General features: G+C 39.6%; 1 protein-coding gene and 1 long non-coding RNA gene across 3 annotated transcripts; one reads left to right on the forward strand and one right to left on the reverse strand.

Annotated features, from left to right (window-relative positions):
- Positions 1-30,149: 30,149 nt before the first annotated feature.
- LOC110874437 lies at positions 30,150-31,876 on the forward strand. The gene is made up of 3 exons (XR_002555948.2): positions 30,150-30,236; positions 31,194-31,246; positions 31,848-31,876. It is a non-coding gene; the product is annotated as an uncharacterized LOC110874437 (long non-coding RNA).
- A 3,532-nt stretch (positions 31,877-35,408) lies between these two features.
- Positions 35,409-39,998, reverse strand: LOC110877975 (carbon catabolite repressor protein 4 homolog 5). Of its 2 annotated transcripts, XM_022126219.2 has the most exons (16): positions 39,670-39,998; positions 39,435-39,598; positions 38,449-38,514; positions 38,327-38,379; positions 38,172-38,253; positions 37,919-37,962; positions 37,432-37,504; positions 37,273-37,365; positions 37,156-37,188; positions 36,960-37,045; positions 36,729-36,825; positions 36,466-36,551; positions 36,295-36,379; positions 36,118-36,179; positions 35,890-35,961; positions 35,409-35,770 (listed from the first exon to the last, which is right to left on the reverse strand). In XM_022126219.2, the coding sequence occupies exons 1-15, from the start codon at positions 39,803-39,805 to the stop codon at positions 35,922-35,924; spliced, it is 1,200 nt and encodes a 399-aa protein (XP_021981911.1). In that variant the 5' UTR covers positions 39,806-39,998; the 3' UTR covers positions 35,409-35,770; positions 35,890-35,921. The 2 variants fall into 2 exon arrangements, with proteins under 2 accessions (XP_021981911.1, XP_035831656.1); XM_035975763.1 differs by lacking the exon at positions 35,890-35,961.
- Between the last annotated feature and the right edge of the window lie 32,091 nt (positions 39,999-72,089).

Below are 72,089 nucleotides of genomic sequence, written 5' to 3' on the forward strand. Positions count from 1 at the left end.
AATCTGAAACTCGACTTGACGATGAGGAGGTAAACCAGGTAAATCTTCAGGAAACACTTGAGGAAAATCACGCACAACTGGTATATCCTCCAGCTTCTTTTCTCTTGCTGATGCGTCAGTGACAAGTGCCAGAATGGCAGTATGTCCCTTTCGTAAACATTTCTGTGCCTTTAAGAAAGAGATGATGCCAACCACAGCACCACTCTTGTCACCTTGTACTTCGAGAGGTTCTTGACTGGAGCGAGGAATATGAATAACTTTTTCTTTGCATAAGATCTCCGCGTGATGTTGGGATAACCAATCCATACCGATGACGACGTCGAAACTACCCAAAACTATGGGTATAAGATCAATCGAGAAAGTCTGATCCGCTAGAACAATACTACAGCCCTTGACTACATGAGCGGCTTCTACACTTTTACCATTGGCTAGTTCTACGACATGTTTGGTGTCTAGGGGTGTTGGTGTACGTTTTAATAATTTACTCATTTTCAATGACATATAGCTTGTATCAGCACCCGAATCAAATAAGACAGTAACATAAATATCGTCGAGAAGAAACTTACCCATAACCACATTGGGATCATTCACTGCGTCACCCCGACCTAGCACAAAAGCACGACCCCGAGCTTCGTTGCCATTGTTGTTGTTGTTTCCCCCGTTATTGTTGTTATTGTTCCCGTTGCCCTGATTGTTGTTGTTGTTCTGGTTCCTGTTCAGCTGAGGGCAGTGTCTCTTGATGTGACCTTCAGCACCACAATTATAGCACCCCTTGTTGCCCTGTTGCTGATTCTGCTGTGCCGGTAGCTGCTGCTGGTTCTGGTTCGCAGGTCAAGCGCTTCTACAATCTTTGGCCTCATGACCCATCTTGAGGCATCTTTGACATCGAACCTTATTACACTGGCCACTGTGATGTTTGTTGCAGGTGTTACACTTTGGAAGATTTCCTCGATATCCACCCTGCCTGTGGCTACCTGACGACTGCTGGTTAGGGCTTTGATAGTTGCCAGTCTTTCGCTGCTGATTCTGGGACTGAACCGAAACTGATGCTTTGCTTGAATCCCCCTCCCATTTCCTCTTGTTGTCACTGAGGGTAACGGGAGTAGCTGAAGGAGTGACTGTAGCAGTAGCGCTGACGCGCTTAGGCAGTTTATTCTGATCCACTGCCTGATCGGTGATGCGATGAGCGAGACGCTGGATTTCCTGGATGTTGTTGAGGTTAGCCGAGGTAACGTGGCTCTGTATTTCTGGTGCCAAACCTTTGAGATACAACTCAATTCGCTTGTATGGAGGGTCCACCATAGTTGGACATAACACAGCCAACTCATTTGATCTCTTGGTGTAAGCTTCGATTTCCGAACCAACCATTTTCAAGTTATACAACTCGTCCTCCAACTTGTGAATGTCTTCTCTGGTGCAGTATTCCCTCTTGATCAGTTCTTTGAAATCATTCCAGGGTGTGGCGTTAGCAGCTGCCAACCCTAAGATCTGCACTTGTGCGTTCCACCAAGTGAGCGCAATCCCTTCAAGTGTGCCAGTGGCGAACTTCACCCTGCGAGCCTCAGGGCATTCACACATCTCGAAAACTGACTCGAGCTTTTCGAACCAATGGAGGAGTCCAACTGCTCCCTCCGTGCCACTGAACGTGTTAGGACGACAATCCATGAAATTCTTGAAGGTGCACACAGGTTGTTGTTGAGCGGGTTGACCTATTGTGTACGAATAGGGCAAAGTTAAATACGAGAATTAATGTAGGATCTAAAGATCCTAGTGTCTATACTGCAGGGTATACTACCTGCTTGAGCGGCTGCAACTGCCGCAGCAACGAGAGCCTCTAGCTGGGCTTGAGTCATGTTAATTCGTGCGGCCATTGGTCTTCACATCAAAGGCAACATAAGTGAGAAAAGTTCGCGAATAGTGCGATGACAGAAGAGTGTAAGCACGTAAGTGTTCTCAAGCAATAACAAGTAGTGAGCAAAGTAATGTAAGCATACTACGAGCAAAGTTCTATGCAGTTCTAGCATGTAGGCAATAAACATAAACCTTATTACCTAGGATGTCGAGTCTTGCACGTGAAGCGAAGCGTCGTTGTGGATCGTTGAGAGCACTGTTCTGGTTATAGTCTGGTTTTAATAAAAACGTTTTTTCCATATTAAAACCAAGTTCTCTATAACCAATGGCTCTGATACCAATCTGTCACACCCCCAAAATCCACCTGCGGAGTATCACCGCTTGGGAGCGTGACTGACCAGGATCAAGCCACCAATCATATTGAACATGTAATTAATATTAAGTAAAATAAATGTAAACCATCCATCCAATACGATAGGTGTTCAAAACATAACCATAGTTTCAAAGTGTAGCGGAAGCATAGTAAATAATCCAACAATAGTTAATAGTTTTAAATGTCATAATAGTTCAACGTAGAAACCACGATCCTTGCCCACAACGACCCGCTTCTCCAGTGCAAGCTCCAAGTACCTAACGATCTGCAAGGCATGTAACAGAATGATCAACAAACTAGTTGAGCGAGTTCACAGTAAGTAAATGCGTAATAGTAAGTAACGGGTGGCTCTACAAGGCCAATAGTAAGTTATACAGGTGGGGGCTTCCCATGTTATGTGACCACTAGACTATTCGTATTATCCCTGTTCTTCGTCCGAGAACAGTAGCGCGTATGAGGTGTGTGTAGGTTTTACGCACGTATCCTTTGTATCGAGGATAGTAATTAGCGTATGACCACGTAGGTGTTATCCCGACCTACGGAAGAAGAAAGTAATGCGTACACGTAGGTTTTACGTGCGTGCCTGACATCTGAGGCAGTAATGGCATATGACCACGTAGGTGTTATCCAACCTACGGAACCACGTAGGTGTTATCCCAACCTACGGAACCGTCCTGACATCCGAGGACCATGATAGGTGATAGTCTAGGAAAAGCGTTTGTACGTTATAAGTCAATTGAAACCTTTAACCCATTCCCACGACCCGGGAATCCCATGCCTTAGTAGGAGTGTGAACTCACCTTGGTTTGCTCGGTATGCTAGGTTATGTACTCACAAGTAATTAATCAAGTCCTATTGTATGCACGTATAACAAATCAGTTCACGTTCGAAATGATACGCATGTAATCTAATGTCGTATGGTGCTTGACAGCCAATATCATGTATCAATCATGTATCACGTAACAGTTAACCCATTCATGCAATTCACGTAATTCATGTAAACATATACAGGATCATGCATCTCACAAAAACTCAGACAAGTATGGGGGTGTCTCCCCTGTTCAAAACCCTGATAGCACACGAAATCATACAATAAACTCAGACTATCATGTTGCACACACAAGCTCGGACCCTTGATACATTCATTAAACTCGGCCCAATGTCCTCATATTAAACTCGGACCATGTTGATTTCATTAAACTCGGACACACAACATCCATTAAACTCGGTCCAAGGATGATCCAATAAACTCGGACCAAGCAATTATCATTAAGTTCGGACCAACATAGGTAACATTAAACTCGGACCAATATTCAACAATCATACTCGGACAACATTTAAAGATTATACTCGGACCGATCATTTAACAATTATACTCGGACCAACATTCATCAATTATACTCGGACAACATACATCAATTATACTCGGACCATTGAAAGTCAATTATACTCGGACCATTGTAAGTTAATTATACTCGGACCATTGCAATTATACTCGGACCAAAGGTAATCCACTTATACTCGGATCAAGGTAATGCCTATTATGTTCGGTCCAAGTCCATTCAATATATTCGGACAAGGTCAATTCAATTTAAACTCGGACTCAAAGTGGTCCAATTAAACTCGGGCATCATGAATTTATTTAAACTCTGACTAACAACAACGTACATTCAAATGATCAATACGACAGGATTACAACAGTTACGTATAACATTCAACAAACCCTAAATCTAATCATATGACGGCAGGCAACAAGACCATTCAATCGATTGTTAAACCACACAATTATCACCATGATACCCATCAAGCATGCATCTAATCATCATTGTAATCTCAACTATCCAGGATTAAATCACAGAATATTACATGAGAAGCTAGGGTTTTTCCATGAACACAAGAATCAAGAATTCAATAAACAATCAACAATTAATCACAACAATGATTAAACAATTACCTTGTGATGATCCTAAAGAGAGAGTAATCAAGAGTGATGATTTTCTTGTGCCAAATGATTTGGTGATGATTGCTAGAGAGCCAAGGAAATGAGAGTACGTGCTTTGGTTTTGGTGAAAGTGATTAGTGAAAAGGGGATTAGGGTTAAGTATAATCAAGTTCACTAATGGCTCTCTACACCCCTAACTAATATAATTTACAATAGTACACCATCTCATAACTATTTCATAGTTCCACCACCAAGTTTACACATTTGACAAGTTTCACAAATAACAAACAACTATGCACAATCAAACAATCAAAACATATCTAATCCCATGGAAATCAATTGTGCAATTACATGAACGTGCAATAAATACGACATAGAATCTTGAAAATTCGAGTTGTCACAGGTTTAATTGCAGAATCTGAATGGAGATTAATTAATATAGCTTATCATGTGTTGGATGTGAATATTTGATTATATAATGACTCATGGATAGAACAGTGGATTGTGTTTATGTGCATGTTAATAAATATTGGGAATATATTGCACGTGAAGGCAATTATCGGCCCATGCGACAACATAATGAGTGGCCCAATAAGATGATATTATGAAAATAGTTGTCGGCCAAGATTATAAGAATCAACAGATTTCATTTATTGTCAAGTGCTTTGTCCTTTAGCATGACAATTCATGACATAGGTGTGAGGCTCGCATGTGATAATAACTAGTATGTCGGCCATTATCTTGATCCAGTCAATTCATATTCAGCTAGCTTTGGGTAAAGTCATTTGGGCCGCATGTAGATGGGTTGGGTAAACTGTCACACCCCGGCCGCGTAAAACAACAAACCGCGGCGGAAACGCCGGGGAGGTGAGTGGCGACAGAATTATTGCTTCAACAACCATGGTAAATAAAGTTATGTATTATTAAAATTTAAAGTTACATTGTCTTTGAGTTCAAACTAAACTAACATAATAACTGTCTTTTAAGTCACTAAGGCCCGAGTCCGCCTAAGTGAAGCACAAGCATCATCATGCATTAGCACCTGAAACACATGTAAAAATAGGTACGTCAGCATAAAAATGCCTGTGAGATACATAGGTTTTGTTTATGTAGATTCATGACTTGTATTTGAAAGGAGAGTTTAATAAAATGTAGTCATGAACCTTGTAAAATGTTTTCCTTTGTAAAACCATGTGAAAATCAATGAAAATCAAATGATGATGAAATGATAATGCATGGTTAAATGAATAACCAAGTAAAAGTGAATTTGTATAAAAATGTGTAATTTGTAAAACAATGTCATGTTTATGTATGAAATGTTTCATGTGTTGCCCAAGTGGTTTATATAACGCAACGATGTATAATACGATAAAAGCACTTATATATAGGAAGTACCAGCGGCGTATCCACCATGCTTTTATCATATAACACATAGCCCCGTTACATAAGTCACTTATCAATAACCAACCAAAATGTCTTGTTCCATGTCAAAATGTGTATGTGTAAACCATGTACAATGTCATGTATATCATGTAAAACCAATGAAATGCATAGCAAGTAGGAAATCATCTACTTAACTATGTAATAATGTCTAATGTGAAAACAAATGTCATGTATGGTGAATAACTAGAAGTTACTCAACCCCATAGAAAATGTACAAAACATGTTTTTGAATAAACCTAAGTTTAAATCAAATGTTATGCTTTGCAGAAAAACAATGCTTTATGATTACAAACATTTATGCAGTAATGTTAATCGCATACATTCAAGCCTTGCGACTGTGGCGACAAACCCTTAAACGAATTAAAGGTTTATCTAAATTATGTTGTCGGATTCTGTCATCCCCAACTTCCAAACAAACCCAGGAAGTCGGAAACGGGAGTTGTCAATTCCTATGGTACCATTACATAAGTCCGAGCGGCGTAGCTAATGTTAATGAATGTATTATTGTCCCGATTGAACATACCAAATGTCATAACCAATGTAGCATGTGAAAACCATGTACTAGGAATGCTAAGTAAACATGCCTAGTAGAAATGTTCATGTAAAACAATGTGCTAGCATGCTCAGTAAACATACATAGCAGAAACGTCATGTAAAACAATGTGCTACATATGCTAAGTAAACATATGCAACAAATGTGTAACAAATCAATGTGCTAGCATGCTTGACATACATAGCAAAACACAATGGAAAGCATGTACTATATATGTACTAGGTGAAAGTAGCATGTTTATGTCATAAAAGCATGAAATGAACGAAAGTAACATGTATGTACATGTGTATCACCCCAAAGTATTTGAAAACGGTAAAAGAGGGGAACTATGTACTCACTTGGGATTGCTAATTAGTCTTGAGAATAAGACCAATTTAAGCTCCAAGAATCACGGAAATCAACCGGCACCTAGTATAGGTAACTATGTTAATAATCGGCTCCTAAATCGGAAGATAGGATAGAATGAGGTTCTATAAATCAAATGAGTAATTGAACTCATATGGTATGATTTAATAGTCCCAACATTCTGATTGGAAAGCCTACCTAAGTGCTTTTGACCCGTTTCGACACATTATGGTAACATAAGCTACTATAAGGCGTCGTTAGCGTAAAACTATGTTCGGATGGTTAACTATGTGCTATGCCAAGTCTTACATGCCCAATTATGCCTAAACATGTTTCTAAATCAGATTATATGTCAAAAATATGTTCACATAGTCAAAATATGGATTTTAGCTTCAAAAGGGCATTTTGGTCATTTCCTATGGGCATACAAGCGAACTAGCATATGACTAACCATTCCTATGTGATCATAAGGTATAACCTCAGTGGTTATTCCCTATGAAACTATGATCACTAACTAAGCTTGGTCGGATCCTAAAGATCGACCAAACGGGTCGGGTTCGGAAGTATAAGCGGTTGTTTAGACCGCTTACCTTACGACCCTAAACAAGCACAAACTAATAGTGTCGAGTTAGACATGTCAAAACATGTCTAACCTACTGATTTGGTATCAAAACAAAGTGTTTTGATACTCTAATGTAGTTCCGTTGCAAAATGCGTGCTAAAACGCATTTTGACCGAAACTTTGACTCGACACTACAACTAGCTAACGTGGCAATCAGCGGTTATAATCACGAAGGATTATAACTATCGTGATTACAATCACGTTTCAAAGTTCAATTGAACTTTGACTTGAACAATTGATGGTCAAAACCGAAAGTCAAACTGTTGGCCAAACTGTTTGACTTTCTGCACTACAAAAGGAAAAAGGAAATAAAAAGAATGAAAGAATGCTCACTTAAGGTCCTTGCTATCTTTTCTACAAGAAGACAAAGTCCCAAATGCTTGAGAGAGAGCTCCAAAGCAGATGTGAAGAGAGAATGAGAAGAAATGAGCAAAGAATGAAGGAGTTTGGATGGCTATTTATACTTGTGGTGAGTTAATAGGATCATCAAAAGTGTTTTGCTTGGTCATTAAGCATTAATCCTAGCCATACATGTGTTACAAGCTGATTAGAAGCCTTGGTGAACACACAAACTTGCTAACCACACAAAGAAATTGCACAAACAGCCCCTGAATTTGCAAACTGTTGCTGAAAATGATGTTTCTGCCCAGATGAGGCACTCGCGTAGCGCTAGGGCATAGGCCTTAGGGCTCGCGCTACGCTAGCATGTATCAGGTTCAGCAAAGTTTCAAAATTGACAGAAATGGTCCCTGCACGTGTTTAAAGCCTTTCTCGATGCGTTTAAACCCCATTAACCTCATTTCAAGGCTCTAAAATGAAGTTAAAGCATAGGGGACCTGAAATATGCTCGAAAACATCACGGATGTCGGTTCGTTTGGCCGTACGGTTGCGTTGTTCGGCTAATTACGACGGAAATCGTAACAAGCGCGAAAATGATCCAAATTGCGAAACGAATGGAATTTTTGCATGGCGATCACTAAAATAAAAATATTTTAGTATGTACAAAAATTTTGGATGTCCAGATGTGTCCAGAACGTAAGATACGCGCGAAAATGCAAACTTACGCCGTTTTTGACACTTTTAGTCCCTGTAAGATCATATAAGCATGTTTTCGCACACCGAACCTATCAAAGCTTATTTCTAAGCCATGTTTAGGTTATTTATGGTATGTTTAACTTATGATCAAGTTCCGGACTGTACGTTGCCTTACGAAACGGCAGACTTTCGCAAGTTGACGCAAATAGTCCCTGAGAGCGAGTAAACTTGTTTTTGCCATACCAAAGCCTTTAAAACTTATTTCTAAGTTATGTAAAGGTTATTTAAGGTATGTTAAGTTTATGATGATGTTCCGGAGTGTTTGTCGCGTTAAACTGATCGTGTTTACGCATCAGTTTGCGTATAACTTTCCAGAAAACGATATAGAGTTCAAAATCGATCAAAAATCAATATGGGCACAAAACCAAACATAAATGACAAACATTGGGATCAAAACACACTGTTTTATTAATATTGTATTGTTCAGAGTTTGTAAAATGATATCACAAGCACAGATGTCACATAAACACATTGGTAGTACGCTTCGTTTGATTAGACCACATTAGCGGGCCGCATGATTTACACTTGTCCACATATTACTTTGGGCCGCCTGGTTATTGTTAGTCTAGTATGCTTGTCATATGAAATTACTTATAACCCAATTGTTTGTTGTATATATTATGTGAACTTGCCTAATTACTTGAGTGTAAACCGAACTGATGATATGTGCCATACTTGTTTACTACTTGTGGAATATGTACAAAGAATATGTGATTTATGTGTATACGAAAACTGACTGTCGTTGGTAACCACATTAGGAATTGGTTGATTATTATGGAACAAGTAACTAGTCATACCGAGCAAGCCAAGGTGAGTTCACACTTTCCACTAGGCATGGGATTCCCAAGGGTTGGGAATGGGTAAAGGATAAAACTGAAACTGCGTGATCTCCTGGTTTGGGACACGTACACACCCTCTTTTGTGACAACTCGAATTTCTAAGATTCTATTTCGCATTTATTGCACGTTCATGTATTGACTAGTCGTTTATTTGCACAATTGATTGCCATGGAATTATATATGTTTTGATTGTTGATTGTGCATGGTTGTTTATTAATTGTGAAATTGGTAAATATATGAACTTGGTGGTGAAATTATGAAATTGTTATGAGATGGTGTACATGTGTAATAAATAATACTAAAGGGTGCTTAGGGTTGATAGTGAAACTTTAACAACTCATAACCCTAATTCTTTTCCCTAATCATTCTCTAATCATTCACAAAGAATCAAAAACACGTACTTTCACCTCCTCTAATCCTCTCCACAACACCTTCTCATCATTCTTGGATTCACAAGTTCTTTGCATCAAGTTTGATTGCCAATCCATCTAGAATCGAATCAAGGTCGTGTGTAACGGACTTAGAGATTAATAAACCCTAGAAGCAATAACATACCGAGCAAACCAAGGTGAGTTCACACAGCCAAGGCATGGGGTTCCCAGGGTGGGAATGGGATTGGATTACTTTATTGTACATACTCAGTTGATAGAACCTAACGATAGAACTACGACTAGACTAGTAACACTTATTGAACTGATCTTCGCACACCTGCCAAGGGTTGGCCGCGATATTATGACTGACTTCGCACACCTGCCTTTGGAAGGCCGCGAACTGGAATTTACTAATCTTCGCACACCTGCCTGGTAGGCCGCGATACAGATAAACCTAGTCTAGAATACTCGGGATGAACATCCCCTAATATCTTCGCATACCTGCCTGGGAGGCCGCGATGGAAACTAATACGATACATGACATAACGAACGAACATACTACTACTCACACTATACTATTACTGAACTGTAAACTGTGAACTCGCTCAACTAGTTTGTTGATCCTCTGTTACATGACTTGCAGGTCGTTAGATATTTGGAGCTTGCACAAGGAGGAGCAGGTCGTTGTGGAGCATGGATCGTGGATGTTTTGATAAACTTTATAACACTTAAACTTATTACATACTTTGGGTTTCATGATTATGCTTCCGCTACTTTAAAACTATGATTATGTTTTGAGCACCTATCGTATTGAATGATTTTAATTACATGTTCAATATGATTGGTGGCTTGATCCTGGTCAGTCACGCTCCCAAGCGGTGGTACTCCGCGTGTGGATTTTGGGGGTGTGACAGATTGGTATCAGAGCCATTGGTTATAGAGAACTTGGTTTTAATATGGGGAAAACGTTTTTATTAAAACCAGACTATAACCAGAACAGTGCTCTCAACGATCCACAACGACGCTTCGCTCCACGTGCAAGACTCGACATCCTAGGTAATAAGGTTTATGTTTATTACCTACATGCAAGAATTGCATAGAACTTTGCTCGTAGTATGCTTACATTACTTTGCTCACTACTTGTTATTGCTTGAGAACACCTATGTGCTTACACTCTTCTGTCATCGCACTATTCGCGAACCTTTCTCACTTATGTTGCCTTTGATGTGAAGATCAATGGCCGGACGAATCAACATGACTCAAGCCCAGCTAGAGGCTCTCGTTCAAGCTCAAGTTGCTGCGGCACTTGCAGCTGCTCAAGCAGGTAGTATACCCTGCAGTATAGACTCACACTAGGATCCTTAGATCCTACATTAACTCTCGTATTTAACCTTGTCCTATTCGTTCACATAAGGTCAACACGCGCAGCAGCCTGTCTGCACATTCAAGAACTTCATGGACTGTCGTCCAAGCTCATTCAGTGGCACCGAGGGGGCAGTGGGACTCCTCCATTGGTTTGAGAAGCTAGAATCTGTGTTTGAAATGTGTGAATGCCCTGAGGCTCGCAGGGTCAAGTACGCCACTGGCACTTTGGAAGGAATCGCGTTGACTTGGTGGAACGCGCAAGTAAAGATCCTAGGGTTGGCAGCTGCTAACGCCACCCCTTGGAATGATTTCAAAGAATTGATCAAAAGGGAATACTGCACTCGTGAAGACATTCACAAGCTGGAAGATGAACTGTATCACTTGAAAATGACTGGGTCAGAAATCGAGGCTTATACCAAGAGGTCGAACGAGTTGGCTGTGTTGTGTCCAACTATGGTGGACCCTCCATACAAGCGCATTGAGTAGTATCTCAAGGGGTTAGCGCCAGAGATCTAGAGCCATGTGACATCGGCTAATCTTGATAATATCCAGGCCATTCAGCGCCTTGCTCATCGTATTACAGATCAGGCAGTGGATCAGAACAGGCTGCCAAAACATATCAAGGCTACCACTACTGCTGTCACTACTTCTGCTACTCCCAGTGACAACAAGAGGAAATGGGAGGGGGATTCCAGCAAGGGATCAGTTTCTGTTCAGTCTCAGCAGCGCAAGACAAATGACTACCAGAATCCGAGTCAGCAATCATCTGGCAGTCAGGGGCAGGGTGGATATCGGGGAATTCACCCACTGTGTAATAAGTGCAACAGACACCACAGCGGAAGATGCCGCAGGGAACGTTGTCAAAGATGCCTCAAGATGGGTCATGAGGCTAAGGATTGTAGAAGCTCACGGCCAGCAAATCAGAACCAGCAACTCCCACCGCCAGCTCCACAGAACCAGCACCAGCAGCCACAGCGTGGAAACCGGGGATGTTTCCAGTGTGGGGCTGAAGGCCACTACAAACGTGATTGCCCTCAATTGAACCAGAACCAGAATCGCAACAATCACAACAATCAAGGAAATGGCAACAACAACAACAATGGTGGGAACAACAACGGCAACGAAGCAAGGGGTCGTGCATTTGTGTTGGGACAGGGTGATGCCAGAAATGATCCCAACGTCGTTATGGGTAAGTTTCTTCTCGACGATATTTATGTTACTGTTTTGTTTGATTCGGGTGCGGATACGAGTTATATGTCTTTGAAAATGAGTAAACTGTTAAAACGTACCCCAACACCCCTAAACACCAAACATGTCGTAGAACTAGCAAATGGTAAAAGTGTAGAAGCTGCACACGTAATCAAGGGTTGTAGCATCGTTTTAGCTGGTCAGACTTTCTCGATTGATCTTATACCCATAGTTTTGGGTAGCTTCGACGTCGTTATCGGCATGGATTGGTTATCCAAGCAGCAAGCGGAGATCCTATGCAAGGAGAAGATCATTCGTATTCCTCGTACGGGAAAAGAACCTCTCGAAGTTCAAGGCGACAAGAGTGGTGCCGTGGTTGGCATCATTTCTTTCTTGAAGGCACAGAAATGTTTACGAAAGGGTCATACGGCTATCTTGGCACTAGTTACTGATGCAGCTTCAAAAGAGAAAAGAGTAGAGGATATTCCAGTTGTACGTGACTTTCCTCAGGTGTTTCCTGAAGATTTACCCGGTTTACCGCCTCACCGCCAAGTCGAATTTCAAATCGAGCTCGCTCCGGGGGCAGCACCTATAGCTCGAGCACCTTATCGATTAGCTCCAACTGAACTGGAAGAACTGTCTAAACAGCTACAAGAGCTCTTGGAAAAGGGCTTTATTCGTCCAAGCTCTTCGCCTTGGGGAGCTCCAGTGTTATTTGTGAAGAAGAAAGACGGTACGTTCAGAATGTGCATCGACTACCGTGAACTGAACAAGGTGACGATGAAGAACCTGTTAGGCCCTGAAGTGTGAGACTGACGCATCAAATTAATCCAACGGGCTATGGTTACGAACTGGGCTTTACCGAGTTAGTTTATATTAGGTTTTGGAGCTTTATAGGTCACTTGGGCCAAGCTTTAGGCCATGTGGGCCAAGCAGGCCTAAGGGGAGCCCATGTAGAGAATTGGGCTTGTCCATGTATATAAACAAGTTTTAGACTTGTTTTAGGGTTGGGATCTTTACAGTTACAGAATTCCTCTAGAGAGAGAGGCGATTTGGGAAGTAGGAACTTGTACCAGACGGTTTTGCTAGTTAATAGTAATAGAATCGTGTGCAAGTTTGAAAGTGATTCCGGTTTGTTCCTCGTTGTTCATATTTCTTGTTGGTTTTCGTTTTGATTCTTGAATCTCACCAAGTTTGGATTCCGCACAAACTTGGTGATTGTTTGATATCATTGAAAGATCCGGTTAAACGGGACTTACAAGTGGTATCAGAGCCTTTAGAACCTATTTCTAGGCTCGGTGTGATATCAAAATATTCAAGATATTCGTTGTTTTTGGTTTGGTGTTCTTCGCGTTCTTCGGTGTTCTTCATTGTGTTCATCCGAATTTTAGTGAAAATTCCTATATTTTGGATTTTGATTTGTTTTGAAAGTTGTTACTAGATAATTTATTGTTTTAAATCTTTTAAATATTCTGTATTATCTTTCAAAGCTTTATCAAAATCCCAAATTTTCGAAACTGATATTTGACTTTGGAAAGTTCAGGTGAAATTTGGTTGACCGGTATCTTATTTCCAAAGACTCAAAGATTTCAAGTTTAAAAGTTCCGACTCGCAACCGCTTACAAGGTCTCGACTCAAGTCATTATCAGTCGCAACCTCTGTTTAATCTTCATCAAGTCGCAATCAAGGTTTCGGCTCTTCACGGTTTTGTTCCGACTCGCAACCTACAATCAGCCTGTCATCATCTTCAACTCCTCTCACCACCGTCACGTTCATCATCTTCTCCGACTAACAACCGTCGTTCTTCGCACAATATCATCATCTTCTTCATCGCAACCGCGGTCTCGACTCCTTTCAACATTCTTGGTCTCGAGTTGTCTTAAGTCGCAACCGTCGTTCCGTGTCGCAACCGTCAAACACTCATCGATCATCACCGTTAACCATCTCCAACCTGCAACCCTCCGGTCACCTTCATCGTTCGCCGGAAAACTTGCAATTCGAACCTGAACCATCGTTTCCGATCATCATCACTCGCAACCGTTCCGTCTCGAGTCATCTCCATCTTCATCCACGATCTCGTGTCGCAACCCGGATTCCGAGTCGCAACCATTGTCTTGACCAAGGTCTCGAGTTAAACTGTCAACGGTTCCGAGTATACATTAACATCTCCGGTCATCCTCGCCGATCTTCGACACCCTTCGGTTACGGTTCAACCACCTTCTCGCTCCACCTTCACATCGAGGATTGATGAGTTCTGTTGGATTCCGCACAAACTTGGTGATTGTTTGATATCATTGAAAGATCCGGTTAAACGGGACTTACAATTGGTATCAGAGCCTCCAGGGATATCTTGGCTGTTCTTCTGAAACTGTTTCTGTAAATGTCCCTGATAATGTATCATGTGGGACCACTGAAACACACTCTCAAACGGATCAGGAGATTTCTTTCAAAAACAAAGCTGCCAGTGAACCATTCTTGGACACAAATGGTTCATGTGCTGATAACTTGTCAAATGATTCTGCTAAAGTTTCTGGTATTTCTTCCGACAAACCAGAACTCTCGGATCCTACCAAAGCTTTTGAAGAGAAGACTGACGTGAACAAGGCTCCAAATGCGCAAGCTGAACAATCTGAACCTTCGGTTCGTGGTGAAAAGGTTCAAATCAAGAAACAAGAGCCAAAACAAGTAGGTAAAGGACGCGGAAATAAGAAGCCTAAACATCAAAGACGATCAGGCTCTCCACAGTCCTCAACGGGCAGCAATAGTCATCAAAAGGCCCGTGATGTAAAAAATTCCTTTGTTAAGCCAGTCAGTAATGGCAAATGTGAAAAATATGCATTTGACTGTGCTAACAAAGCTTTCGGAAAGACTGGTGAGATTTCTGAACATGACGTGCAGTCTACTCAAAACAAGAAAACTCAGAAGAAATCTCCACCACAGAAGGCCCCTGCAAACGACAAGTATAGGCATCCAAATTCATCGTCGTCTGCAAGAAATGTGCAACAAAATCAAGCACAGAAAGGATCGGTTCATCCTTCAGGGCCTGCAAGAGCTACACGAGCTGATCAGAATGCCTTCTACGTGAAGAGACAGACATGTTTCAATTGCGGCATTGCTGGTCACATTGCTCGGAACTGCACAAATCGTCCTACGTACCCTACTATATGCAAAATCAGAGGGTTACACCAAAGGGCAACTACCATTCTAAGCCAATGAAGGTATCTTCACCTAAGGCAATGAAGAATGTGAATGCCACGGTTAAACCTTCTGATGGGGATTGGAATGCTGCTAAAGCAAAAAGAAAACAAGCTTTGAAACCTACAAAAATTTCGAAAAATAACAAGGTTGATAAGCCAAATGTTTTGCCAAAGGCATCTAAGAAACTAGAAAAGCCTAAACAAATTTGGAGAGCAAAACAAAAAGCAGCTACATCTCCAATCTTTGAAACGAAAGGGGACTTGTGTTTAAAAGAGGTGTCTTACTTTGATGCTTCAGGAAATCCCAGGACCACGATGGCCTGGGTACCCATGTCTTACTAATCTCCTTACTTTTCAGGAACAACCAAGGAGGAGCTGTTGACAATCTCTGGAATGTTGATAGCGGTTGTTCCAGAGATAAAACGGGTAACATTTCACTGTTGCAAAAAGTTCAAATTTTTTTTACAGATGATATGTTTCCTTTGGAGGAGATAAAAGAAGTAAGAAATGATCAGCAAAAGGTACCGTTTAAATTCAGTACTTTAATTTGAATTTGATTAGTCTTCAATCTGATGACAGAACGGTTAAACAAAAATATTTTCTCTTTTTCTTAGTTTATAACCTTGTATATAAAGTGTCCTTTCTCTTGTAAATGGTAAATTTGCGCAAAAATACAAGATTTATGCACAAATTTAGGGGGGGAGAGGGACATATAGATAGATATATAGTTTAGGGGGAGAAAACTAAGAAAATACAAAAAGAATTTGATGTAAATATGTATTGTTTTAGGGGGAGAAAATGAGAAAAATGAAAAAGCCAAAAAGAAAAATTGCATGATATGGGAAGTGAAATAAATGTTCGTGTTAAAGGGTTTGACTAACACATGTAAGGTGCCATAGCTGAAAGGACTAGGATCTACTGCGATATGTCGATAGGCTTGACGCTCAACATGATAAAAGATACTAAGTGATATAAACATAACGAACTATGTACCATGTGGGTAACATACCAACGCCGTATGATTATATGGTCTTAAATCTTGCGTTGATTGATAGCCAACATCTGAGGTTTCGGGTCTTTATATTGTTGAATCATCCAGGGATATCTTGGCTGTTCTTCTGCTTAGAACTAAAATTGTACATGACCCCAGGAAAGAAAGTCACTTGGGATTAGCTCATTTCTATTTGAATGTCTGTATGTTGTCCCGATACACACAATTTCGATCTGATTCTGAAATCTTCTCTGAAAAAGTCGTGTACCTCCTCTGCTGCATCCAGATACATGCTGACCTGGAGGTGCTAGGCAACGACAGCTTCTGCTGCATCCAGATACATGCTGACCTAGCTGTCTGTTGTCGCGCTGTAGATCTAAACACCCGAAAGAGGCCCTCTAGTGCCCAAAAGAAACCCAAATAAACCTATATCAAATTGAGAAAAACTCATTTGATCTGTATATTATATCACCTCTGCAAAAGATCTATTCTGTTCTCTTCTCAATCCACTCCCAGTTAAGATTTCAGAAATCTGGATTGGACTTGTGAAACATGTGGTAGGGAAGATACTTGCATGATAGAGTGTGCTGGTTATATTTCCGGGATTTGATTAGTATTTATTTGGGTGTTCATTGTTAAGAAATTAAAACATGATAAAACAGATTATATGCAGACTGCAAAGTCAGGATATCTTAAAGGATGACATCAGTATATTCACCTGCTACGATGAATCGTTGTGCTTACCTTGATCGCGGGGGTATGCCTTGGAATGGGACACACGGGTATAATAGTATAATATTACCTTAAGCATATCACGAAGTTAAAAAAATTGAAAGTTGAGCGTTAAAGTTTAAGTGGACAAACATATTGGCAATCACATAGACCAGTTTGATTAGACTCGTACTGAAAAGTGTTCCTTAGTCTGCCTGAGAACGAGTTTTGATCCCATTGCAATTGTAATTGTATATTATGGTAGTTGTTTATATTTTGAATTTTTATTTGTTTTTAGTTCTTAAAAAAAATAAAAAATTAGAAAAATTCAAAAATACAAAAATAGTGTCTTATTTTTCTATAAAACCAAAAATCCAAAAATAGAGTGCTTATTTGTTTTTCTTAAAATTAAAAAAATATAACCGTTCTTGAAGATTTGACTGATCATCAAAAGTTAAAAGGATTTAAATTGTGAAATCCGAGTACAAGTACTTGGATGTACCTAGTGTTCATGTGGTACTCTCCCTGTTGCATAAGAAATGTTTGCTTATAAGTTTGTGAGCATGTGCAGAACTTGGTTTCAATCAAGAACAGGGGTTGATGAAGATTGAGATGCTGTTAGTTGCTGAAGAAGCCCAAAGCATCACAACAACAAGATGTACCTGAGTCAGAAGAACCGGATACGAGACGCCGTCTGACAATGAAAGTACATTTGAAGAAGTACCGTGAACCTGCTTGAAAGACAAAGACTGAAGAAGAAAAGAGCTGCTGAGAATCCTCCTCTCACATTCTTTTGACAAGATTTTCAAGCAAACGCTGACCGTGATCCTGATATGAAGCTAACCACAAAAGATGAAGAAAGAGACCCAGTGCTGAGGGTTCAGAAGTCAAGAACTTCCACAACATCTGCAGCATAGCGACAACCATAGATCTCGTTGAAGACGTTGCTGAATTCAAGTTATGAAGACAATTTGATGGCATCAGTCTAGGGGGAGATTGTTAGGCCCTGAAGTGTGAGACTGACGCATCAAATTAATCCAACGGGCTATGGTTACGAACTGGGCTTTACCGAGTTAGTTTATATTAGGTTTTGGAGCTTTATAGGTCACTTGGGCCAAGCTTTAGGCCATGTGGGCCAAGCAGGCCTAAGGGGAGCCCATGTAGAGAATTGGGCTTGTCCATGTATATAAACAAGTTTTAGACTTGTTTTAGGGTTGGGATCTTTACAGTTACAGAATTCCTCTAGAGAGAGAGGCGATTTGGGAAGTAGGAACTTGTACCAGACGGTTTTGCTAGTTAATAGTAATAGAATCGTGTGCAAGTTTGAAAGTGATTCCGGTTTGTTCCTCGTTGTTCATATTTCTTGTTGGTTTTCGTTTTGATTCTTGAATCTCACCAAGTTTGGATTCCGCACAAACTTGGTGATTGTTTGATATCATTGAAAGATCCGGTTAAACGGGACTTACAGAACCGTTATCCTCTTCCGCGCATAGATGACTTATTCGACCAGTTGCAAGGGTCGTGTTATTACTCCAAGATAGACTTGAGGTCAGGTTACCATCAGCTGAGAGTCCGGGATGAGGACGTCTCCAAAACCGCATTCAGAACTCGCTACGGTCACTACGAGTTTCTTGTTATGCCATTCGGGTTTACGAACGCGCCTGCAGTATTTATGGATCTTATGAACAGGGTGTGCAAACCCTATCTTGACAAGTTCGTCATTGTCTTTATCGACGACATTCTGATCTACTCCAAGAGTCAGGAGGAACACGAGCAGCACTTACGTCTTATCTTGGAACTTCTTCGAAAGGAGCAATTGTACGCCAAGTTTTCAAAATGCGACTTCTGGCTTCGTAAAGTCCACTTTTTAGGCCATGTGGTGAACAGGGATGGGATCCATGTCGATCCATCCAAGGTAGATTCGATCAGGAACTGGCCTGCACCGCGTACACCAACAGAAATACGCCAATTCTTGGGTTTGGCGGGATACTACAGGCGGTTTATCAAAGACTTCTCCAAGATCGCGCAGCCGCTTACTATGCTGACACAGAAAGGTGTCGTTTACAGATGGGGTAATACGCAGGAAACTGCTTTTCAGTACCTGAAGGATAGACTATGCAGCGCACCTATCCTCTCACTGCCCGAGGGCACGGATGACTTCGTGGTTTATTGTGACGCATCGATACAGGGGCTTGGTTGTGTATTGATGCAGCGGGATAAAGTTATTGCCTACGCCTCTCGTCAACTCAAGGTTCATGAACGAAACTACACGACGCACGATTTAGAGCTGGGAGCTGTTGTTTTTGCGCTTAAGATATGGCGACAATATCTGTACGGTACCAAGTGCACAATTTACACCGATCACAGGAGTCTCGAGCATATTCTTAAGCAAAAGGATTTGAACATGCGTCAACAGAGATGGGTTGAACTACTGAACGACTACGAATGCGCCATCAAGTATCATCCAGGCAAGGCCAATGTTGTGGCTGACGCCCTCAGTCGGAAAGACACTCTGCCTAGACGCATACGAGCCTTGCAGCTCACTATTCAGTCCGGTCTTCCTGCACAGATACGAACTGCTCAGATCGAAGCATTGAAACCCGACAACGTCCAAGCTGAAGCCTTACGCGGCTCAAGGCAACGAATGGAACAAAAGGAAGACGGCGCATATTATGTAACGGGGCGTATTTGGGTCCCACTTTATGGCGGTTTACGAGAGCTGGTTATGGACGAAGCTCACAAGTCTCGCTACTCGGTACATCCAGGGTCGGATAAAATGTACCACGACATCAGAACTACATACTGGTGGCCTAGCATGAAGGCCCACATAGCAACTTACGTTGGCAAGTGTTTGACATGTGCAAAAGTCAAAGTGGAGTATCAGAAACCAGCGGGCCTACTTCAACAACCCAGGATACCACAGTGGAAATGGGAAGAGATTTCCATGGATTTTGTTACAGGCCTACCTAGATCCCAGCGTGGGAATGATACCATATGGGTGATCGTGGATCGACTCACCAAGTCTGCACACTTCCTGGCTATAAAGGAAACGGATAAGTTCTCCACTCTCGCAGACATCTATCTTAAAGAAGTTGTTTCGAGGCACGGGGTGCCTACCTCCATCATTTCGGATCGGGATGCACGATTCACGTCAGAGCTATGGCAAGCGATGCACAAATCCTTCGGCTCGCGATTAGACATGAGCACAGCGTACCATCCTCAGACCGATGGGCAGTCTGAGCGAACAATCCAAACTCTTGAAGACATGCTTCGAGCATGTGTTATCGATTTTGGCAACGGCTGGGAAAAGCACCTCCCTTTGGTGGAGTTTTCTTACAATAATAGTTATCACACCAGCATACAAGCCGCTCCATTCGAGGCATTGTACGGGCGTAAATGCCGGTCACCTCTCTGTTGGGCAGAGGTGGGGGATAGTCAGATCACGGGTCCAGAGATTGTAGTGGACGCCACAGAAAAGATTGCACAAATACGACAACGCATGGCGGCAGCACGCGACCGTCAGAAAGCATACGCGGATAAGCGTAGGAAACCGTTGGAATTTCAGGTCGGGGACCGGGTTTTACTAAAAGTCTCACCCTGGAAGGGTGTGGTTTGATTTGGTAAACGAGGCAAGCTCAATCCACGGTATGTTGGACCGTTCGAGATCGTTGAGAAAATAGGCAAAGTGGCCTACAAGCTAAACCTACCAGCTGAACTCGGTGCAGTTCACAATGTATTTCACGTGTCGAATCTGAAGAAGTGCCTATCAGATGAGACCCTCATAGTTCCTTTTAAGGAACTCACTATCGACGAGCGGTTGCAGTTCGTCGAGGAACCAGTTGAAATCACGGACCGGGATGTTAAGGTCCTCAAAAGCAAGAGAATCCCTCTTGTTCAAGTTCGTTGGAACTCCCGACGTGGCCCAGAGTACACCTGGGAACGCGAAGACCAGATGACAGAAAAGTACCCCCAGTTATTCGGAACCAATGCAACCACTACTGAGGCTGAAGCTACTACTACTGAATTTCGGGACGAAATTCCAAATCAACGGGGGGATGATGTGACACCCCAGGAAAACCAGTAAACAATACAGCTTACCTAGCTCCCTCAGTGAGTGCGTACCAAATTTCGGGATTTCGGGACGAAATTTCTTTCAAGTTGGGGATAATGTGACAACTCGAATTTCTAAGATTCTATTTCGCATTTATTGCACGTTCATGTATTGACTAGTCGTTTATTTGCACAATTGATTGCCATGGAATTATATATGTTTTGATTGTTGATTGTGCATGGTTGTTTATTAATTGTGAAATTGGTAAATATATGAACTTGGTGGTGAAATTATGAAATTGTTATGAGATGGTGTACATGTGTAATAAATAATACTAAAGGGTGCTTAGGGTTGATAGTGAAACTTTAACAACTCATAACCCTAATTCTTTTCCCTAATCATTCTCTAATCATTCACAAAGAATCAAAAACACGTACTTTCACCTCCTCTAATCCTCTCCACAACACCTTCTCATCATTCTTGGATTCACAAGTTCTTTGCATCAAGTTTGATTGCCAATCCATCTAGAATCGAATCAAGGTCGTGTGTAACGGACTTAGAGATTAATAAACCCTAGAAGCAATAACATACCGAGCAAACCAAGGTGAGTTCACACAGCCAAGGCATGGGGTTCCCAGGGTGGGAATGGGATTGGATTACTTTATTGTACATACTCAGTTGATAGAACCTAACGATAGAACTACGACTAGACTAGTAACACTTATTGAACTGATCTTCGCACACCTGCCAAGGGTTGGCCGCGATATTATGACTGACTTCGCACACCTGCCTTTGGAAGGCCGCGAACTGGAATTTACTAATCTTCGCACACCTGCCTGGTAGGCCGCGATACAGATAAACCTAGTCTAGAATACTCGGGATGAACATCCCCTAATATCTTCGCATACCTGCCTGGGAGGCCGCGATGGAAACTAATACGATACATGACATAACGAACGAACATACTACTACTCACACTATACTATTACTGAACTGTAAACTGTGAACTCGCTCAACTAGTTTGTTGATCCTCTGTTACATGCCTTGCAGGTCGTTAGATATTTGGAGCTTGCACAAGGAGGAGCAGGTCGTTGTGGAGCATGGATCGTGGATGTTTTGCTAAACTTTATAACACTTAAACTTATTACATACTTTGGGTTTCATGATTATGCTTCCGCTACTTAAAAACTATGATTATGTTTTGATCACCTATCGTATTGAATGATTTTAATTACATGTTCAATATGATTGGTGGCTTGATCCTGGTCAGTCACGCTCCCAAGCGGTGGTACTCCGCGTGTGGATTTTGGGGGTGTGACATCTTTATTGAAGGGTGACAACACGTGATAAGAATATAATCGGAACATGCGTAATCTCCTGGTTTGGGGATTACGTACACACCCTCTTTACTGAAGGGTGACAACACGGATACTAGACCAAAACTCTCTATCATGAAGTCCCTCCTTTTATATCGACTTAATCGCCGGGCCAATGGCGAGCGGGTCATTAGTTATATAGCGCTATTTAGGTTTGACAAGCCTCACACCGTGCCGCAGAGGACGGGCGTGAACTAATGGATCTGGGCACTAGTCAATGATGATAGACATTGACGTCAGGGCACCAACTTACTTTAGTCAGTGGTCGACATGGTAAACGGGTCTAGTGGTTCACATGGGGAAGCCCCCACTGATTATGGATATGGATTGGGAAATAAAGATACTGGTTATGGTTTGGGAAAGAAGGAACTGGTTAATCATATTTTCAACTATGGGGTAACCCCCACCGCTAGTAAGCCAGCTAAGGACAAACTATGATTTCGGAAATAACTTAAAACGAACACCCAACTGTGAACTCGCTCAACTTTGTTGTTGATTCGTTGTTACATGCCTTGCAGGCCTCTAGGTGTATATTGTTGGAACTTGCTATCTGGGAAGCTGGAGTGGTCATGGGTCGAGATACATGGAAAAACAACACAAGACAAATGGCTTTTACATATGGTTTATAAATACTTAACGAATGAATTATTCTTCCGTTGTATACTGTCTATTGTTTTTGACATTGTAACACTTAAGGTCAATAAATGAAAGTTTTATTTAATTATATTACACGAAGTTCGATGTGATTGGTGGCTTCGATCCTGGTACGTCACACGCCCCGCGGTAATTCCGCATGTGGTATTTTGGGGGTGTGACAGATTGGTATCAGAGCCATTGGTTATAGTGTACTTGGTTTTATTTAAAAAGGGGAAAATCATTTTTGTAAAACCAGACTATAACCGAACAGTTCTGAAGACGTGAATACGACCATGACACTCAACTCCAGATTGCAAGGTTCGTCTCTCGTATACTCATTGTACTGCATAACTAGTGAACACCTACATATGATATTGCATGTGATTGCACGTCTAGCACAACAGTATGAATTCATGTATACTTGCATGTGTTATGTAACTGATAGGGTGGTATTTCCCTAAACCTTCAAGACTTACGCTTTGTGATACTTTTTGTTTGCTACTCGGGTTTGAGGAACCATTTGACATGAGTTAAGAGGAGCTGAGATGAGCATGCAAATCACAATATTATTGTGGGTGCACACATAATAATACTGTGGGGTGCATGTGAGTCCCAGTGAGGCTTAACAAGTGAAAAAAGGGTTTCGTTTCGTCATTTGATCGGTGAGAAACATAACAAACCTATAGGGGTCATAGCAGTAATTGTCCCCTATTCAAACTCAAACGTGAACTCTTCATTTATCTTTGGATCCTTTAGAAGCTCGATGCTATCGAGTGTTACCTGAACACCCATCTGAACTCAGCGAACCGTGTAGAATGTTAGGTGCTTATACGAACATCCATGTGTTGGATGTCGCAGCGTCGAATGATTGATCGACATCTTTCTCACCTTTCTTCGCTTGCTGGAACTTAACGTATTGACGCCTTAGATTCCAAAGTGTGGTCACTTCTGCAACACTCCCGCAGCGTACTGTGTATTACTCGAACCACTTGCAACATCGAGGGACAGGAGGATGAGCCTAGCACTTTACCGACCCCAGTACTTTGACGACCCTGATTACCAGCAATGAGCACCAGCGAATTGGCTTCAATCGAATCCTTAACCCTTGTCAGCGACCCATGGGAGTCAACTCTTACGAATCAATCGAGGCATAAGTGATGATAATTGACCTTAGTGTGGTATGCGTAACGGTCAGCACAGTGAGTAGCGCTTTAGGACGTGGCTCAGAATGTGAAAAGTTAGACTATGATGGTGAAGAATTGTAGGGCTTCGTTTCGAGCAACGACACTGAGGGCAGCAGTCACAGCGACAACAAGGTAATTCGTAACCCTAGCCTACAGTATAGAAATGAAGGTGCCTACGACATGGAGTGGCTGTAGCTAACTCAAAACGACAACAACCCAAGGAACCAATACAGTAATGGGAATCCTCGCAACAGTGGCAGCAACACTAGTAGTAATGCTCACATGAGGGTATTCAGGATTGGCTTAGGCGACGCCAGGCATAATAGCAACATGGTAGCTTGTATGAGTCGCTAATCACTTCGTCCTTGTTCTATTTAACCCTGACACTTTTTGAAACCAAACCTGTTGAATCAACTGACGGCAAGCCAAATGAAACCTCATACGTCCTTTGGAATGTAAACTCGACCTTGTGGGACAAGTGTTCGACATCGACCTTCCTTCTGCTATCCTCGATAGTTTTGATGCAGTAGTTGGTATGGATTGGTTATCCATACATCGCGCAGATATACCCTGTGAGGAGAAAACCTTGCGTACCCCTCTTCCTAGTGGAGAATCGTCATCTGTTTAAAGTATCAGAGTTGTGTAAAGGTTAGCATAATTTCTACAATAAAACCCAGAAGTGTCTACGGAGGGATTTCTCCACTATACTAGCAACCGTTACTGATGTTAGGGCTAAGGAAACAGAGGATCGAGGATCCACCAATTGTTCGTGATTCCACCCAGCATGCTACGGGAGGAACTATCAGGTTCATTTCCACAACTATTAGACAGACTCTCAGTTTGATCTCATGCCAGAGGCAGCCCTGATTCTTCGTATCTCTTACCGTCTTGCACCAGGAGGGTTGCGAGAGTTGTCAAATCAGCAACAGGGACTGTTTGACAGGAGCTTTGTCGGACCTAGTTTTTGCTTTGGGGAGCCCCAGTTATATCCAGGAGGATAGGTTGTATCGTTGGGTATGTGTACTGATTATCGAGATCTCAACAAGGTGACAGTCAAGAACCGTTTGCCTCGACCACGTATTGACAACCCGTCGACCAGTTGCGAGGAACAAGCTTCCATTTAAAGATTCGCTAGTGAACGAGCTATTGTCAGATGGAAATCTAAGGGGAGAATGCCCTTAGAACAGCATGTCGAAGGTAATGCAGCCATTCCAACGTTATACACCATGACCATTGAGTTGACCAACACACCAGCAGCTTCAAGGAATCACATGAATCGACCTCATTTGTTGACAACATTCTGAATCCTGACCAGGAGAATGGAACTCCTGAGGGAGGGGCCACTCCGCTCAAAGTCTTGTCGAATGTAATTTTCTGGGTTTGAGGGGTACCTTTTGGATATATAATCAGCGAAGTGGAAATGCACGTGGAACTCACTAAGATCCGTCTTGGCTGGAACTGATCGACACCAAAGAGTCCTTCGTGGATACAGCAATTTCTTGGTCTCACTTGATGCTATCACAGATAAATCACAGGATCTGCGAGGGTCGCGCAGCTTAAATCTCTCTAGCACAGCAGGGTGATGTGTTCGTGAAAGACAGTACAGGAGGACGTCCTTTCAGCTTTCGAATCCCGACTCTGCAATGCTCTGAGCATCGTTTTACCCGAGAGGATGCAGGTGATTCAGTGGTATATCCTTATGGTCCGAATTAGGGTCCCAGCTGCACAACGACGCAACACGAGAGAGTTATGACATACGTGAAAGAGTCACAAAGAGGAACTGCGCGACACACTCGACTGACGGTGAAAACCATGGCTTTGGGATTTTTGATGGAGGCATCACTTGGACGGTACCAGATGCGTATTTAGACCGATCGCAAGGGCCTCCCATGTACCGATGTTCGAAAGAACTAAAGCATTCAATGACATCGTTGGATGGAACTTCTGGATGAATACGACTGCGAAACCTGAACGTGCACGAGCTCTGCAGCTCGCTATCGACTCTAACCTACCGGATCAGACTCGCTCTGTTCAAATTGGAGAACTGAAGGAAGAGGAATTTTCAAGTTGAACCCATGCGGGGCGTGGAGAAGCAACCTCTGTTCAAACTGAGTTTTGATGGGAGGCATTAGGATTTATACACCTTGTACTGGTAATCGGACATGAAGGCTCATCTAGTTAAGTATGTGAATGATGGATTGACTTGTGGAAAGTCAAGGTGTAGCACCAGCAACCAGCAAGACTCACATGGAAATAAAAACAGACTGCCATGGATTTGGTCGATGGTCTACTTATAACTCGAAACGGAAACAAAATCACCTGGATACTCATTGATTATCTTGCGTAACCAGCACACTTTCTAGCCATCAAAGAAACAGATAAGTTCTATACACTTGCAGTCATCTACCTGAAGGAAGCGGTTGCTAGGCACGGGGTGCCTACCTTCATTGCCTCTAATCGCAACCCACGATTTGCATCTGATTTGTGGCAAGCGGTGCACAAATCCTTTGGCTCGCGTTTAGACATGAGCACAGTATATCATCCACAGACGGATGAGCAGACTGAACGCACCATCCAAACTCTTGAAGACATGCTTCGAGCACGTGAAATCGACTTTGGCAACGGTCGGAGAAGACACCTCCCTTTAGTGGAACTTTCGTATAACAACAGTTACCACACCAGCATTCAGGCTGCTCCGTTCGAGGCATTGTACGGACGGAGGTGCCAATCATCTCTTTGTTGGGCAGAAGACGGAAATGGCCAAATCACCGGCCCAGAACTTGACATATGCATAGTAGAGGAGATTGCTCAGATAACGAATGGCGGCAGCTCGTGTCCGTCAGAAAAGCTACGCTGATAAGCGTAGGAAACCTCTAGAATTCCAGGTCGGGGACCGGGTTCTACTAAAAGTCTCACCCTGGAAGGGTGTGGTTCGTCTTGGTAAAAGGGGCAAACTTAATCCGCGTTACGTTGGACCTTTCGAAATCACTGAACGAATTGGCAAGATCACTCACAGATTGAATCTACCTGAAGAACTCAGTGGAGTTCACAATGTATTCCATGTGTCAAATCTGAAGAAGTGTCTGTCAAATGAAACCCTCACAGTTCCTTTCAAGGAGCTCACCATCGACGAACAGTTGCGATTTGTCGAAGAACCAGTGGAAATCTTGGACCGGGAGGTCAAGATTCTCAAATGCACCAGGATACCTATTGTTCGAGTTCGTTGGAACTCCCGCCGTGGCCCAGAGTTTACCTGGGAACGAGAAAACCAAATGAAACACAAATACCCCCAGTTGTTCGAAAACAATGAAACCACTTCTGAGGTTGAAGCTACTACGGAATTTCGGGACGAAATTCCAAACCAACGGGGGGATGATGTGACACCCCGGGAAAACCAGGAAACCATGCAACCTAACTAGATTCCTCAGTAACTACGTGCTAAATTTCGGGACGAAATTTCTTTCAAGTTGGGGATGATGTGACAACCCGAACTTTTAAGGTTTGCATGATCGGATTTCGCAACCTTGTAGTTAGCATCGTTATATTTTTGTTCATTGACATACATCGTGATTATGTGCATTATGTGAACTTGTTTGGTTATTATATGGATTGATTATTAAGAAAATAAAATTTCGCACTTTACCGAGTCGCACATCCTCACAGTCGCACCTGGGCCTCTCTTGTTTTCGGCCCAATGGTCATGTCTTTTGATTCTCGGCCCAAGTGACTATGAGGCCCAAACCGAGCCTGATTTCCTTTCCCCTTTACCAAATTGTGGTGCGTGGAATTTTGTTATGCTATACACAAGTGTTGCAAAACCCTAAACCCCCCCCCCACCTTGAGAACGACGGCGATTCCCAGATCATCATCATTCGAAGATCTCTCCTTCTCCCTTAGCCTAGTTATTGGTTAGTATGTTATTATGACTTCTTTTGATTGTTTCTGATTATGCAGGTGCATGCGTAGAATTTAGATATGAGTTAGGATACTGTTTGCAAACTATTTGGACATGAATGATTCGTTTACATGCTAACTGTTAATTAAGACTTTACAAGATGATGATAAATCGATGATTACATGTGACCCGATCTGAACGTGTTAACCTTATCTTTATATGATATAGCTGAGTTTATGATGATTTGTTGCATGAAAACAGTGATTAGAATGATAGATGGTTTAATTGCAGAATCTGAATGGAGATTAATTAATATAGCTTATCATGTGTTGGATGTGAATATTTGATTATATAATGACTCATGGATAGAACAGTGGATTGTGTTTATGTGCATGTTAATAAATATTGGGAATGTATTGCACGTGAAGGCAATTATCGGCCCATGTGACAACATAATGAGTGGCCCAATAAGATGATGTTATGAAAATAGTTGTCGGCCAAGATTATAAGAATCAACAGATTTCATTTATTGTCAAGTGCTTTGTCCTTTAGCATGACAATTCATGACATAGGTGTGAGGCTCGCATGTGATAATAACTAGTATGTCGGCCATTATCTTGATCCAGTCAATTCATATTCAGCTAGCTTTGGGTAAAGTCATTTGGGCCGCATGTAGATGGGTTGGGTAAACACATTGGTAGTACGCTTCGTTGGATTGGACCACATTAGCGGGCCGCATGATTTACACTTGTCCACATATTACTTTGGACCGCCTGGTTATTGTTAGTCTAGTATGCTTGTCATATGAAATTACTTATAACCCAATTGTTTGTTGTATATATTATGTGAACTTGCCTAATTACTTGACTGTAAACCGAACTGATGATATGTGCCATACTTGTTTACTACTTGTGGAATATGTACAAAGAATATGTGATTTATGTGTATACGGAAACTGACTGTTGTTGGTAACCACATTAGGAATTGGTTGATTATTATGGAACAAGTAACTAGTCATACCGAGCAAGCCAAGGTGAGTTCACACTTTCCACAAGGCATGGGATTCCCAAGGGTTGGGAATGGGTAAAGGATTTAAACTGAAACTACGTGATCTCCTGGTTTGGGACATGTACACACCCTCTTTATTGAAGGGTGACAACACGTGATAAGAATATAATCGGAACCTGCGTAATCTCCTGGTTTAGGGATTACGTACACACCCTCTTTACTGAAGGGTGACAACACGGATACTAGACCAAAACTCTCTATCATGAAGTCCCTCCTTTTATATCGACTTAATCGCCGGGCCAATAGCGAGCGGGTCATTAGTTAGATAGCGCTATTTAGGTTTGACAAGCCTCACACCGTGCCGCAGAGGATGGGTGTGAACTAATGGATCTGGGCACTAGTCAATGATGATAGACATTGACGTCAGGGCACCAACTTACTTTAGTCAGTGGTCGATATGGTAAACGGGTCTAGTGGTTCACATGGGGAAGCCCCCACTGTTTATGGATATGGATTGGGAAATAAAGATACTGGTTATGGTTTGGGAAAGAAGGAACTGGTTAATCATATTTTCAACTATGGGGTAACCCCGACGGCAAGTAAGCCAGCTAAGGACAAACTATGATTTCGGAAATAACTTAAAACGAACACCCAACTGTGAACTCGCTCAACTTTGTTGTGATTCGTTGTTACATGCCTTGCAGGCCTCTAGGTGTATATTGTTGGAACTTGCTATCTGGGAAGCTGGAGTGGTCATGGGTCGAGATACATGGAAACACAACACAAGACAAATGGCTTTTACATATGGTTTATAAATACTTAACGAATGAATTATGCTTCCGTTGTATAATGTGAATTGTTTTCGACATTGTAACACTTAAGGTCAATAAATGAAAGTTTTATTTAATTATATTATGTGAAGCTCAATGTGATTGGTGGCTTCGATCCTGGTACGTCACACGCCCTGCGGTAATTCCGCATGTGGTATTTTGGGGGTGTGACAAATGGGCTTTGGCCCAAGACCATTCTGCTGGCCCACTTGTGTGGTCTTTTGGCTTTATAACTATTGTGTACGTAACCTTCCTTTATTCTCATTATCTTAACATAACAAACCAAACCCTAAACCCCTCTAGTGTGCGTCGGCAGAAGTGAACCCCCCCCCCCTCTTCGAAGCAGTCGGCTATAAGATCAGAACTTGTGGTTAGTGATTTGTGTTTATGCTAAATTGTTACTCGTTGATCTTGTTGATATGTATTTGTACTTGTGTGCATGATTAACACATAGTGGCTATATGTAACTTATGATAACTATGCTTCTGGAATACAGTAGATTGTTAGGATGATGATCCTGTTATGACGTGCATGTTAATGATATTAAACCCTGATTTCTTGTGTGAACTATAGGTACTGAGATTAGTGGAAATAATGGTGTTCTTCATGATACTTGAATGATATGAAACAAAATGTGTTCAGGATGATTAGGGTAGAATATGTGCCAAGGGTTACAAAAATAAAAGGGTGACAAAATTGTGTAATGATTGATTCTTATTTAAACACTTACTGATGTTGCGATGATGTTATATGTGGGGCTATGATTTGGTGTAAACATGATTGTATGAGCTAGAAATATTTGGGTTATTAAATGAATGATATGTTGAATACTCTGAAATTATCAGAATACCGTTAAATAACAATAGATGGTTACTGTAACTGGGAAATAACCGTATGATCGATTGGTTTGGGTGAAACGGATGATGTTGATGATTAGGGTTTTCTGTGTTTGTGTATGCGAAACTGTTGATGATGAAAACCCTGTCCCAACGAAATCACTACCCCGACGAAAACCTGGTGCCGACGAAATCTTGGTCGACGAAATCAATGTTCGTCGTGGCCCTTTTTCGTCGTGACCCTGTGTCGACGAAAACCTCAAGTTTTCGTCATGAATCCTATAGGGAACAGTAGGTAAATGTTTAGGTACACTACATGCATGATCCTTTTTGTCATCTACTATTAGTGATTGTTATGTGTTGTCATGAACTAGGAAGCATGGTTTGCATGAATCTGTATAACTATTGTGATATTTAAATTCATAATGTGACTGTATAATATACGTGAAACTGGTAACTGCAAACTGATTGGGTATACATGCAAACTATAGGCTTTGATTGAACTAATTGCGGCCAAGTAATTAAGCATACCGAGCAAACCGAGGTGAGTTCACACACTTTCTAAGGCATGGGATTCCCGGTGGTTGGGAATGGGTTAAAGGATTAAAACGGAACCTACATATCCTCCTTGGGTAGGATATGTACCTCCATCCTCCATGGGTAGGATGCCAATGTTAATCATGCGTATTCTCCTTGGGTAGAATACGTACGTTCGTCCTCCTTAGGTAGGACAACAACCTTAAACGTACTAGACAAAACTCTATCATAAGTCCCTCATTTTTATATCGACTTAATCGCCGAGCCAATGGCGAGCGGGTCATTAATTAATAGCGCTATTAGGGTTGACAAGCCTCACACCGTGCCGGTAGGACGGGCGTGTACTAATGGATCTGGGCACTCAGTCAATGATGATAGACATTGACTTAGGGCACAACTTACTTTCGTCAGTTGTCGATATGGTAACGGTCTAGTGGTTCACATGGGGAAGCCCCCACTGATCATGGATATGGTTTGGGAAACAAAGATACTGGTTAACTCGTAGTTTACGAAACAACTTATGGTTTTCAAAACAAACTTATAAAACTAAACAACCAACTGTGAACTCGCTCAACTTTGTTGTTGACTCGTTGTTATATGCCTTGCAGGCCTTTAGGTGCATATTGTTGGAACTTGCTGTCTGGGAGGCTGGAGTGGTCATGGGTCGAGATACATGGAATCGCAACACAAGACTAATGGATTTTACATGTGGTTTATAAACACTTAACGAATGAATTATGCTTCCGCTGTACACTGTAATTTATTTGTAATGTTGTAATACTTAATGTTAATAAATGAAAGTTCTATTTAAATATATCTATGAGTTCAATATGATTGGTGGCTAGATCCTGGTACGTCACACACCTCGCGGGGGTTTCCGCTTGTGATATTTTGGGGGTGTGACAATTATGCTTAAAATATAGCAAAAAGTCAAAATAATACCAAATCATTACCATAATTCACTAACTTTGTATCTCAACACATATATTAACTTAAGTTACACCATAAATCCGGATTAAATACCAATGTGACTTGAAACAATATTAATTTTTTTACCGTATCACTTTTAAAGCCAAAATAAGACTCCTATGCCGTATCACTTTTAAGCCAGAATAAGACTCGTGTGAAATTTTTCTCAGTCATTTGGACATCAGAAAGTATGTTTTCTATTTTTCTTGCTATTTAAGGTCACAAAAACGAAATAAATATCAAACAATATCCAAATATTATGAAATTTGGTTTGGAATGATTTTCCATGAAAATAAACATTTCGGGAGAATTTGAATCAGTTCTGATTCTTGAAACTGATATTTTGATTTTTATGTAGAAAATAGTATAAGTAATCAATTTAGGCAAAAAGCCCCAAATTATTTCCATCATGGTCACAAATATGATCTGAGAAAAAATATTGTCACAATTAAAACCCAATTGTATAGGTAATTTGAAATGCATATGCAATAAAGTTCTTATTTTTAGCTATATTGAGTTGAAAATTGTCATACCTTGAAGAAAGGTTGTGTTATATGGTTTGTTCGATAAAATCATATTATGGATCAAGCCTTGATTTAGTGTCTTAATTTTTTCATATGTGAAAACAAGATCAAATGGTCTTTTTCTTGAAACTCTTGATCATCAAATCGTGTAGAATCATAATGGATGATTAATAAACTTAAAAAAAAAAAAAAAAAAAAAAAAAAAAAAAAAAAAAACCATGAATCATGTTTTAGAACCTGATTTTGATGAGAGTTTTTGGAAACCACGTGATCAAACCACCATAAAACCAAAATGCAAACACATGGGTGTGCGTCTTTTCTAATTGTCTTTTATGTGACTTGGTAAAGAAAAGAATGGTTGTGCACAGTTTCCCCTCTTCAAACTGTCTTTTTTTTTTTCTTGTTCAAGGCTGGTTGAGGCTGCATGGGCATACTCCATGCATAGTTTTCCACTTCTTTTATTATGGAAGCCAATTATAAAAAAAAATGAACGATTTATAACTCTACCATCTTGGTGCAGACATTACTCGTATCACGGGAGTTTCGCAACCCCAGTTTCTTGTTTTACTGTTTTAACTGGGGGAGAAACATGCTAAACCTAACTATCTTATTTAAACATGGGATTTTCATTGCTTGTTATGCGTGCACGTTATATGAATATCATTTATTATGAATTCATGAGGTATCATTCTATATCACACCTTAAGTCCATGCGTTCATTCACAACCATTTAACTCTTGGAGAGAACAATACTGCTAGCTAAAGTACACGAATGCCATAGGCAGGCACTTAAATGAATATTTCCAACGTTAGCATTCATTCTAATGTTCCACGATTGATATTAACCAGAGCAAACATTAGTCAGTAGGCTTGGTTTGGGGACCTTTATCATCCGGTGCATCACTTCACTTATATTACATATATTACATTCAAGCAAACATCATGATGGATGCCATGTCTTTTATCATATGATTACTTTATTGAATCTTCAAACTTGTGTGCTCGTCAACAACCATGTTTTCAGGTGATAGCAAGTGAGTTAGCAATGGACTTGGACTTGTTTAGAGACTTGCATCAAGACTTATGTGGTCGTTTGTTTACATGTAGACCTTTGTGTCGAACGCATACTGACATATTTTGAATAAATGCATTTTTAGTATTTTTCTTGTATTAATGTGTTATAATATACGATCATCGATTCCCGTGTTTACGCCTTGTTGCCGGTATCATATTCATGCATGTTATTTGATATTTGTGCTAGTATAGTTTTTATCCTTGCAACTTTAAGGACTTTGATTGGTTTAGACCCATATGGATTGACATACTCCATAAGTGATTAGGTATAGGTGAACATTCTAGTCTCCTAACTAGAAGGCACTAGGGATGGCAATGGGTCAGGTTTAGGACGGGTTTAGGTAATCCCAAACCCAAACCCGGTTATATAAGTTTGTCCCAAACCCGCGAAAAAAATAAAAACTATTCCCAAACCCGATTAACCGACCTCAAACCCGTCCCAAATGTGTCGGGTTTCGAGTTTACCCAACGGGTTCGGGTTTGATTGCCATCCCTACTAGAAGCTCATGGTTGGATGCCACTAGGGTGACCATAAAAGGCAAAGTACAACGTGATAGTAGATTGCAGTGCATGAGAATCCTGCCAAATCATACTGCAGGAGCAACCATAACCAACCAGCCAACCCAATAGAAGTTGTAGTAGTTTAAATTTATTATTTGGATCATTAAGTGCAGCAATAAGACAACGTATGGACACTATTCATGCATGTCAGGTGAATTATGTGCTTATTTGATGATTATATGCTAAGTTTTTACACACTAGATACTAAACACACTTCAAATTTTGAGGACGAAAATAGGGGAGAATATGACAACCAACGTAATCACCTCCACTACCTTTGCGACAACAAGTACCCCCCTCCACTTCCACCATCCCCAGTTGCCGCCCCAAGCTTCATTTACAAACAAACAACCAACCTACAACACCACCCACCGCCGTATCGTTGCCCATGTCGTCACCATTATTTCCCGCCAAAAACACCAACATCCCCACCACTGCTTCATGCCAAATCCACCAATGCCCGCCTCCGCTTCAGCACTAAAACCACCACCCACGTCTTTACCACCACAATGCCACATACACCTCTGCCCTCTGCGGCTGTTCACGAGCTGAGCCGAACCGAGCAGACCTTTGCTCGTGCTTAGCTCGTTTACAAACCGAACCGAGCGGAGCAGGTCATTTAAAATCGAACCTCAAATCAAATGAGCATTTTCCAAGCAGTGAATATTCCGAGCGAACTTCGAGCAATTTTGACAACTGTGTCGCCCGATTTAAATTTGCGAAGAGAGATAATGACAATGTTAGGTCTCAAGTTTTTATATCTTTTAAAACAGGCACATTTCATGGCATGATATTTTTCTTATGAATAACAATGTTATGGCCGATGAGGCAATGATCCTATTGCACGAACAATGACGTTGAGAGCAGGAGACGATCGACTTAGGATAGTATGAGACATTGAGGCGATGGGGAGACTGCCTTTAGCGGTTTAGGGTTTAAGTTTTAGATTTGGTGTTAATTTTTTATTGGAATGATTGTGCTAGCACGTATAGATATAGTTGCAAATTTGTATATAGCTGACCAAAATCTAATACAACGGTATATACAAAACTATAAATCTAATTAATATTTATGTATATATGTATGTGTGTATATAGGGGGTGTGCGTGTGTATATATATACATGTTTATATATGTATGTGTATATGTATATATACTAATTAACAATAATAATTCGAGACCTTTGCTCATGCTTGGCTCGTTTAAAAACCGAACCGAGCGTCTCGTTTACAAACTGAGGAGAGCAGCTCGTTTACAATCAAGCCTCAAATTGAACGATCAATTTCCAAACGAGCAGCGAGCGGTTCGGATGGCCCTAGCTAACATCGACGTTGCTCCGACCCCACTAGCGTAAACTACATTGCCACCATTCTCGCCACTAACCGGGATCATTTTGGTCCTAACCTGTTTTTACCCGGACCAAATTTATAGTTTTTGTTTAGAACGGTCCATTTTGACCCAACCCATTTTACTCAAAAAAAAAAAAAGAAACATTTAACCAGGGACTGTTTTTCTAGGCTTACTTTCTTGCCATAGGTTTTTTCGGAGCAAACACCTAAATGCCTTTTAAAACTGTCATTTGAATGATACATGTGCTGAAAAATGAAAATGCAGCTTTTGAGTGCCATCTTTTTCTTCAAATTAGAAGTGGTGGCAACATAATAAAACAAATACAACAGAATATATATATATATATATATATATATATATATATATATATATATATATATTCAAGCTTATTAATCAACTACCTCAAATCATCATCAACAAAGGCCAGTTCACACACAAGAGCAAGATGATCGCTTCCCCACATCTGCAAGAATAAGCACATCAGGAGACACGAGTATCATGGGAATCACAAAAATGAAAAGATACATTCATGACATAATATAAGGATGCCCTAATTAGCTGGTGTGTAGTTGCCGTACCTTACTCGGAAGCCCTCTTGTTTTCTTCAATATTTCAATTGGTAATGTTTCAAGGACTTTTACAGGAACAAGGTCATCAGTATGCCTATGAGATCATGGTTTTTTTAACACATACGCTGATATATAATGTAGATAATATGACCCCCACCACACACACACACACTGACATACCATATGTAATCAACAGTGCCCATAAATTTTGAGTGGAAGGATGTCGCTAAGGGTTCCCCATGACAATCTCTAGTCAAACGGCTAGCCTGAACAAATTAAAACCATTATCAGATTAATTTATACAGAGCACTCGAGTTTACTTACTTATATACCCGCGTTTAATATTATGTTTTATTAAAGCTGATTATGTGTTTTTATTGTTGTGTATTTCAAAACACAAATGCCTTTGAGAAACAAAATACAATTTTAAAATCTAAGCTTACTGGAACACCATAATATGCACTATTTAGTTTTAAGTTGTGCCTAAGGTAGGTTGACTCTTCAGATCCTGTTGCTAGCTTCAGTTCTTCTTTGCTCCACCTATCGATACCAAAAGAAACACATATCACTCTAAAATCTAAATGTTTAAGAAATTCATGTAACATTACAAACGAATTCAATCTACAATCTAAATGTTAAGATATCTACATTCCATGAATAAAAGTATTGCGGACCTAGAACACTGAGATCCAAATCTAGGGTAATCCAGTGGACAAATCTGTCCAGATATTCTTTTGCGTTCATGATTTTGGATGTTTAACTGCAAAAGAAATAATATCACTCATGATTTTGGATGTTTAACTGCAAAAGAAATAATATCACATGTCACATTCTAAAGAAAAAGGAAACTATTATGAAAGTAAAAATCACCTCAGACGAAGCTATGAACTGATAAATTGCACTCTGAAAAAAAAAAAAAATAAGAAGAGTGAGTAAAGAAACAAAAATAAAATAAAATGTAATCCAAAGGGAGCAAAGGAAAGGTACCTGAGGCATACTATTTAAATCCCCACCAAGTATAACAGGTATATTGCCCCATGTCTGTGAAAGTGTATGAGCTTTGTCAAGAAATAACCGAATCTGCAACACAGATATCACTAATAAACAAAGCAGCAATAATAACTATTGCAATCAGATAAACTATACCTGACCAAGCTTAATGTCTCCACGACTAGGATTGAAAAGCACATGTACATTTCCAACCAATATGCTTCGAGCCCTACAAATATTATATGTAAAACAATTATCTTGCTGGACTTTCAAGTTCAAAGAAATACTAGCATGATTTAATGAAGTTGTATTTCGCCTGGAGCCATTCCCCCATCCGTTCTGTATGTGTGATTACACCTGACCCATTAATAGATTGCTTTCGTTGGCTAAATGGGTTGATTTTGGTATTTCAATTTATACAACCGGGTCATTTCTATTAAACTAGCTAGCTTAAAATAGCTCGACACCACCCGCCGCCAATGATTTTATCTAAAACGACCAGTTTCAACCCAAACAAGTTTTGTACCCAACCACGCATTTTGCTAGGCTTATGTGCCTTGAGTTACAGGATTAGGATTCACACAATGATAATAATAATAAGCACGACACAAAGAAAAAGAACAAGTGTGTCCAACAAACTTACTTCAAATTTTCAGTGTCGTCAATTTGTTTCTGGTTCCCATTCATCTGTGTGTTTTGCAGGGCAGAAGGTCAACAGGTATTGGTGGAAGAAATAATATAATTAGAATAAATCTGGAGCACCCACGCGTTATATAAGCAAATGCTCACATACAAATTTGATTACTTACATTTTTAATTTTAATTAGAATCACAATACAAAGATTTTATTACTTTGTGATTATCGCCTCTAACCCAAACAGAATTTTTATATATACCTTAAGAACACAAAACTGAGCAACATTGTCACGAAGGCCAAACCGCTTGAACTCAATGTTGTCCTCATGCACAAGAGAAAATCTGATAACAATAAATAAATCCATACATAAATACATACTGATGTTTCATTTCCCAAGAAAGAAAAAATGCTTACAATTCATCCTTCCAAAAAATAGCACATCCATCACGTGCTTCCCCAGTACGAGCCTAGCAGGAAAATGAGACTCTAAACAACAGCCGCACAAAAACAAAAGATGCAGGGAATTGGATTTAAACCTGGTAAACTCCGCTAAATCCATCGTTGTATAGCATTTTACTCAAGTCATCGAACCGATCAACCTCCTGCAAGGTAGCCAAAATAATAACCATATGAATTACTTGGTGCAAAGAGAAAAGATGTAACTAAATATGAGATATGAAATCTTATTGAGGAGCACATAATTGAAAGCTCGGTTTTAGAAAGCGTTTCTGGTGCCGAGGTGAAGCGCTGGCCTCACACACGCGAGGCGCCCGATGTTAATCAAAACATGTAAGTTGATTCTAGGAAACATTTTCAACATAAACACTCGAAAAACAGGACATGGAAAGGAACAGACACATAATTTAAAGGCATGAGCTACCCTATTTGTGAATCTCTACGTACAACCAAACAAGTTGAACCTAAAGCGGCCTAACGTCTCAAGCGAATATACAAGAGTTGTTTAAATAAAGAAGCACGACGGATGAATGCCAGTTCCATATGTTGCTCAACAAATATAATACGGAAAGAAAAGAACAAAACGTCGCCTTTGGATATAACTAATAGAGAGTTGCACGCAGAATCAACTTAAGCTGGTAAAATCATCAAAGAAGGTTATGATCTAAGGGGGTGTTTGGGATTGCTTTTAACTTATGACTTATTATAAGTCATAAGTCACAAATCCTAACCTCTCATTTTCTCCTTTTCAAACCATAAAAACTCCTTCTCAACCCATTATCCAAACCAAACCCTATCAAAATGACTTATTAACTTTTATAAGTTCCAAAATAACCTAACCCAAACACCCTCTGTAGGTGTAAAATTTTTTATCCCTGGAGTTTTCATTATATCATCCTTACTTAACAATAAGAAGAAGAAAAAGATGTCAAAATGAATGAATAATGTAAAGGTCACTCCTGAAAAGGTAAAGGCTTCCCTCTCACAACTTTAGGGAATTCTTCTATTCTATGGGATTAAATAATAATAATACTTATGTTAAGCAAAATGAAGGTTGGAGACTTGCCTGAAAACACAAGATGCTAGGACTATAGCGACGAATCTCTCTGCGTATAACCCTTCTTCTATATTCCCACTTCATATATTTAGGGATGACATCAAAGTACAAATCCTGATGGTTTGAAGCATTTTCAACACCCAGTATATTGTAGGATACAAATACAAACTTATCTGCAACACCATTACATATATTAATTAATTAATGCATTCATAAAGATAGACAGATAACTGATAAGAGTTACCTCTGTGATCAGAGTTAGAAAAAACCCATCTTCGATTTTCATGTCTGCGGTCACGCTTGGAAGTATGTGTCAGATTTGCAGTTATGGGCTGAGTCTGTATGCCTAACTTCCGCTTCTTGCGAGATGGTTCTGCCATGGAGTTTATGCGCGTGTAGGCTTGGTTGTTCCGTTCGGGGTCTATCTTACCAATTCAAGCTGTATGTATGCATTTCTTACTCTCTCACCGGACCCTCCCCAATTCAAGTCGTAGTTTTATGATTTGCAGGTGTGGGGTGTTTTGGAATGAGGGGGAGATTAGGGTTATTTGAGGGTTTTAAATGGGGGAGAATGAGTTGGGTAGGTCAAAGGACATTAATTAAATTAACTGGGTTTGTGTTAAAGAATATAACATGTTAGACCATGTGTAGTGGTAAATTGTTATAATGTCTTCATCATGGGGCATTATTCGACACGTGTTATCCCAATAGCATAAAGTGGTGTACTGGGGCATTATCCCAATAACGCCCATATTATTTTTAATGCAAAAAAAAAAAGTTTTAAATAAAGTTGTCAAAAGTGATGGGTAGCTCAAAAGTGATTGGGCCAAAATGACCATGTGGGTATCATTTTCAAAACTTGTTAGATACTAGTCAAACATTGAAGAAATCTCATTGGCCACATGCACGTGATCTCAGGCATAGCCCAACAACTTCAGCGTTTTAATTAAAACGCCCACATGCTTTTTTTTTTTTTTTTGAAAAATAACGTCGGCTAACGCTGGGTGTAGTGGGGGGAGGGGCGTTTTGGGGCGTTTTTTTTTCAATTTTTTTTTAAAATCACGCCCCACTACGGGTGGTCTTAGGATTTGTGAACATTAGATATGATTAATGTAATTATTGAAGAAGACAAAGGACATGATTTGCAATAACATACATAAATAAAGGACGTGTTTTGTAATTTACTCTTCAAAATAAACATCCAACCAAAACCATAAAACGATATGAAAAACCTATAAATACTAAAAATCTTCAATAACCAGCATCAAATATTAAAAATATGGTGAAATGTTCTAAATCCTACAAAAAAATTATTACATGTCGGTTCAGTTCGGTTAAGGTGGGTATGGAAAAATGATAACCATAACCGACCCGCTACTTTCGGTTTTCAAAAAAAAACCATTAATCGACCCACCGGTTTTTTATTTGGTTCGGTTTTTTTGGTTCGGTTTTGTCAGTTAATTCGGTTATGGTTTGGTTAATTCGGTTTTTTGCACACCCCTACCATAGGATCATCTTAGGTTGTTATTGAGGAATTAGAAGAGGAAAACCAGCATGTCAATGCCATTGTTGCTCCTATACGAAATAGACAAAAGTGGGTACCTAAAAGGAGACTGATGATCGAGTATGATAAGAGTTATGGTGCTAATGTCTTAGAAGGATAAACTGATAAGGAGATTGAACATGATTTAGCTGATAAGAATGCATTGGAGGGTCAATGTATGGTAATTGATAATAAATTAGTTCATAATAATGCATTAGAAGATCAAAGTGATATGGTAGTTAATAATGCATTAGGTAATAAGAAGGCACTAACGGGTGAGACAGGGAATTCAAAAGAGGGTAACAATGTGAGTGCAACAAACTCAGTTCTATTGATACAAGGATTCGATTTTGCATGAAAAAATTCATTCCGAGTTACGTCAGTTTTCGCTCACTTTCAATATTTAGACTTAGATGAAAATGCGTGAATAATTGATTAAGTCAAATATCTGGTCGTTTATGTCATGAATTGATATCTTTCTAATCTTGAAAACTCAGTTTTGATTGATACAGGGATTCGATTTTGCACGAAAAAATTCATTCTGAGTTTCGTCAGTTTTCACCCACTTTTCATATTTAGACGAAAATGCTTGAATAATTGATTAAATCAAATACCTGGTCGTTTATGTTATGAATTTCGGTATTTCTCAGCTTCGAATCTCAGTTTTATTGATACAGGGATTCGATTTTGCACGAAAAAATTCATTCCGAGTTTCATCAGTTTTCGACCACTTTCCATTTTTAGACGAAAACTCGTGAATAATTGATTAGATCAAATATCTAGTCGTTTATGTTAGCAATTTCTGTATTTCTCAGATTACAAACTCACTTTTTTATACAGGGATTCGATTTTGCACGAGAAATTCATTCCGAGTTTCGTCAGTTTTAGCCTACTTTCCATAATTAGATGAAAATGCGTGAACAATTGAATAAATCAAATATCTGGTAGTTGATGTTAACAATTTTTCTATTTCTCAGCTTCCAAACTAAGTTTTATTGATACGGGGATTCAATTTTGCATTAAAAAATTCATTTCGAGTTTCGTCAGTTTTCGCCCTTTTCTATATTTAGACGAAAACGATTAATAAATTATTAAATCAAATATCTGGTTGTTTATGTTAGCAATTTCTGCGTTTCTCAGCTTCCAAACTCTGTTTTATTGATACGGGGATTAGATTTTGTACGAAAAAATTCATTCCGAGTTTCATCAGTTTTCGCCAACTTTCCATATTTAGACTTAGACGACAACGCGTGAAAAATTGATTAAATCAAAGATCAGGTCGTTTTTGTCATGAATTTCTGTATTTTTAAGCTTCCAAACTTAGTTTTATTGATACAAGAATTCGATTTTGCACGAAAAAATTTCATTTCGAGGTTTCGTTAGTTTTCGCCAACTTTCCATATTTAGACTTAGACGAAACGCGTTAATAATTGATTAAATCAAATATCTTGTTGTTTTTTGTCACGAATTTTTGAATTTCCCAGCTTCAAAACTCAGTTTTATTGATACAGTGATTCGATTTTGCACGAAAAAATTCATTCTGAGTTTCGTTAGTTTTCGCCACTTTCCATATTTTGACGAAAACGCGTGAATTGGTCATTTATGTCATGAATTTCTGTATTTCTTAGCTTACAAACTCAGTTTTATTGATACAGGGATTCAATTTTGCAAGAAAATATTCATTCCGAGTTTGGTCAGTTTTCGTCCACTTTCCATATTTAGACGAAAAACACGAGAATAATTGATTAAATCAAATCTGGTCATTTATGTCATGAATTTCTGTATTTCTCAGCTTCCAAACTCAATTTTATTGATACAGTGATTCGATTTTGCATGAAAAAATACATTCCAAGTTTCGTCAGTTTTCGCCCACTTTCCATATTTAAATGAAAACGCGTTAATAATTGATTAAATCAAATCTCTGGTTGTTTATGTTAGCAATTTCTGTAGTTCTCGGCATCCAAACTCAGTTTTATTGATACAGAGATTCGTTTTGCTAGAAAAATATCATTCCGAGTTTCGTCAGTTTTCGCCCACTTTCCATATTTAGACGAAAACGCGAGAATAATTGATTAAATCAAATATCTGGTCGTTTATGTCATGAATTCTATATTTCTCAGCTTCCAAACTTAGTTTTATTGATACAGTGATTCGATTTTGCATGAAAAAATTCATTTCGAGTTTCGTCAGTTTTCGCCCACTTTCCATATTTAGACGAAAACACGTTAATAATTGATTAAATCAAATCTCTGGTTGTTTATGTTAGCAATTTCTGTATTTCTCAACATCCAAACTTAGTTTTATTGATACAGAGATTCGTTTTTGCTAGGAAAAAATCATTCCGAGTTTCGTCAGTTTTCGCCCACTTTCCATATTTAGACGAAAACGCGAGAATAATTGATTAAATCAAATATCTGGTCGTTTATGTCATGAATTTCTATATTTCTCAGCTTCCAAACCCAGTTTTTTTGATACAGTGATTCGATTTTGCATGAAAGAATTCATTCCGAGTTTCGTCAGTTTTCGCCCAATTTCCATATTTACACGAAAACGCGTTAATAATTGATTAAATCAAATCTCTGGTTGTTTATGTTAGCAATTTCTGTATTTCTCAGCATCCAAACTCAGTTTTATTGATACAGAGATTCGTTTTTGCTAGAGAAAATTCATTACGAGTTTCGTCAGTTTTCGCCCACTGTCACACCTTCAAAATTCCACATGCAAAGTATTACCACGAGGTGTGCGACTGCCCAGGATTCAGCCACAAATCATATTGAACCGTTTACGTAATTTGTAAATCATTATAAATAATACGATTAGTGATTTAATTTAAAAGTTTTAAAAAATATAATTTAAGTTTGCAGTGGAAATGAAAAATAAAGCCAGCACACTTTGAAACCACAATTTAAATAAATGTACAAAATATAAAACTTTCCAAACCACACACACTCCATTCGTTTGCAGCGTCCGTCCGTAGCTATACTTAATAACCTGCAAGAATACAATAGGGTGTCAACATAAAGTTGGCGAGTTCACGGTTTTGAAAAAGGTTTTCTTGTTCTATCCCAAAAACATTAATTATTTAAGTTACCAGTTATAAAACATGCCATGGGAGCTACCCCATGTAAGCTACTAAACTGTGTGGTACTGAAACTGAGACTATAGTGTAGTTGCCCTTGATCAATGTCTATCATCATCGATCGGTTATAAGGCCATACTAGTTCACTCCCGTCCTCTAAGGCACGATGTGAGGTTTTTCAAACCTAATAGCGCTATCAACTAATATCTCGTTCGCCATATACAGCGACTAATCGGTATAAGTGTTAGGGACTTCATAATAGAGTTTTGTTTAGTACACTAGAAACATGAATTATAGATATTGTTTAATTATTATTCCGTTCCCTCAGAATATTAGGTTCCCAATCCACCGGGAATACATGCTTTTAGTGTTAGTTGTGAACTCACCTTTGCTTTGCTCGGTAGATAGAATAATTGTCCTAAGTTGGTCAATCACGTCCTATTATGATTACCAATATTAGGACAGTATACAAGCAATCATGTATTATCTACACGTATCTAACACATTTTTCGTATATTAAAAATCATTATATAGGTTATAACAGTTAAACATGGATTCAAATGAGCAGTGTATATGTGTGCGGCCCACTAAGGGAATACGGCCCAACATAGTGTTTGGCCCAAGGAGTGTGCGGACCACTAGTAGGTGTGCGGCACACTTGAGGGTGTGTGGTCACCTATTAATGTGCGGTCATGCATTATGTGACTAACAGGTGTGCGAGGTAAGGGTGTAGTGTGCGGTTTACCATACGCGTGCGACACACTAATGAGTGTGCGGTTAAGAGTTGTGCGACTTAATAAGTGTGCGGTCCAGTCTTGTGTGTGCGGTCCACTAAAAGGGTGTGGCCTATCACCGTGTCTGGCCCAATGTGAGTGTGCGACCATATGAGGGTGTGCGGCACACACTGGAGGGTGTGGCCTCCTCATGTGTGCGATCATACAAAGTGCATTTATATAATATGCATCATTTATCATATGTATACCATATCCAAAACACAAAACATTTATCCTAATTCACATGAAGTGGACTACACAGCATAGTAGATATACATAAATCCTAGTTTATCAACACAATATTTTCAAAACACACTTTTAAATCTTACATACGACTAATCGACAAGCATATAATTAGATCTTACATAAACCGTTTGTTACAAAAATAACATTGAATACCCTGTTATCATTCTAAACACTAATCACATATTTTCATTCAAATCATCATCAATATCCATCAGCAAACATAAACACAACCATGATATATATATATATATATATAACCCCATATCAAATAAATCTACAAACATATGTGTAGGTCTAATGAACAGGTTGTCACAAGAATATCACAAAACATATTTATATTTTTAACATTTATCGATAATGTAACAGTGACCAAAATTATCTGATTAATTACGACTTATAGCAAAACTAAAAATCAATCAAACATATAACAGATTGTTATGAGATTATTATCAAAACCTTATTATCACTAACATCAGTCAAAAGGGAAACACATTCCATACAATAACATTTTATCCTATTTTCAAAACAATTTGTATTCAAAACACATGCTACTATACCTTACTTACAATACATCAGTCAATAATTTGCACAAAATCAAGAATCACAAAAGATGCAACATAAAGGTAATATACTATGTGACAACCGGTGATTTACGGCTCCTAATACGCGCAAAACAAACATTAGTACGATAATAAATAGTGTTTAAGACGTAGATTAACTTAATTAGGCCTTTGGAACGCCTATTCGGCTTTACAGTGCGTGAATAGTAAACATCGGGAAATTTTCGAAACATTAAACAATAACAGACGGAAACCGAACAAAATATCGACAATGCCAACAAATACGAATTTTATACGTATATTTCATATTTTTGAATTTAGTTTTGTGAATATATCGTGCTTTTGTACGTCACAAAGCGCGAACGTGAACGAAAAGCGCGACTGCAGGAGCGCACCGGCAACGAAACAGAAGCATCGGAGACGCGTGTTACCTTTAAAACTGAGATTTTACGATATATTTAGCTCCGTGATTTAATTTTAATAATCCTAGTCGAAACCGGGTCGAAAAACGGATTAAAAACGGCGACGACACATTTTACGCGATTTCACCGTAAACGACAAAGAAACGCGCCAATAACGACTACCGACACCATTTTTCATATTTTTAAATCTAAACTTTTAGTTTAGGGCATTGCAAAGTGTTCGGGTTTTGAAAATGAGTTTGTAGGAACTTTCGGGCCGCTTAAATGCACGACAAAGCCAAACATCCTCACATCTGCACTCCCTCTCTCGAGATACACACCCACAAAAAATGGAACCCCAAACCTTCATATCCTCTGCAGCTCATCAACAAACGCACATCACAGCAGCCTCCCCTCCCCCCTCGAGTTCAGATCGGCGACTAGCACAAGGAGCCGGTGAACCGGCGGTTCATTCCGGTCAGGCGAGACCCCCCCTCGATGGACGAAACGAACCACCACCACTATCGTCGGGTGGTGGTGAGCGACGGCTGTAGACGGAGAGAGAAAAGGCGGCTGCCGGCGACAAAATCAGACGAAGACCGAGACAAGATTAAGAGAGTGAGTGACTAAGAAGAGAGAGAGACCGAGCAAAGAGAAAGTCGGAGAGCTTGTCACACCCCCAAAATCCACCCGCGGAATACCACCGCTTGGGAGCGTGACTGACCAGGATCAAGCCATCAATCATATCAAACATAGCATTTAATATAAAAGTAATTAACGTAAGTCTCCATGACATGATTGATGTTTCAAAACCAAATACTGTTTTAAGTAGCGGAAGCAATGTAAAGTAAACCCAAATAAAGTTATAAGTTCAATAATGTTCATGATCCATCTGCCACAACGACCTGCTCCTTCCTTGTGCAAGCTCCATAATTTACCTAAGGTCCTGCAAGGCATGCAGCAAATAATCAACAAACTAGTTGAGCGAGTTCACAGAAAGTAAGTTCAGTAATAGAAATGGTATAGCAAGCATCGCGTTCGTTCATCTAATCATGCCTTGTTTTAGTTCGTTCATTGTTCATGTATAGTATTGGTTCGTATCGCGGGCCATTTCGGCATGTATGCGAAGATTAAAGAAAGTTCTCAAGTATTCTAGACTATGTATATTTGTATCGCGGCCACCCTGGCATGTGTGCGAAGTTTTAGTATATAGTTCGCGACCTTTCCAAGGCATGTGTGCGAAGATCAGTCATAATATCGCAGCCAACCCCTGGCGTGTGTGCGAAGATCAGTTCAAGTAGGTATACTAGTCTAGCTGTATCTCATCCTTTACCACCCTCACCCTGAGGACTCATATCATTATGTTCCGTTAACTAAGTATGTACGTAAAATCATCCAATCCCATTCCCACCCTGGGAACCCCATGCCTTGGCTGTGTGAACTCACCTTGGGTTGCTCGGCAGATACACAAGAAGTACAGGTAGCAAGTAATTGGTCACTCACGTCCTATCATAGTATTTAATCAAGTCAGGTTTGTGCAAAGCACGTATGTTACCAACACGTATTGATCATGGCAGTGTACACGTATTTCATAGCAGTCCAATAACAATCAGCCCAATATTAACCGTCCCAACATACCCCGGCCCAAACAGATAAGCAGTTCAAAAGCATAACAGTCAACAGTGTAGGCCCAATAGTGCAAAGGTGGTCTCGAGTCGCAACCGGCGATCTCGAGTCGCAACTGGGTTATAAGTCGCAACCGCTGGTTGCGAGTCGCAATGACTGGTCTCGGCTCGTCATGGTTCGGTTACGAGTCGCAACGGGACTCGCAACCATGGTCTCGGTTTGGCATGGTCTGGTTACGAGTCGAAATCATGACTCGCAACCGTGATTCCGGCTGATGCTGATGGGGTCTCGACTCGCAACTGGAGGTGCCGAGTCGTAACCGTGTGTGCTGTCAATTTTGTAACAAGTTTCCAAGTTTCATGCAATCATACATAATCAATTATCAGTTTCCAACTAACATCCCGTAATATCAGCAATTAGATCAAACAGTTTCGGAAAACAGATCAATTAACATAATTTCCAACTTTTAGTTTAGCATGCAAACAGTCAGTTGTCCATCGGTTTTCTCATGAACCCTAATCAGATCAAAGCATGAACAATATTTGATTACCAATAACAAAATCGATCACATCAATTCGGAACCCTGTTCGGCCGATCAACAAAACTAAATCAAACATCTCTAATCGTTCCAGCCTAAGCATGTGATTAACAAACATCTTATTATCACCGATTGCATGAACCCTAGCCGGATTAGTCCTAGTTTATTAGCTAACATAAAACACACAAGTCCGGTCGATTAACAGGTAAGTCCGGCCGGTTAACATTAAACATAACACAGCCAATACCATTAGCCGATTAACAACAATATTCGATTACAACATTCAGCCAATTATAACCATGTCCGATCCAATTATTATACTATCCGAATCAATCACAGAATCAATATAACACAATTATCACTAACCGATTTCAAGTAAAGAGGTGACGATCGGGAAACAAGGGTCTTCGAGTTCGGCCGGTCTTCGATTCGCGAATGAGAGGAAGAGAAAAAGCTAGGTTTCTTGTGTGTTAGGATTTGCAACAAGTGAGGAAACAACCCCCAAGGGTGATTATTTGTTTGCGTAGAGGGGAAGTGGGCCGGCCCATCCGCTCGGGCTGCCCTTGGGCCGTGCGTACAAGGTGTAAAGCCCAATGGCTTTGTGCGATTGGGTTTGGTGTGTGGTTCGGGTCCGGTTTCATTAACATACATACACATTATATACACAACACAAGTAGCACGTAATAACATAGCATTCATTTAAATCATAGCACGTAATCATAACACGTTCTCGTACGTTGCACAAAGTAGGTCTAAGGTTCGAGTTGTCACATTATCCCCAACTAATTGGAAATTTCGTCCCGAAATTTGGTATGCACTCACTGAGGAAGCTAGGTAAGTTCAATAGTTCACTGGTTTTCCCTGGGGTGTCACATCCTCCCCCCGTTGATCTGGAATTTCGTCCCGAAATTCCGAAGTAGTAGCTTCAACCTCAGTAGTGGTAGCATTGGTTTCGAATAACTGGGGGTACTTTTCTGTCATCCTGTCTTCGCGTTCCCAGGTGTACTTTGGGCCACGTTGGAGTTCCAACGAACTCGAACAAGAGGGATTCTCTTGTGTTTGAGGACCTTCACATCCCGGTCCGTGATTTCTACTGGTTTCCCGACGAACTGCAACCGCTCGTCGATAGTTCGATACCTGAAAGACATTGTGAACTGCCCCGAGTTCAGCTGGTAAGTTCAATCTATAGGCTACCCTGCCTGTACGTTCTATGATCCCGAATGGTCCCCGACCTGATATTCCAATGGCTTTCTACGCTCGTCCGCGTAGGCTTTCTGACGGTCGCGTGCTGCCGCCATGCGTTGTCGTATCTGTGCAATCTTTTTCCGTGGCGTCCATAAAATCTCTGGACCCGTAATCTGACTATCCCCCACCTCTGCCCAACAGAGAGGTGACCGGCATTTACGCCCGTACAATGCCTCGAATGGAGCGGCTTGTATGCTACTGTGCTCATGTTTAATCGTGAGTCGAATGGTTTGTGCATTGCTTGCCAAAGTTCTGACGTGAATCGTGCATCGCGATCCGAAATGATGGACGTGGGCACCCCGTGCCTCGAAACAATCTTCTTTAAGATAGATGTCTGCGAGAGTGGAGGACTTGTCCGTTTCCTTAATCGGTAGGAAGTGTGCAGACTTGGTGAGTCGATCCACGATCACCCATATGGTATCGTTCCCATGCTGGGATCGAGGTAGGCCTGTAACGAAATCCATGGAAATTTCTTCCCATTTCCACTGAGGTATCTTAAGCTGCTGAAGTAGGCCCGTTGGTTTCTGATATTCAACCTTGACTCTTGCACAGGTCAAGCGTTTTCCAACGTACGTAGCGATGTGGGCCTTCCTGCTAGGCCACCAATAAGTAGTGCTGATGTCGTAGTATGTTTTATCCGACCCTGGATGTACTGAGTAGTGAGACTTGTGAGCTTCATCCATCACAAGTTCGCGTAGACTGCCATGAAGTGGGACCCAAATACGCCCCGTTACATAGTAGGCGCCGTCTGCCTTCTGTCCTAATCGTTGTCGTGAGTCGTGTAAGGCTCCAGCCTTGACGTTTTCGGGCTTCAATGCTTCTACCTGAGTAATTCGTACCTGTGCTGGCAGGCTAGTCTGGATCGTAAGCTGTAGCGCTCGCACGCGCTGAGGTAGAGTGTCCTTCCGACTGAGGGCGTCTGCCACAACATTGGCCTTGCCTGGATGATACTTGATGGCGCATTCGTAGTCGCTAAGTAGTTCAACCCATCGTCATTGACGCATGTTCAAATCCTTCTGCCTAAGGATATGCTCGAGACTCCTGTGAGCGGTGTAAATCGTGCACCTAGTACCGTACAGGTAGTGTTTCCATATCTTAAGCGCGAAAAACAATAGCTCCCAGCTCTAAATCGTGCGTCGTGTAGTTGCGTTCATGAATCTTAAGTTGACGTGAAGCGAAAACGATAACCTTGTCGCGCTGAAAAAGCAGTCTCCTGGGGCTCTCCCAGCAATAGGTAACACCCTTCTGTGTCAGTAACGTAAGCGGCTGAGCAATCTTCGAGAAATCCCTGATAAACCGTCTGTAGTAACCTGCCAGACCCAAGAATTGGCGTATTTCTGTCGGTGTACGCGGTGCAGGCCAGTTCCTGATCGAATCTACCTTGGATGGATCGACATGGATCCCATCCTTGTTCACCACGTGGCCTAGAAAGTGGACTTCACGAAGCCAGAAGTCGCATTTAGAAAACTTAGCGTACAGCTGTTCCTTCCGAAGGAGTTCCAAAATCAGGCGAAGATGCTGCTCGTGCTCCTCCTGACTCTTGGAGTAAATCAGGATGTCGTCGATGAACACAATGACGAACTTGTCGAGATAGGGTTTGCACACCCTGTTCATAAGATCCATAAATACCGCAGGCGCGTTCGTTAACCCGAATGGCATGACGAGAAACTCGTAGTGACCGTAACGAGTTCTGAAGGCTGTCTTGGAGACGTCCTCATCCCGGACTCTCAACTGATGGTACCCAGACCTCAAGTCTATCTTCGAGTAGTAACACGACCCTTGCAATTGGTCGAATAAGTCGTCTATGCGTGGAAGAGGATAACGGTTCTTCACCGTCACCTTGTTGAGTTCACGGTAGTCGATGCACATCCTGAACGTACCGTCTTTCTTCTTCACGAAAAGTACTGGAGCTCCCCAAGGCGAAGAGCTTGGTCGTATGAAACCCTTTTCCAAGAGTTCCTGCAGTTGCTTTGACAATTCCTCCAATTCTGATGGAGCCAGACGATATGGTGCGCGAGCTATGGGTGCTGCTCCTGGAGCGAGCTCGATCTGAAATTCGACCTGACGATGAGGCGGTAAGCCAGGTAAGTCTTCAGGAAACACCTGAGGGTAATCGCGTACAATTGGAATATCCTCCAATTTCTTTTCCTTTGCTGATGCGTCTGTAACGAGAGCCAGAATGGCTGCGTGACCTTTTCGTAAGCACTTCTGAGCCTTCAAGAAAGAGATGACGCCAACCACAGCACCACTCTTGTCGCCTTGAACTTCTAGAGGTTCCTGACCCGAACGAGGAATGCGAATAACCTTTTCGCTGCATAAGATTTCTGCCTGGTGTTGGGAAAGCCAATCCATCCCAATCACGACGTCGAAGCTACCCAAAACTATGGGAATGAGATCAATGGAGAAGGCTTGACCAGCTAGGATAAGATTACAACCCTGAACTACGTGCGTGGCTTCTAGACTTTTACCGTTAGCTAACTCTACTACATGTTTGGTGGGTAAAAGTGTTGGTGCACGTTTTAGCAGTTGACACATTTTCACAGACATATAGCTTGTATCCGCACCCGAATCAAATAAAACAGTAACGTAAATATTGTCGAGGAGAAACTTACCCATGACAACGTTGGGATCGTTCACTGCGTCGCCTCGACCTAGCACAAAAGCACGACCACGAGCTTCATTGCCGTTGTTGTTGTTGTTTCCACCGTTGTTGTTCCCGTTGCCCTGGTTGTTATTGTTGTTGCGGTTCTGGTTCAACTGAGGGCAATCGCGTTTGAAGTGACCTTCAGCCCCACACTGGAAACATCCCCGGTTTCCACGCTGTGGCTGCTGCTGCTGCTGCTGGTTCTGTGGAGCTGGTTGCTGAGGCTGCTGATTCTGATTCGCAGGACGAGGGCTCCTACAATCTTTGGCCTCGTGACCCATCTTGAGACACCTTTGACAGCGACCCTTGTTACATGGGCCGTGGTGATGCCTGTTGCAGTTGTGGCACCTGGGTTGACTACCCTGATATCTCCTCTGTCTGTGACCACCAGAGGATTGCTGACTGGGACTCTGATAGTGGTCGATTTTCTGTTGCTGAGCTTGTGGCTGACTGACCAGGATCCTAACCACCAATCATATTGAACATGTAATATACAGCGGAAGCATTTAATTAACCCAAACAATAGTATGTATGTTTTATCATAAGTGTTGAATTATCATTCACGATCCTTTGCCCACAACGACCTGCTCCTCCCTGTGCAAGCTCCATAATGTACCTAAGGTCCTGCAAGGCATGCAGCAGAGAGTCAACAACTAGTTGAGCGAGTTCACAGAAAGTAAGTTCAGTAATAGAAATGGTATAGCAAGCATCGCGTTCGTTCATCTAATCATGCCTTGTTTTAGTTCGTTCATTGTTCATGTATAGTATTGGTTCGTATCGCGGGCCATTTCGGCATGTATGCGAAGATTAAAGAAAGTTCTCAAGTATTCTAGACTATGTATATTTGTATCGCGGCCACCCTGGCATGTGTGCGAAGTTTTAGTATATAGTTCGCGACCTTTCCAAGGCATGTGTGCGAAGATCAGTCATAATATCGCAGCCAACCCCTGGCGTGTGTGCGAAGATCAGTTCAAGTAGGTATACTAGTCTAGCTGTATCTCATCCTTTACCACCCTCACCCTGAGGACTCATATCATTATGTTCCGTTAACTAAGTATGTACGTAAAATCATCCAATCCCATTCCCACCCTGGGAACCCCATGCCTTGGCTGTGTGAACTCACCTTGGGTTGCTCGGCAGATACACAAGAAGTACAGGTAGCAAGTAATTGGTCACTCACGTCCTATCATAGTATTTAATCAAGTCAGGTTTGTGCAAAGCACGTATGTTACCAACACGTATTGATCATGGCAGTGTACACGTATTTCATAGCAGTCCAATAACAATCAGCCCAATATTAACCGTCCCAACATACCCCGGCCCAAACAGATAAGCAGTTCAAAAGCATAACAGTCAACAGTGTAGGCCCAATAGTGCAAAGGTGGTCTCGAGTCGCAACCGGCGATCTCGAGTCGCAACTGGGTTATAAGTCGCAACCGCTGGTTGCGAGTCGCAATGACTGGTCTCGGCTCGTCATGGTTCGGTTACGAGTCGCAACGGGACTCGCAACCATGGTCTCGGTTTGGCATGGTCTGGTTACGAGTCGAAATCATGACTCGCAACCGTGATTCCGGCTGATGCTGATGGGGTCTCGACTCGCAACTGGAGGTGCCGAGTCGTAACCGTGTGTGCTGTCAATTTTGTAACAAGTTTCCAAGTTTCATGCAATCATACATAATCAATTATCAGTTTCCAACTAACATCCCGTAATATCAGCAATTAGATCAAACAGTTTCGGAAAACAGATCAATTAACATAATTTCCAACTTTTAGTTTAGCATGCAAACAGTCAGTTGTCCATCGGTTTTCTCATGAACCCTAATCAGATCAAAGCATGAACAATATTTGATTACCAATAACAAAATCGATCACATCAATTCGGAACCCTGTTCGGCCGATCAACAAAACTAAATCAAACATCTCTAATCGTTCCAGCCTAAGCATGTGATTAACAAACATCTTATTATCACCGATTGCATGAACCCTAGCCGGATTAGTCCTAGTTTATTAGCTAACATAAAACACACAAGTCCGGTCGATTAACAGGTAAGTCCGGCCGGTTAACATTAAACATAACACAGCCAATACCATTAGCCGATTAACAACAATATTCGATTACAACATTCAGCCAATTATAACCATGTCCGATCCAATTATTATACTATCCGAATCAATCACAGAATCAATATAACACAATTATCACTAACCGATTTCAAGTAAAGAGGTGACGATCGGGAAACAAGGGTCTTCGAGTTCGGCCGGTCTTCGATTCGCGAATGAGAGGAAGAGAAAAAGCTAGGTTTCTTGTGTGTTAGGATTTGCAACAAGTGAGGAAACAACCCCCAAGGGTGATTATTTGTTTGCGTAGAGGGGAAGTGGGCCGGCCCATCCGCTCGGGCTGCCCTTGGGCCGTGCGTACAAGGTGTAAAGCCCAATGGCTTTGTGCGATTGGGTTTGGTGTGTGGTTCGGGTCCGGTTTCATTAACATACATACACATTATATACACAACACAAGTAGCACGTAATAACATAGCATTCATTTAAATCATAGCACGTAATCATAACACGTTCTCGTACGTTGCACAAAGTAGGTCTAAGGTTCGAGTTGTCACAGAGCTGATGTCACGGCCCCCGACCCGGTTTGATCCGTTTCCGGAGCCGCGGGACAGAAACCCCGTGATATTTGTTTGATTGAGTTTTAGCAGCGGAAAATTTTGAACATCAGGATCGTTGTAAAGCTAAATTTTTTTTCCCGATTATTTTTATTTCACAATTCGGGATAAAACCCCGATAATTTACAATACATAAGTTTAGTGATAAATTCTTATTTTAAAACATCTTTATTCATTTTATATTGAGCCACTATATTAAGCTTGAAATGCTCCTCAGCACTTTTCCTGATTTACAGCAGATCACCTGAAACATGTTTGAAAAAGATTTTGTCAGCGGGGAAATACTGAGTGAATCATTCATTTTACTGAAAATGACACATTTGTTATAATTCACAGTATTAAGAGTTTTTACATATGTTTATTATCAACCAACATTTCAAGAATAGGTATTTGTCACAGACCAGCTCTGTGACTGTGGTCATATCACCATTGGCTGTCCCAATGAGTGACGTATGTCACAATTAGGCTCGCCCACCTAATGTGAAGGAAACAATAATAACAATACTGTGCACAATACCCCACATACCGGCTGTAATTTGGTGATTACATAAACTTAATCACTGTAATTATAACTCTGAAAAATGATTTGGAGTATTGTAAAACAGTTGATAAAAAGAGAATGACTCACATTGTAGATTTAGTACTGACAGAATATGATTTTATCCCTGTTAACCTAATTTCACAATAATGCACACAAAACAGAGTTAGTGATCAATACAGCAGTTACGATAATTTCCCGAGATCAAATATTCGCAATGAATGACCAAGTGCGATACTTCAACTCATTTATCAAAATGACAAACGACAAAGTATAGTACTTCAACTCATTATCGAATTATCGACAACGACAAAGTACAATGCTTCAACTCATTATCGAATTATCGACAACGACAAAGCATAGCCCAACGTGGGCGGCACTTAGACATTCTTTGGGTATATTGATCCCGGAAACTGAATCGTAATAGCGATCGAGTAATTACCCTGTTCTGCGGCAGCGATTCGATAATTGTGTGTGTGTGTTGGACTGTTTTGCTTATAACTCGACGTATATTATGAATTTTAACGTCGTTCAAATGCCAGATTACAAGTCCCAACCCCTGCTATTTATACTGAAAATTTGACACCGTCGCGTAGCGCGAGGGGGTACCCCTTTAGGCGTCGCGCTACGCGAGTGATCACCCTATTTTCATAGAGTAGCCCTTCGTGCATGTAGGCTTGCTGTGTCGACGGTTTTTAATTTTTCGAATTTTATAATTAGTTATGAAGATAATCGTTATTAGGGTTTTGCCCCCCCTGAGTTTTAGGGGCCCTGATCCTGATTCTGATTGTTCTGGAAATTTTAGGGTTAGTGCAGAATTACTTGGGTTTCTTAATTAGGGTTTCCTTAATAGCTAATTACCATTCTAATTATTAATTTTAATGAGAGTTGTTACATCCTCCCCACCTTAGGAAAAATCTCGTCCCCGAGATTCACTAAAATAGATGAGGATACTTGCGCTTCATTTCTGATTCCAGCTCCCAAGTGTATTCTGGTCCTCTTTTTGAATTCCATTTGACTTTGACCAATACCAGTCGTTTGTGTTTGAGAAACTTGACTTTTCTATCTTCGATCTGTAGTGGTTTCTCTATGAACTTTAATTTTTCGTTCACCTCTATATCTTGAAGAGGTACTACCAGGGATTCGTCTGATAAACATTTCTTGAGATTGGATACATGAAATACATCATGTACTCCAACTAGTTCTTCTGGTAGTTGTAAGCGATAAGCAACTGGTCCGATTCGTTGAATCACTGGAAATGGTCCAACATATCGGGGACTCAGTTTTCCTTTCTTACCGAATCTTACCACTCCTTTCCAAGGAGATACCTTTAGTAGTACTTTGTCTCCTATTTGAAATTCAAGTGGTTTGCGACGATTATCGGCATAGCTCTTCTGGCGATCTCTGGCTGTTTTCAATCTTCCCTTGATTTGAGTTATCTTGTCTGTGGTTTCTTGCACGATTTCTGGACCTGATAATTGACTTTCTCCTATTTCTGCCCAACATACGGGTGTTCTGCACTTGCGTCCATATAGTGCCTCGAATGGAGCGGCTTCAATACTTGAATGATAACTATTGTTATAGGAGAATTCAATTAATGGTAAATGGTTATCCCAATTACCCCCAAAGTCAATTACACATGCTCGAAGCATGTCTTCCAGAGTTTGGATTGTCCTTTCACTTTGTCCGTCGGTCTGTGGATGATATGCAGTACTCAGGTTGAGTCGGGTTCCCATTGATTCTTGGAAACTTGTCCAAAATCGGGAAGTGAAGCGACTATCTCTATCCGATATGATGGAGAGTGAGACTCCATGTAAGGATACTATTTCATCCACATATAGCTTGGCTAACCTTTCCATGCTAAAGGTTTCTTTTATTGGTAGAAAATGAGCGGATTTGGTTAATCGGTCCACGATTACCCAAATAGCATCATTACTTTTTCTGGTTTTGGGTAACTTAGTAACAAAATCCATTGTTATGAGTTCCCATTTCCATACAGGCATTTCTAACTGTTGTAATAGACCTGAGGGTTTCTGGTGTTCCGCTTTAACTTGTGAACAAGTTAAACACTTAGATACATATTCAGCTATGTCCTTTTTCATTCCTATCCACCAGAAATTTTTCCTTAAATCTTGGTACATCTTATTGTTTCCTGGGTGTACAGTATACCTAGATTTATGAGCTTCTTCTAAGATCTTTGATCTTAAATTTCCTTGTTTAGGTACCCAAATTCTGCTTTGGTGAAATTTCCAAATTCCATCATTTCCTTGTTCTAATTCTTTTAGGTAACCTTTCATTCCTTCGGCATCGTCCTTGATTGCCGTTTTCTGGATTTCTTTCACTTGTTCCTGTAAATCTACTTGTAGGTTTATTCTAAGAGCACGAACTCGCCTTTGTTTTTCATGATACTTACGACTTAAGGCATCTGCTACTACGTTGGCTTTTCCTTCGTGATATTGAATATCACAGTCGTAATCACTCAGGACTTCCATCCATCTTCTTTGCCTCATGTTTAACTCTTTTTGTCCGAATATATACCTTAAACTCTTGTGGTCTGTATAAACAGTAAACTTACTTCCATACAGATAATGTCTCCAAATCTTAAGGGCGAAAACTATGGCTCCTAGTTCTAAATCGTGAGTCGTATAGTTTTCTTCGTGCTTTTTCAATTGTCTAGAGGCATACGCAATTACCTTCTTGCGTTGCATTAACACACATCCGTACCCTAATTTTGAAGCATCACAGTATACTTCAAAATCTTCCGTTCCTTCTGGTAAGGCTAAGATTGGCGCATTGGTTAATTTTTGCTTTAAGATTCTAAAAGCTTCTTCTTGTTTTGGTCCCCACTCAAACTTAGTGGCTTTACATGTCAGCTTAGTTAATGGTACAACTATCTTGGAAAAATCCTTAATAAACCGTCTATAATAACCGGCTAAACCTATAAAACTTCTAATTTCCATTGCAGTTTGTGGAACCTTCCAGTTGGTAATTGCTTCGATCTTAGCAGGATCTACGTGAATACCTTCGTGATTCACCATGTGGCCTAAGAATTGCACTTCTTGCAGCCAGAATTCACACTTTGAGAATTTAGCATACAGCTTTTCTTTTCTTAACAGAGTTAAGAGTGCATGCAAGTGCTGACAATGCTCGACTTGACTTTTGGAATAAATGAGTATATCGTCAATGAATACGATCATAAATTTATCCAAATATGGTTTACAGATTCTGTTCATCATGTCCATGAATGCAGCTGGGGCATTGGTTAATCCGAAGGGCATGACTGTAAACTCATAATGACCATACCTAGTTCTGAAAGCAGTTTTAGGTATGTCTTCCTCTTGTACTTTCAATTGATGATATCCAGATCTTAAATCTATCTTAGAGAAATACCTAGCTCCTTGTAATTGATCGAAAAGATCATCAATCCTAGGTAATGGGTATCGATTCTTAATTGTAACCTTATTCAATTCTCTATAATCAATACACATTCTCATTGATCCATCTTTCTTTTTCACAAACAACACAGGTGCACCCCAAGGGGATGAACTAGGTTGTATAAATCCTTTGCTTAGTAATTCATCTAATTGCTTTTTCAATTCTAGCATTTCGGTAGGAGCTAATCGATATGGCGCCTTGGCTATCGGTGTAGTTCCTGGGATTAGATGAATCCTAAATTCTACCTCTCTGTCTGGTGGTAATCCAGGTAAATCTTCTGGAAATACATCTGGGTATTCTGAGACTACAGGAATTTCCTTGAGTTCTTTGCCTTTAGTACAAATGATTACGGAAATCATATATACTATTCCTTGGTTTCGTTCATAATTAGCAACTTTCATTACTGATATGAACTTTAACGGCTTCCGAGGTTTATTTCCTGAAATCTTAATTATCTCTCCTGTAGGTGTTTGAATTTCTATAGAATTCTTATCACAAATGATTTGCGCATGGTTGGCTATTAACCAATCCATTCCTAACACAACATCAAACTCAGCTAATTTCATAGGCAATAGGTTTGCAACAAACTTATGACCTGAAAGTTCTATTTCTACTTTTTGCAAAACCTGATTAATTTCTATGGAATTTCCATCTGCAGTTTCGACTGTAAAGATCTGCCTAACTGTAGTTAATGGTAACTTAAGAGCTTGACAAAATGAAGTATTTATAAAACTTTGGTTCGCACCAGAGTCGAATAATACTTTTGCATAGACGTTGTGGACTAAAAACGTACCGGCGATCACATCCGGAATGAGTTCTGCTTCTTGAGTAGTCAGCTGAAATGCTCTAACATTCTTCTTAGTAGTTCCTTCAGCTGCCTTGGGTTTGTTGTTTGCTGGGTTGATTAACTTAGGACATTCTGGTTTGATATGTCCAGCTTCTCCACAATTGTAACAAATTATGGATTTCTTTCTGCAGTTTTCTTCCTGATGTCCGGTTGTTTTGCAAAAATTGCAAATTCTATTACATTTTCCAAAATGTCTCTTTTTGCAAATTTTGCAGAATGGCATAGTTGAAGATTGCCCTGTTCCCCTTTTCTTGAAATTACTACTATTACCCATTCTGAATCCTTGGGTAATTTTCTGAGCTAATTCCTTCTTCCTATCTTCCTCTCGTGTGCGTATTAGTTCGTCGGTTAAGGTATTAGCTAATTCGACGGCATCGTCAATAGTGCGAGGTCTCGCAGCTTTAACGATATTGCGAATTTCGCTAATTAATCCCCAAATATATCGAGAAATGTGTACCGGTTCTGGCGAAGCCAAGTTAGGTACCACTCTCGCATATTCGAAGAATGTTGAGGTATAACCACGACAATCTACCCCTGTCATTCGATGATTTAGGAACTTATTTGCCATTTGTTCCTTCTCATACTCAGGACAAAATTTTCTTTCAACAAGATTCTTAAATTCTTCCCAAGTCATAGCATAAGCCACCCGTCTTCCTTTTGCCTGTAGCACCGTGTTCCACCATTCTAGTGCTCCTTCCTTAAACAGATTTGAGGCATACATGACTTGATCTTCGTCAGCACATTTACTTATTGCAATTACTGCTTCGGTTTTCTCTAACCATCGCAGCGTTGCAGTTGCTCCTTCGTTGCCTGCAAATTCAGCGGGTTTACAAGCAAGAAATTCTTTGAAAGTGCAACCAGGTGTTGCAGCCTTTCGTTTCTTAGGGCGCTGCGTGTGCTGAGATTCATTGTCATGATTTATATGATCATTGCCCCCGTTTATACTGTTACTGAAATTATCTTCGATGGTATGTTTACTAGGAACGATATGTTGCGGATCGTTTGGATTTTTCATAGCAGCAACGAACATTGGAATTGCGTTAGCTATTCCTTGGGCAACCATATTTTCAATATCTTGTTTGGTCATATATTGATCTTCTGGGTGTTGCTCCGATTGATTAACTTCATTTACTGGTTCGTTATCGTTATTTGCCATCTGATGATAAGTTATTATGAATAATTAGCAATTAACAATTTATACAAATCATTAAACAAGTTATAACACATAAAGTCCAAAATTATCGATTTCTCGATTGCATTTCATATCAGTATAGTATGCATCAATACACACCGATATTTTACAACGTTTTATTCGTTATGTTACAACTGGTTTCACTTTTTACTATTACTATTATACAAAGATAGTTTCTGTCCTCCTATTTGTCATCCTAAAAACGAAGTTCCCTCTCGTCATATTTCCAGGCAATCTGTCCCCCTATTTCCCTAATTCTATTCCCTGCATCCATCAACTCTTCACCGAAATGGCGGAGTTCAGCCAGGTTCTCATTGCTCATCGGTGGATTGGGTAGGGGTTCTGGGTCGAACTGTGGAAAGAATGAGTAAGCGTTATTGACAATATTTTGAAATTGCCAATCGTTGGTCCACCATTCTTCCATTTCTACAGGTTGGTTATGGACTATTGGTTCAGTGAGGGTTGGTGCAAAATTCATAGGAATTGGGTTTTCGATAGGATAAGTAAAAATACCCGGACTGACAGGTTGCATAGTCTCACATTTTTCTAGTAAAATATCTATCTGATCCTGAAAAGTAACTCTTTTGGTTTGGTTAGAACTTTCTCCAACTTCTACTTGGGTTGGGTTAGAACCTTGCCCTATTTCTATTGCTATTTCCTGAGAATACTGATCGAACTGCTCCTCCATTTGCCTGGATTCGTCATTGGCTTCAGTTTCTGGTTCTTGCGGATTAGGGTTTTCCTGGATTATAATCGCTTTTCCTTTGTCTAAAGGTTTACTAGTTTTAGGGGTTTTTGTAACTGTCTTTCTCTTACGTATACGGCTTCCCCATACATAATTTTTCTTTGGCCTCCTTTTTGGTTTGGTAACTGGTGGAGTAGGGAGTTTTACAGGTTGGTCCACATCAGCAAGATATCCCGTGAATTCTGAGAAACTTCTATGTTCACTGGGTACAGATTGAGGTTCTGAAAAGCTTCAGATATCTCGTTCATGCTGTGTAGCATATATGCAAAATGCATAGAATATCAAGTTAAAACTTTGGAACAAAGTTTAACAAATAACATGGAAGTTTTATTGCACACTATTTGTACAAAATACAGAAAACACACTCAATTTTTTTTTATTTTACTAACTTTTATTTATTTACTTATTGGGAAGTACTGCTTGCAAAGTTTAGGGCATTTTTAAAGATTTGCATGTTCAGCCACAGTGGCTAGCATATATAAATTTGCCCATTTTTCATCGAGTTTATCTTCCCAAGGTGATTTCTTAAGTAACTCCTGGGTTTCCTTTTTAATCTTCTTTTCTCGGATTTGCTCCTTACTTTTCTTAATAATCATACTCCTTTTTCTAGGAGAAAGCGGATTTTCATAATTCGCTTTTTGCACAAATATTCCTTCCTCAGGAATCGTAGGGAGCCTTGAAATTTTAGTTTTAGACGAACTTCCTTTCTCGTAAATTGATCTATCTAATTTAAGATAGATATCTTGCAACTTTTGTTTACCCATACTGTAACTAACAAATAATCAGTTAAAAGCATATAATCACATAATCACATAATAGTAATCAGGAAAAATTAAGTATCGGTTAAATACTTAATTAGCTTAACTCAGTGGCTCTGATACCACCTTGTTTCTGTCACGGCCCCCGACCCGGTTTGATCCGTTTCCGGAGCCGCGGGACAGAAACCCCGTGATATTTGTTTGATTGAGTTTTAGCAGCGGAAAATTTTGAACATCAGGATCGTTGTAAAGCTAAATTTTTTTTTCCCGATTATTTTTATTTCACAATTCGGGATAAAACCCCGATAATTTACAATACATAAGTTTAGTGATAAATTCTATTTTAAAACATCTTTATTCATTTTATATTGAGCCACTATATTAAGCTTGAAATGCTCCTCAACACTTTTCCTGATTTACAGCAGATCACCTGAAACATGTTTGAAAAAGATTTTGTCAGCGGGGAAATACTGAGTGAATCATTCATTTTACTGAAAATGACACATTTGTTATAATTCACAGTATTAAGAGTTTTTACATATGTTTATTATCAACCAACATTTCAAGAATAGGTATTTGTCACAGACCAGCTCTGTGACTGTGGTCATATCACCATTGGCTGTCCCAATGAGTGACGTATGTCACAATTAGGCTCGCCCACCTAATGTGAAGGAAACAATAATAACAATACTGTGCACAATACCCCACATACCGGCTGTAATTTGGTGATTACATAAACTTAATCACTGTAATTATAACTCTGAAAAATGATTTGGAGTATTGTAAAACAGTTGATAAAAAGAGAATGACTCACATTGTAGATTTAGTACTGACAGAATATGATTTTATCCCTGTTAACCTAATTTCACAATAATGCACACAAAACAGAGTTAGTGATCAATACAGCAGTTACGATAATTTCCCGAGATCAAATATTCGCAATGAATGACCAAGTGCGATACTTCAACTCATTTATCAAAATGACAAACGACAAAGTATAGTACTTCAACTCATTATCGAATTATCGACAACGACAAAGTACAATGCTTCAACTCATTATCGAATTATCGACAACGACAAAGCATAGCCCAACGTGGGCGGCACTTAGACATTCTTTGGGTATATTGATCCCGGAAACTGAATCGTAATAGCGATCGAGTAATTACCCTGTTCTGCGGCAGCGATTCGATAATTGTGTGTGTGTGTTGGACTGTTTTGCTTATAACTCGACGTATATTATGAATTTTAACGTCGTTCAAATGCCAGATTACAAGTCCCAACCCCTGCTATTTATACTGAAAATTTGACACCGTCGCGTAGCGCGAGGGGGTACCCCTTTAGGCGTCGCGCTACGCGAGTGATCACCCTATTTTCATAGAGTAGCCCTTCGTGCATGTAGGCTTGCTGTGTCGACGGTTTTTAATTTTTCGAATTTTATAATTAGTTATGAAGATAATCGTTATTAGGGTTTTGCCCCCCCCCCTGAGTTTTAGGGGCCCTGATCCTGATTCTGATTGTTCTGGAAATTTTAGGGTTAGTGCAGAATTACTTGGGTTTCTTAATTAGGGTTTCCTTAATAGCTAATTACCATTCTAATTATTAATTTTAATGAGAGTTGTTACATCTGACGTCGCCGGCGACATCACCGGCGGTCGGAGTCTCGGTCCGACGAGCTTTACGGTAAACCCTCTCCCAGCTTTTCTGTTCGTCTCCTTTTCTTTATGTTTGTGCTCGATGATGATGACTGTTGTTGATGTTGACGGTGAAGGATGTAACGCCCTGCTTTTTCATACTTTCCATAATTAGAAAGCTCGCCTTGTAATGCTATTTTTGGAAATCTTGTATTATTGTAGTCTTCTTTTCGTTGTAAAATCCGAGACTTGGATCATAAATAAAATTCGTATTTCTTTAAATTCACCATCTACATATTCATACATGTTCATACGTTCGAATTCATTGTACATCGAATCCTTATTTGTAATTCATACTTATACGATACTTATTCACGATGCATGTCCATACTTGTCCTTAAATTGTTGATACCTAAAAACCCCTAATAATATGCTTATTTATACAATGATTAATCATCTAATATGTGACATATACTTGTCACTTACAAACATGTTACATACTTGTACATTACACTTTTTACCTAGTTAAATCATGTTTTATTTCATATTTCACATTGTTACAAGTTAGGGGAAACATTGTTGCATATTATTACACAACTTAATTAACAAAATTACTCATTATAATGTTTTAAAAAAATAAAAAATAAAGAAATATGGCAGCCCCAATTCAGCAAAATTCAGCCCCATATAGTTGGGTTTTGTGGGCTAGTTTCAAGGTGTAACCCTTCTAAACACTTACAAAGCCCAACCCATTGAAACCCAAATCCTCCCCCTATAAATACCACTTATAACCAGCCTCCCTACCACTTTTGCAACACTAAAAACTCTCAAAAGTTCCTCCAAACCGTAGCTGAAAGCAAGGGTTCGAGCAGATTGACACCCCTTCACGAAAATGAGCATAACTCACTCAATTCTTATCCGATTCACTCGATTCTTTTTCCTACTACTTTGTATTGACCTTATCTACGTTTCCATGGGTTTTTCACAGTAAATGAGTCCCTGGAACTCCAGCAAAAAGGCTCCAAAGTCCACTGATTGTTTTTGTTTTCATGAAATCCTTGTTATTTCTTACCAAACTTGAGTCTATCTCATCTCAAACCTATGTCCTAATGCTTACAACACTTTAGTGGTTGGTTAGGCTTAAAAACAAGGTTGAGACACTTAAAAATCAGAGGATTAAACCTCATAAACTTGGTGTTTTGTTTAGGGTTTTTAACCCACAAGTCATGTCAAACTTTGTCTTTGATACATGAGTGATTATGGAACAACTTGGGTTGTCCAAACATACAATCCTCACATGATTTGATGATTTCTCTTAGTTAGTGTGTATATTTCTTATTCTTTATTGTATGTTCATGACCCTCCTTGGTTGTTTTTTTTACATCAAGTGTAGTGGTGAACACATAGAGGTGCCTAAATGGAAGAGTTGATCTTCCTACCTCCTACATGATTTCTATGACATTTAGAGGTACCAAAATGAAGATTTTAATCTTCTACCTCATGCTTGAACTATTGGACATATATTATATAACCTAAATATATTATTCGAATAATCGAATCTTTGATGATGAACTAGTGTTCATATGTCGGGGTACTAGATTACATCATCCTAGACTATGATAACTTGTCACGATTCTAATGGAACCTTGTTCCATGAAAACATCTAAACTCCTTCGAGTTTCCTAGTGTCAAGAACAAGCATCATATGTACTAAATGATTATTTTCCATGTTATTCTCATATCTTATTTTTATGTTGTTTTAAACACCGAATCTCGACTCTAATCATACTTGAACTTTAACCCTTATACATTCGGACTCTAAATCTCTACTCGTCAAAAATTGGATAATCGGAAAGCATATGCAAGCCTTGTGAGTATACTCGTATTCCCCTTTTACTTTTATCACTTTTGGGGTGTAACATGTTTTATCTATCAACAAACTTACACATGAACATTTTGCTTAAACACATGAACATTCCTATAACATGCTTGTATACGTGATGGCTTGATACTTTAAACTTGGGTGATTCTTATGTGTTGAACTTATCATTAACTTCGTACGAGCCAAACCGTGACATATGTAGCGCTATAGGATTAACGACCCGCCCTTTATCATCGGTTATGTCATGAGCATATTGCGTTTTCTTGGTTTGATATGTTAGACACATGCCATGTTTAAATGTTTATCTTGAATCACATGCTTGCTATGAGGAATTGTTCAAACTTATCTTTTGCTATGTACGTATCAAACTTGTATACTCGCCTTTGCTTTTGCATTGAACTTTATTTTAAACATGTTACATGTTGAGGACGATGATGCTATGAAATGAAGTAGCGTTGATGCCTAGATACACATATAGACGTTTAGGTTTAATCGTTGTATCAATGTTGATTATGTTGTATTGTATTTCCTTTGAACTTGATGTTATTTGATTTCTTTGTAATGTTGACAAAAGAATTATGAAATGAAATCGGTTTATTAAATATTGTCACAAATAGCGTTATGATGACTCTAGCAATCTTCACACTTCGTCTCATCCCGATGTTTCCGCCATTGGTTGGGGTGTGATAGATTGATATCAGAGCCATAACTATAGGGAATTAGGGAAAGTAGGAATGCTTTAGCCTAGTCTATAGTTTTAGAGCTTTATTCTTATGTTTTGCTTGAAACTACTTGCATGCTACCTTATTTGTTCTTATTTATTCCTTTTTATCTTTTAAGCATATATGTCGCTTATGTGTTAACACTTGGCATGCTATATTTGCTTTATTATGTGCTAATACATGTTTTATTGTCCCATTCATTATGTGCTATTCTTAATATGCTTCATTGAGCGTTTAATTATTTGTTTATTCCTTTAACATACTCTTTCCCTCATGCATTTTACTCGACTATTCTAAATCCGTAAACACTCGCATTATACAAGTGAGACGAATTCACCAAAATAGGCGTGAAACCCACAATTTGGTGAACGACTCTCAATCTATCTATTCTTCTTTTTACACGAGACATCGCCATTAAGCTAGGAGTGAAATCCACATCTTAATGGTAAATCTCAAATTTCAAATTCTAGTGGACCCTTGTCAACATGTTGAAACTAAATTTTGACCCGACGAGTACCAACCACATTTAGGATACGAAATCGTCAAGTTAGGGGTGAAACCCGCACCTTGGCGACTAGTTCCACTCCTTAATGTTTTTTTTTAATCCCGCCAAGTCTCGAAATTTCGATTGATTTGGGACATGTAGTAACCGAAAGGGTAAATACCGTTAACCGACTTGTCGGCGAGAGTATTTTACCTATTAGGCCAAAGCATGCTCCTCAAATTCAAAAGACTTTTCGACCACTTTGGTTAGTCAAAGTTCCGTTTTGGAACCATCCAAATTTTGATCAAACATGTGTTTCTAATATTTATTTTATACGATGCAATCTTTCAAACTCGAGTATACTTTCGATATTCTCTTTTCACGCACACAACATATTGAACCTTTTCCATACATTTATATATATGCATGATTTCATATAATTTAAATTCATATTCCTTGTAACGAGGAGTGGAGACATATCATTATGATTGGAGTGATTTCCTTACCTTGACGATTAACCCCACTCCCCTTTTCTTTGAAAAAAAAACGACATCACCAACGAGTTAGGGGTGATTCCCTTACCTAGGTGATCGTTACCAAAACGTCTCTTTAAAATATCTTATTATGCAAACTCGATCATATTTTATACCCAAATTGTTTATCATTATTCAAAATACCCACTCATACCGATTTCAAAATGCGTTGTTTTATCAAACGTACTTCTTATTCTACAATCTATTTTCACTCAACTCATATACGCGAGATTCATAATCATGTCTTAAAACGTTTTATTGCTCGAACTTCAAAACCTTACGAAGTGCTACCTATCAATTTAATCGGTTCAATGAAACTCTTGCCCATGAACTTCATATTCGACTTAATCACTAAAACATGCTCACCTTCTACTTTTAATCAAAATCCAACCAACCTTTCTCAAATACTTATAAGATCTTATAGAAGTTATATGATTGTTTTACCAAATACCCTTTTCAACATCAACAAATCATTTGTTAATTTTTTAATCACTAAGTCCTTTTGCTAAATCTCTCTTCTAAGGATCCTAGTTTTCACAAGAACCTCCTAAATTCATAATTTCTTATTTAATGAAACGAACTTACTTTTTTAACGAAAACCTTTTTCCTACACCAATTTACAAAACACGTGGGCAAGAAGACTTCATAGGGACCGACCATTTTTCGGATTACGTAAACCCTTTTAAACAAAATTAGCATTTCCATTTGTTACAAAATACGTTATGCATGACCAATAAGTACTTTATATCCTCTTACATATGCAAATTATATTCTACCTTTTAAACCAAGCTCAATCTAATTTTGATTCGACAAACTCAACGTTTTGTTTAGACAACTATACATGCACATCATCTTACACATTTTAGTCGATATCTCGCGATAACATCATTTATATCGTTCGTATCTACATACTTAACCTTTTTTATCCGCAATGTCTCAACGTACACTATATACGCAATATTTATTATTCATATCTACACCTATGTTCATACGTTTATGCTTGTACTTATACACATACTACTTACACGTTTATGTTTATGCTCATACATACATGCGTATTCATACTTAAACTTATGCTCATACTTTCATCTATACTCATGATTCATACATTCGTACCTATACGCGAGGGTAATCCAAGAGGGTCCCCTACATACTTAAGCATGGACTTGCTTACATACTACATTCTTACATGTGCACATTCTAATTTTTTTATGTATACCCGGATTCATACACAACTAGTACAAGCTGTGCAGATCATGCGACGATCAAAATAATCGCGGGTGCACACGGGATTATAGTGATAAGCGCATGAGAACCATAGAGTGTACTACTGTGTATGGTAAGACACGGAACGTAACATGACACCGAATACGAAACGGACGTAACATGGTCCAAACATGGTGGATACGCCGCTGGTACTTCCTATATATAAGTGTTTTCACCATGTTACCAAAATTTCGTAGGAACGTGCCATGAGAAATTCAGTGTTTTACAGACCTCTTGGACCTAATACAAGCTTTAAGCAACTCACAAACACATTATGCCCGATTATCCATGACGAGACTTCATCCTTAACATGCTACTTTCATCTATCTAATGCCCATATAATTCGTATACTTGCGTTCATTTAGTGTCAATTGTTCGCCCCATGCTCCTATTTCCTTCCTTTCATACGAACCTCGTTCACAATCAAGCTCGTTTAAGCATTCAAATCCTAACTTATCTTATTACCCTTAGAACTTTCTAATTTTTAGCCATTTCAAATCATTTTACCTATACCTGTTTACCCCTGCTTATGCCTCAAACCCATTTCGGCTCGACAAATCATTTTACAAACTTATCTTTATCTTCCCAAAATCTCGTACTTTTCAAAACGTTTCAAAATCTCAAGTCTCGAACTGTTACCAAAACTCTTTAAATCTACCTCTTAAATAAATTTCGGGACGAAATTTCCTAAAGGAGGGGAGAGTGTAACGCCCTGCTTTTTCATACTTTCCATAATTAGAAAGCTCGCATTGTAATGCTATTTTTGGAAATCTTGTATTATTGTAGTCTTCTTTTCGTTGTAAAATCCGAGACTTGGATCATAAATAAAATTCGTATTTCTTTAAATTCACCATCTACATATTCATACATGTTCATACGTTCGAATTCATTGTACATCGAATCCTTATTTGTAATTCATACTTATACGATACTTATTCACGATGCATGTCCATACTTGTCCTTAAATTGTTGATACCTAAAAACCCCTAATAATATGCTTATTTATACAATGATTAATCATCTAATATGTGACATATACTTGTCACTTACAAACATGTTACATACTTGTACATTACACTTTTTACCTAGTTAAATCATGTTTTATTTCATATTTCACCTTGTTACAAGTTAGGGGAAACATTGTTGCATATTATTACACAACTTAATTAACAAAATTACTCATTATAATGTTTTAAAAAAATAAAAAATAAAGAAATATGGCAGCCCCAATTCAGCAAAATTCAGCCCCATATAGTTGGGTTTTGTGGGCTAGTTTCAAGGTGTAACCCCTTCTAAACACTTACAAAGCCCAACCCATTGAAACCCAAATCCTCCCCCCTATAAATACCACTTATAACCAGCCTCCCTACCACTTTTGCAACACTAAAAACTCTCAAAAGTTCCTCCAAACCGTAGCTGAAAGCAAGGGTTCGAGCAGATTGACACCCCTTCACGAAAATGAGCATAACTCACTCAATTCTTATCCGATTCACTCGATTCTTTTTCCTACTACTTTGTATTGACCTTATCTACGTTTCCATGGGTTTTTCACAGTAAATGAGTCCCTGGAACTCCAGCAAAAAGGCTCCAAAGTCCACTGATTGTTTTTGTTTTCATGAAATCCTTGTTATTTCTTACCAAACTTGAGTCTATCTCATCTCAAACCTATGTCCTAATGCTTACAACACTTTAGTGGTTGGTTAGGCTTAAAAACAAGGTTGAGACACTTAAAAATCAGAGGATTAAACCTCATAAACTTGGTGTTTTGTTTAGGGTTTTTAACCCACAAGTCATGTCAAACTTTGTCTTTGATACATGAGTGATTATGGAACAACTTGGGTTGTCCAAACATACAATCCTCACATGATTTGATGATTTCTCTTAGTTATTGTGTATATTTCTTATTCTTTATTGTATGTTCATGACCCTCCTTGGTTGTTTTTTTTACATCAAGTGTAGTGGTGAACACATAGAGGTGCCTAAATGGAAGAGTTGATCTTCCTACCTCCTACATGATTTCTATGACATTTAGAGGTACCAAAATGAAGATTTTAATCTTCTACCTCATGCTTGAACTATTGGACATATATTATATAACCTAAATATATTATTCGAATAATCGAATCTTTGATGATGAACTAGTGTTCATATGTCGGGGTACTAGATTACATCATCCTAGACTATGATAACTTGTCACGATTCTAATGGAACCTTGTTCCATGAAACATCTAAACTCCTTCGAGTTTCCTAGTGTCAAGAACAAGCATCATATGTACTAAATGATTATTTTCCATGTTATTCTCATATCTTATTTTTATGTTGTTTTAAACACCGAATCTCGACTCTAATCATACTTGAACTTTAACACTTATACATTCGGACTCTAAATCTCTACTCGTCAACAATTGGATAATCGGAAAGCATATGCAAGCCTTGTGAGTATACTCGTATTCCCCTTTTACTTTCTGTAGAAAGAAATACAACTATTATATTTATTTCAAACGACCTCAACACGAAAACGCGATTGAATAAATATAACTTTTTATATTTATTTCAAAAGCCTAAACGGCAATTACCATATTTTGATAACTATCATACGAGGCACAATATATAATACAAGTTTGTTATCTGTTATTTTCATATAAATATTTTTTATATACGTACGATTTCTCGGGACGACTAACACGATTATACCGACATATTTATATATTTTTATATAAATATTTATATATTTTATATCTCTCGGGAACTAAGTTCGTCAAGACTTATTAATCATTACTGACAATAAACAAACTAAACAAAGTATAACTTAATCATTTTCATTAGGTTAACAACTTGCCATCGAATCGTTCGGCTAACGATTTGGTAGAGCTCGGTAACACATAATTTAGTTACCGTATTTGCTTAGAAACTTATAAGATATTCCGTTTTAGGAATACTGTAGAATGCACGCTAGCGAGTCACGTCTTGGAAACGACATCACGAAGTCGTGTTTAACTAGCTTTGCACATGGAAATCCAGGTGAGTTCATAACCCCACCTTTTCATGGTTTTACATCTTTATAAATGTTTTCGAGGTGGAAAGACATGCAAGTTTTGTAAAAGTAAACAATTTATCGATAAACGAAAACTCATATTTCTAAACCATGTTACGAATGGATTACAAAGAATTCAAATGGTTTACGAATGATTTATACTAAATATACCGGTTTTACAAAACAAATGCGTACTTTCAAAACGTGCAGGATTTTCACAGGTAGGGACGGGACCGTCCTAGTTATAAGTTATAACAACGGGACTGCGTT

The sequence above is a fragment of the Helianthus annuus genome, chromosome 8 (assembly GCF_002127325.2).
Source record: "Helianthus annuus cultivar XRQ/B chromosome 8, HanXRQr2.0-SUNRISE, whole genome shotgun sequence".
Lineage (NCBI taxonomy): Eukaryota > Viridiplantae > Streptophyta > Magnoliopsida > Asterales > Asteraceae > Helianthus > Helianthus annuus.

Bases quoted from the DNA above. Each gene is read 5' to 3' on its own strand.
- LOC110877975 (XM_022126219.2), bottom strand. From the start codon at position 39,805: ATGGCAGAACCATCTCGCAAGAAGCGGAAGTTAGGCATACAGACTCAG. The intron at 37,189-37,272 runs GTACCTTTCCTT...TTTTTTTTTCAG, and splicing joins ATTTAAATAGTATGCCTCAG to AGTGCAATTTATCAGTTCAT. The intron at 36,826-36,959 runs GTCCGCAATACT...TGGTATCGATAG, and splicing joins TTTGGATCTCAGTGTTCTAG to GTGGAGCAAAGAAGAACTGA.